This window comes from Vigna unguiculata, chromosome 10 (genome assembly GCF_037176805.1).
Source record: "Vigna unguiculata cultivar grain cowpea cultivar isolate G323 ecotype 2 chromosome 10, ASM3717680v1, whole genome shotgun sequence".
In the NCBI taxonomy this organism is placed as follows: domain Eukaryota; kingdom Viridiplantae; phylum Streptophyta; class Magnoliopsida; order Fabales; family Fabaceae; genus Vigna; species Vigna unguiculata.
In genome coordinates this window covers 43,064,734-43,136,822 of record NC_140801.1, presented here as the reverse complement: position 1 = coordinate 43,136,822, position 72,089 = coordinate 43,064,734, and the positions used below count along the sequence as shown (strand labels likewise).

Below are 72,089 nucleotides of genomic sequence, written 5' to 3'. Positions count from 1 at the left end.
TCTAAATTCAGAGTTTTAAATATTGGTAATCCAAAAAATCCAATTGAAATTATTAATTTAAATTTTTAATTGAGTTAGATTAAAAATTGAGATGGACTCGTCCAAATTTGGCCTATTTAGTTGAGTCTGCACAACCCAAATTTGGTCGTATTCGGTAGAGTCGACCTTGTACGAAATTTGGTCGTATTTGACCGAATTCAATCAAGTCGGTCAAAATTTGGTCCAATTTTGGCCCAATCGGTCTTGGACCAAATTTGGCCATATTCAGCCTAGTTGATCCTGATCCAAATTTGATCGCATTGGCTAAGTTGGCCCCGAACAAAATTTGGTCGTTTCAGCCAAGCATGTCGCTAAAGAAATTGTGTAGTATTAACCGAGTCGGCCCTGACTGAAATTCAGCCAAATTTAGTCGATTCGACCCCGATCAAATTTTGGCCAAGTCGGTTGTAGCCCAAATTTGGTTGTATTCAACCAAGTTGGACGCACTCGAAATTTGGCCGTATTCAGGCGCATTAGCCCAAACCAAAATTTGGTAGAATTTAGTCGAGTCAGTCCTGACCAAAATTTGGCCAAGTCGACCTTGGCCCAAATTTGACCATATTCAATCAAATCGACCCCGGACAAAATTTTACTGTTTCGGCAAAGCCGACAATGACCGAAATTTGGTAGTATTCAACAAAGTCGGCTTTGACCGAAATTCGACCAAATTCAGTCGAAATTCGGCTGAATTCAGTTGAAATTTGGCCATGTCGTCCCCGACCAAAATTCGATCGTATGCAACCAAATTTTTCCGACTCGATCCTGACCAAAATTTGGACATATTCAGTCGAGCCGGCCCCAATCGAAATTCGTTCGAATTTGGCCAAGTCAACCCCAACCAAAATTCAGTCGAATTCGACCAAGTCGACTTTGACCAAAATTTGGCCGGTCCCATACAAAATTCAGCTAAGTCGGCCACGACCAAAAGTTAGTCGAGTTCGTCCCATGCTAAAATTTCGTTGAGTTCAAAATTCTACTAAATACGATCGTGTCAACCCTAAGGACACAAGTTTTAGAAAATTCAATATAAATTTCTTTTATAAAAAAATGGATTCTAGATTTTAAACTTATTCAAATATTTGGATCTGGATTTAAATCGTGATCCAAATATTTGGATCTGAATTTTAAAAATATTTAAACTTATTTTGTTGAAAAATAGATTTGGATTGAAAATTTGATCCAATTATTTGGATCTAAAATGGATGTTGATTGGATCATTAAAAATCTAATCCATGACCACCCCTACATGACTGTATCAATTACATATTTTTAGAAAGAATTAAATAATCAGATATTATCACCATTTATTTTACGAGTAATGATATTTTGACAAATAAAATTTTAAAAAATTTGATAAACTACTTTTTTAAGTAAAAAAATGTACTACTTCATTACTTTCTTTTAATTAAAAAATAAAATATTAATCTATTTAATTCTATTTATAAAAAAATTGTCAATTTTTTTTTGTCAACAACTAATTTTTCTTATTTTATGGCATTGACCAATCTTTAAGTAACATATACATTAAAATTATTTAAATTTAAAATTAAATAATTAATGATGTTTTATTATTTATTACATAAAGATGACAAATTTTCCATACTAGACAAATCAAACTGCATATGAGAATAGACAAATTTTTAAAAAATTACCAATTTAGGCAAATCGTCTTGGCCCCATTTGATTTCTCATGAAGAAATCGTGAGGCCCCTATACGTTTTTGAGTCTAAGGCAAAAATTGTTATGGGGGTGGGCGACATGTAAAAAGAAATCGGGAGGGGGGGGGTTGCACGTTTTCAACTAAAATCGTTTAAGGGGGCACGTTTTCTAAGTTGTAATCGATTACTTTCTGATGTAATTGATTATTGAATGAGTTGTAGTATTTTTGGGTTAAATGTAATCAATTACAAAGATATTGTAATCGATTACAGTCGTAAATTGGATACAAAGGCAATCATAATAATAATGTCGAATATGAAACTAAAAACAGGGGAGAAAGTAGAAAAAAACATTATAATTAATTAAAGTACTAATATAAGAAATAATAATGTCAATGTGAAGTACACGGTGCATTAAAAAAATACAAAGGTTTTTTAATAAAATAAACATGAAATGCATCTAAGAAGGAGGAAATTGGCGTCGCACGTAATGTCTTCCTCAAGTTGACCAACCTGAGTATCCATACTGTCAAATCTTGAACCAACAAAAGCCCATAGGTCGCGGATCTCATAGATAATATCATTGAGCATAACAGTAGATAAATCCTAGATAGGTTGAGGGGGTGGAGATGGTGTGCGCTCTTCATGAATAGGTTGACCCTGCAGATCACATTTATGAACACATTGATCATTTTGGTTTCTTACAAAACCAAAGGAATGAATTACTTCAGCACCAATTGGGGTTGTTCTCCAATTAACATCCTCAAATGGTTCATCTTCAAGAGGAACATTAAACTTAATTAAAATGCCAATAATGTGGTTTGGATATGGTAAAGGGGCATTGTATCTTAATGTCTTTTTCATCTGATATCTAACCAGATGACCCTAGTTAAGCTCCCTTCCGATCAACATTGCCCACATTAATGTAATGTCTTCTTCCATAGCTTGGGCAAGGTTAGTTGTTCAGGGCAATAGGCATTGACATATGATGTAGTGTAGGATACATGTTTCTAGTTTCATTTGCCCTGCCAGTATTCTTCCTCCAATATTGAAATTTTCACAACAAATCATTAATTTTGCATTGTGACTAGAATAATCATCTTTCCATTCCTCCACCATGTTTCCCTCGTAACAGACACCTTGAGTCCCCAACTTAGTTATACAATAAAACATCTTTATATCCATTCTAATCGGTATATTCTTAACTTTAGTAATAATAACCCCTTCAACAGTAATTTGCAAGTTGGAATAAAAGACTAACTAATTTCGGATAATAACATTGACGATTAGACAAAAAAGGTAATAATCTCAAATTATCCAGTATATCATAGAACTCAAAGTTTTGCTCGACAATAAATTCATTAGGGTATCTTGGTTCAATAATATCTCTGTAGCAAAATTTAGAAGAATATCTTTCATATTGAGCTACAGAAGAGAAGAGTCTTTGGGGCTGTGACGGGGCGATAATTTCATCAAGTTCGTTGGCGGTGACACCACGGCGGCAGCGAACACCAGTTTGAGTCTTGCGTTATCTTGAAGATTCAATCATTTGGGGGGGGGGGGTTTCACGATTTTAATCGGTGGGTTTTGTGGAGAATTGAAAATAAGAAAGATTGCAACGAATGGGACGTGATTTGGTTAAGAAACGAAGCAACAATGGTGAAAAAACAGTGTAGAGAGTGGAGGGCACGAGGGTTTTTCGTGGGTGGCAGTGGTAGAGAGAGAAAGTGTTGTTTTTATAGTGGAAGAGAACCTGTAATAGATTACAGGGTTTGTGTAATCTATTACTGATGTCAATTTTTTTGGAAAACCTATTGTTAATTGATTACAATCACGATTTAATCGATTACAGTAAATTATTTAAAAGAATGAAGTTGTAATCGATTACCATATGTATGTAACCGATTATAGAAAGTTTTTTTCCGTCACAAACCTATTATTAATCAATTACGAGGTCCTTGTAATCGATTACATCATTACATTTTTCTTTCCAATGATTTTTACTCCATTAAAAGGGTCCCTTAATGAAGTGAGTTTGAATTCATTGGTCAGATTGGCAAGTGTCGGAGTCATAAAAAAATTTAAGATATTACACTAATTAAATAAAATAAGAACTTCCACATTAGTTTAAAATTACAAGCAAAGAAAATAAATAAAATCAATTAGGGCAACCATCTATATTTTGTTCTCCCATGCTCATCAACATACCATCCATAATTGATATTTTCATATTCTTCGACAGGTGTTGGTGGTCTAATATCTCTAGTTTGGATGAAAAACTCGATATGCGAAGAAATACAGGGTTTCAAGATTGGTCTAGACTTTGTACGTGATTCCAACAACTGATCATCTGTGATACGTCAAAGTCATATTTGATTTTTGCGGTGTCATGCCACTAGTCGCCTGTTGCATATTGTTGCAGGGCGACGATAGTGAATTTCTTTGACAATTATATGGTCACCACACTCCACTAATTCAGTTATGGTTTGTAATAATTCATTGTAGGTGCAATCATGTTTGATGGAGAAGGTTTTCGTGACATCCAAACCGAACTCAAGACCGAAACCATATGGACTCTCTGTGATACTAGTGACCCTTAAAGGTCCACCATAATAAATAATTTTTGGTGAAGTTGAGACGGAGTTTGAGGATGACGATAGTCAATTTCTTTGATAATTCCACGGTCACCACACTTCACTAATTCAGTTATAGTTTGTAATAATTCATTGTATGTGCAATCATGTTTGATGGAGAAGGTTTTTGTGGCATCCAAACCGAACTGAAGACCGAAACCATATGGACTCTCTGTGATATTAGTGACCCTTAAAGGTCCACCATAATAAATAATTGTTGGTGAGGTTGAGACGGAGTTTGAGGATGACGATGGGGTGTTTGTAGTTAAAAGAGAAAGAATTTCTTCAGCTGGTCTTGTAAACGTGACATACAACTCAATCATTGTATTTAAAGGGAAAGAAGACTTACATTGCAACATTTGAAAAACATCTTCATTCGTTTCCAATTAAAATGCCTCATACATAATATGTCCTTCAAAAGTGATGGTGGGTCGTCTGAAGTAGAGGTTGTTTATGGATGTGTTTAAGGGGCACGAAATTGTTGCACAAACTTTTTGTTTCACCACGTTGTATCTGCAGTTGTATGGAATGTGAAATATTTTAGGACTCTCACATATGAACTTGACCCCATCCTCACAGAGTTTCATTTCTCCGTTTGTAAATAAGGCCGCTATGTAAAAATTGGTGAAATCCTGAGACTCGGTGATGCCAAACATTTCAGTGGAGAAATTATCCATGTTTGGGTTATGAATTAAGAAAGAAAAGGTAGAAGGAGATGACAAGGAATGGTAATGTTGGAGACTTGAATATCTGCAATGGAGAGAGTGTAGGGGAGTTGTATTTATAACCATAATGATACCATTATTGAGTGAAAAGAAAAAAAAATTATTGATTGCTTTGCAAACGTACATATGAAGTGGTCAAATTTAAATACTATAAAATCAAAGTACAGGAATGTCACACAATGAGAGAATTTTATTATACAATAACATTCTTCAACAATGGCCGCCTGTTCCACATGGTGGCCTTCATGTGGATCGTCGCGATCGTCTCTCGGGTTGTGTGGGAGGAGGGGGTAACTCACTTTCGTCGCCAGTTTCTTCCACTTCTGCAGATTGAGAACCTTCATCCGAAGCATGAAATGGAATTTTCGATCTGTAATATTGTTGTGAAGATGAAGGCCTTTAGTATGCCGATGGTGGAATCATTGATGATGTCCCAAACATTTGTGATAGACCACCCCCATAGCTGGAAAATTATGGACCAGATGAACCACCATAAAAATGGGATGGACCCGCTCCAAAGGTAGATGACGGTTGGAAAAAATCATACAAAGTGGGGACCTGATGAGATGATGATGGATGTTGAATTCTTTGATCCCAATTTCCATAATCCGGAGTCAGATTTTGTGAGTGAAAGAGGTCCAAAAAAGGTCTATCCGTACAAAGGTGGTGATGTGAAGGCAAATCATGATATTGTTCAAGCATGTCATACTGATACAAGAACAATAATTAATTGACATGTTTGAAATTCAATAATACAAATTATAATTTATGAAATACAAAAAATAAATAATTCTCTCTTCATCATCAGATGATTAGGCAACAGGCGAAATGTAATGGATGGTATGATTGATGTACCATTGCATGTACAGAGAGTTGTCACACAGATGGCCACTCTTGCTGAAAGGTTCGTCTTGAACAATGAAATTTTGATGATTATTCCATAGTATTATATACCGACGATGATATTGTGTCCAATTAATGTCCTCCCTTCCTCGAAGATCAATTATATGAACCTCATTCAAGTTAATCGGGTCGGCTAGCATGCTCTGTCGCCAATCAAATTGGTTGACGACCCGATCAACTTGCTGAAATTCCACCGTCGCAAAACAGATCAGAGAAACCAATGCCCGACTTATGAGAGAAACATTTATTATGATCAAGCGACTAACCAGGGGTGGTCAATATGGTGTCCATAAGAACTGCAAAAATTAAGGTTAATATTAAACATAAGGAAAAAGAAAGCAAATTTGTATAAAAAATCAGTGGAGCAATCGTGATAATGAACATGTTTTGGTTGAATTTTATCAAATTTTTTTTGAAACTCGACCACAATTGTTTGGTCTTGGAAGATGGAACGTGTTTGTCGACACCACCTTGCGCTTATGGGGAACGCAACGCCAGCCACAATCTCGTCATTCGTGACTGGTTGTATTTCTGGAGAGATACGTGTGAATCTCTCTTACGCCCAACATTGCACTAGTAACATGCATCCACCGATGTTGTCCTATTGGAACTTAGTACTGTGATCCAGTGCATGATACAAACAAGCCAACACTGTTGATCCCCAACTAAAGTTTGAAACATTAGCCAAGTCTCTTAACAATGACAAATACATAAAATGCACGAGACTAGCTGATGTATTTGGCATCAACATACTGCCAATTAGTATGAGAATGTGAATGCGTGCATACTGTCTAATTTTTCCTAGGTTGGCGTCAACTGGTAATTCCCAGAATCTGGTATTTAGCCATGACAACTTTATCCGATTACCTGTGAACATATTTTCAGGTGGAATGTCCCCCAACAATTCTTGGCAGAGTTCCATTAGGTTCCTAGAACTAGAACCGTGACAGGTTCGCCATCTATTGGCACCCCCAATTGGAGTGAAACATCCTCCAAGGTGACAGTTGTTTCGCCTAGTGGCAAGTGGAAGGTGTGAGTTTCAATCCTCCACCTTTTGCAAAGTGTTATTACCATGAGATGGTTAGTCTCCATATTATTCACCTTCAAAACGTGGTCAAAACCAGCTTTATCAATTAACATTCTGACCCTAGGGTCAATCAGATCAGTATGTTTCAAAATCCAAATTGAATGACGTCTTGGATAGAGTACTCTCTCGTTTCCTTGTCAGATCTGGTTCGTGATGTGATCGTCTTGATGACGCAATACCGAAATGTTTGGTGGAAGGTTGTTGATTTCAGCCATAATGAACTACATAAAAAAAAGATGAAACCATTAACAACATATCATTTCAACTTAATCAATAAGAAATCGTACACAAAAATAAATTCTTAAAATTGACTGAACCTGTGAGATTGACAGTGAATAACATTGTGATAGTGAAGAAGCGTGAATTTGGAATAGTAATATTGCAAGAAGACAACATTAAAGCAGTAATAGGTGGCAGCAATGCACACTAAAAGGTGTAGGGAATCACGTTGAACTATGAATCAATATAAATATTTAAGAAAATGTAAGTGGGGCAATGATTTTCACCTAGAAAATGTCTAGGGGGTAAACGTTTTCTAATTTAGAAAATGTGTGTGTGTGTGTGTGAGGGGGGGGGGGGGGGGGGGGAGGGTTAACGTTTTTTAGTAGAAAACGTATGGGGGGTGTTTTCTAATTGAGAACGTGTTTGGGGGCGGGGGACGCTTTCTAATTGAAAACGTGTGGGGGTAGCATTTTTTTAGGTGGGTTTTGATTATTTTTTCTTTTTGCACCCTCAATCCTTTATTTCGATTCCGGATACTTATATGGTAAACCTCCTTCAAGCCCTTATATATACAATAACACCACCATATGTTCTATTATCAAATTTTCTCTTTGCAAACACGCAAAACGTCATATTGTTTAACCTCTGTTATAGCCCATTTAGAAATCAACATTTACAGCATGAGTTCATGGAATTATAGAGGTTCTTCTTCGTCTAACCCGATCGAAGAGGAACCTATAATTCTAGATATTGTAGATGACTTTAGTTTTGATGATATTTTTGAAGACATGGAACAATATAATGAAATTGTTCCAATCCCAACCATAGAGTACAATTCAACTATAGAAGTCGAACTATAGGAACACATGCACTTCGATTCAAAAGAGGCAACATTATCTGCAATAAAACACTATCGCATGACCAATGGATACAGCTTCAATGTTGTCAAATCAAAACCTCATCTTTACGTGGCACGATGCATCCATTACAATAATGGATGTCAATGGCGTCTAAGGGCTGCTTACAGCAAAATTAGACATCATTGAGAGATAAAGTCCATTCACGGTTGAAATACATGTTTCTCAACATTAATTTCACAGGATCACTACAATCTTGACTCGACTCAAATTGCTTCCATTGTTTTTCATTTAGTCCAGACGAACTCAAGCATTCGCATCAAGAGCTTGGTCGCAGACATTAAAAGTCATTATAGATATACCGTGACATATAGAAGAGCATGGATAGCGAAGGAAAAAGCAATTACAATGGAGTATGGCGACTGGAAGCAATCTTATAATGAAGTTCCCAGATGGTTACAAGCTGCCCAACACACTAATCCTGGGACAATTTTCCAACTTTTCGATCCTTTAATTAATGTTGATGGTGAGGATGCAACATCCACATACATTATAGAACGTTGCTTCTGACAATTTGGACCATGCATTGAAGGTTTTAAGTTTTGTAAATCTGCTGTTCAAGTGGATGGAACATTTTTAACAGGCAAATATCATGCAACCTTGCTAGCTGCAATTGCTCAGGATGGAAATAGAAACATATTTCTTTTGGCATTTGCAATAGTAGAAGGTGAGACAAAAGATGCATTGATTTGGTTTTTCCAACTACTAAGAGAGCGCATGTAACTCCTCAACCAAATCTATGTCGAATTACTGATAGGGGCAAGGGCATTTTGTCAGCCCTACGCTCAGAAGAAGTTGACGGGAAATTAGACAATCTTCATTTTGTCTATTGCATACGTCATCTAGCTTCTAACTTCAACAACAGGTTAAAAAATGTGGATCTGAAGAAAGATTTCCTTAACTTGGGTACTACATTTTCCTAACCTTACATTCCATATCCAGAAATTTTTTCCTTCACACTAAATATTATTTCATTTAATTTGTGATTTCTTTTTCACAACTTACGAAGTCAAACAACCTACAATGCAAGCAAAACTTGCAGCTATGAGGTTCCAATTCCCACAAGTAGTACCTTGGATTGATAAAATCCCCTGCATAAGTGGTCTCAAGCTTATGATGGGGGGGCGGAGGTACACCCACATGACAACAAACTTGGCCGAGTGCATGAACTCAGTGCTTAAGGGGGCTCGCTCCTTACCTATATGTGCACTTTTGAAAACAATATTTTAAAACATAAATGCGTGGTTTGTTGAACGTGGCTTGAAGGCAGACTCTATTTTAAGAGCAGGTCATCAATATCTAGAAGATGTGACTGCCTTACTCTAACAAACTCACTAGAAATCCGCATATTCTCATGTTGAACGCTACGATATGATAATTCCGAATTCGAGGTGCAAGAGATATCGACCCCCATCAATATCGGCCAAAACCGATCTCATTCACTGTTAGATTAAATGATTGGTGGTGTGATTGTGGTCACTTCCAAGCCAGTCGCCTTCCATGTCATCATGTTATAATTGTTTGTTCTTTTGCTCATATGTCAATTATAAATTTTATCGATCCTGTTTACAGCCTTGAATACATAAATAAGGCTTATCAAGTCCAATTTCAACCCCTGCGAAATGAGGAATATTGGTCAACATATACAGGTCCAAATTTCAATCCAGACCCTCAAACTAGGTGCAAGGCTTTCGGACGACCAACAACGACAAGGATCCATAACGAAATGGATCAACCATAGGGGCCAATGCCCATTTCGCCAATGAATTACATTCATTTTTAATTCCAATATCTTTTCAATTTTATATTCTTCAACCTTGTATGTTAGTATTTATAAAAAATTTATGCCATTATCATATATTCTACCTTCGTACCTTAAAAATTCATAAACTTTATCATCTGATGGATCACAAAACTCTACAAAATCAATTCATACATTTGTAATCGATTACAATACTCAAGTAATCAATTACATATTTCCAGAAACTATATTTTCAGATTTGTAATCGATTACAGTTCACATGTAATCAATTACACAATATTGGAAATCCAAATTGTTTGAATGTAATCGATTACAGAGGTGATGTAATCGATTACATATTGATATCGTGTTGAGGTAACACGTTTTCTCTTCAAAAAAACATTTGGGTTGTTCACGTTTTCTCTTTTAAAATTGTTTGGGTCCCACAATTGTCCGTTTTAAGAGAAAATCATTTGAGGCCTATACGTTTTTTGCTTGGAGAAATCGTGTGGGGGCAACACGTTTCGCCTCAATTCGTAATTTTTTAAAAAAATTTCCTATTTCCATAATATCCCTGATTGAAATGCCTAGTAAAAAAAAAGCAATAAAGATGGATGATGATATATAATGAATAAAAAGATAATCCATAACGACCTACGCCAATAACAATTTCTCAAACACATATATGTTTGTCAGTTTATTCTCTCATGAGGAAAATCAAAGAAAGATACATGGAAAAGGTGATTGATTAAGCTAACACAATGCACCACAAGATCAAGGACAACACAACTTAACATAACGTCAACATGGGAAGGAACAGACAGTGTTGTAATATTAATACATTAATTTCATTCTGAACTAAAGATCTAGATTCCAGGCTTGGCCAAAACATAGAGTGGATTCTTCTTATGCTGAGTAAGCCCTGGCAACATTTCTGTATCAATGTCTTCTTTTCTCACTCCTTCTGGCAATTCCCAATCGAACGAGTTCAGAAGATTAGCAAGAATAAGATTCACTGAGGCAACAGCCATAGGAATACCAGGACAAATTCTTCGACCAGCACCAAATGGAATGAGCTCAAAATCTTGCCCATAAAAATCTACATTACTATCTAGGAACCTTTCTGGCAAAAACTCTTCTGGGTCTTTCCAAGACTCAGGGTCTCTGTGGATTGCCCAAGCATTCACATACACTATTGTTCTTGCTGGAATTTCATAACCACCTATCATGCATGCTTCATTTGTTTCTCTTGCCACAAGTAGTGGCGCTGGTAGATACAGTCTCAACACCTCTTTTGTCACTGCTTTGAAATAGGGAAATTTTTCTATGTCCTCTTCTTCTAGAAATTCTTTCTTACCTCCCAAAGTCCTAATTTCTTCTTGAACTTTCTTCAATACTCTTGGATTTTTTAGCAGTGCAGTCATGGCCCACACTGTTGTGGCTGCAGTTGTATCTGTTGATGCTACAAGCATGTCCTGCATACAGAAAACACCCGTTTGTTTTTGTTTGAGAGGAAAATAATTAATTATTTTCAATGATGGTTACTGAATCAGAAGAATATCCTACTCCACTTTGAAGTTGTGTATTCAAATTCAGAGTTGGTGGCATATTTGTAAGTATATATATGGAAGGATATGATTGCCCAAATAATTATTGTGGTATCCAGGTAAAACAAAAGTCATTTTCTAAACGTCATTCAAAATTTAAAATATTTGTGAAAAGAACCACTATATTTTTTTATGAAGATCTGAACAATGTAGCCAGAAAAAAAATATCATTGATTACAGATTTGCACCAGTTCAAGGACAAATATACTTCTACGAATTTGTCTTTAATTTTATCCACCTCTAATAACGAATGAATTTGAAGAAATATCACGAAGGAATTTCTCAACTTCTACTAACCAATACTTGAATAAAATGAAATGAATAATTATTTTGAAAAAACGAGTTCTTTTTGCTGCCTTTTCTGTTTAAAAACAACCTTGCTCATAATGTAACATTTGAATTTTTCAGTTCTAATTTTACTTGAGATAAATTAGACAAAACCCAGCAAATATATATCACAGTTATTACAGGAACAGATAAATCAAAGGAGAGAGAGAGAATTTCAAACCAGGAGCACTGCTTTGATGTGATCATTGGTGAGATCTATGGAAAAGGAACGTTCTTTCTGCAGCTGAAGTAACACATCGATTATACCCTCATGCTCTTGAGTCTTTCTGTTAGGATCCATGTGTTCATCAATGACTTCTTGGTAGAACTTATCTAAGTCCTTGAAATTCTGATCAAGACGAGCACGTAGCCCCGAGAGTTTATCAACCCAACCCAAGAACGGAATATAATCTGAGACGAAGAACGTTGCCCACATGGCCTGACACTCATTGAACATGCTATGGAACCTGCTCCGTTCTGTTCCTTCTTCTTCGTAGCTTTTCCCAAACACAATCCTACATATGATAGTGCTGGTAAGGGACATCAACACCTCGTTCAAATTCGTAGCCTTCGAAGATGAGGCATGCCCAGATAACTTCTTCAACATCTTTCTGACCTCAAGCTCTCTTATCGAGGAAAATCTTGAGACACGTCTGGAACTAAGGACATGGACAACAGAGATTTTTCTGATTTCTCTCCAGAACTCACCGTATGGGGAAAATATCATCTCTAACCCATTGTAGGACAGTTTCTGCTGGCCGAGTAATTTAGGTCGGTCACTGGACAGAAGGTCATGGTCTTTATATAACTCTTTGGCTAACTTGGGTGAGGAGATTACAATGGTGGGTCTTAATCCTAACTGAATTGAAAATATTGGACCATATTTCTTTGAGAGTTTATAGAGTTGAAGGTAAAGAAGAGAGTTATCAAGCTGATGAAGGTTTCCTATTATGGGAAGACCTCTGGGACCAGGTGGAAAGGCATTGTTCTTCAAGGTTCTGCGGTTTCGGAAGAAGAAAAGCAAAAGAACGGGAAGAACAAGGCAGAGAATCAGAGGCGGTGACACCATTGTGAAACTATGCAAGTGGTGGAACCAAACAATCTGTCATGAAACTCCTATCACCATTGTCGTTATATATATATACATTGGAAAATAATTTTTTAAAAATTTTCTCTTACATTTTCTAAATGATTTTCTATTTTTTTATTTTTTTATTTTCTATATTTTAAAATTACTTATAAGATAACACTAAGTTGGAATAGGAAAAATTATTAAAATTTAGTTCGTAATATATAACCTTTTAAAAATCGCAAGGTAAGCCAATACGTATTATCTATATTAAAATAGAGTAATAATAATAAATGATCGGTCCCAAAAGCAAAAAGAATACTTTTCCTCACATAAGTTGGGAAGTCTAGCTGGAACGTCAACATCCACTATATATATTATTCAAATAATTATTTTGGAATGCTAATATGTTTTAACCGTCAATTATCTCAACTAATTACAATTTGTTATAATTAACTCTTATTAAAATATCTCAGTCACATTGTTACTACAAAAATTCATATTTTCTGTCAATTTTATTTTGAATTCTTTTAAAAAATACTTATAAATTTTGTTATGAAAAAAAATTTGCAGGAAATTGCTGCTAATTTTTTTTCAAAATATTTTGTATAAAACATTTTTCGCAACAAATTTTGTAAGAAATACTTGCGAATTTTATAATTTTGTAGGAAATAATTACCTACGAAGGAATTACCTACCAATTAAAATTCTTAGAAAAAATGGCAGGAAAATTTTTTTAGTAAATTTTTTTAACAAATTTACAAGAAAATTTTCATGTAATATGAGAATTTTTAGTAGTGCATGATGTAGAGTAGCGGATTATATATGTGATCAGAGGGGTCAAAGGCCCAAACTTTTTTAAATTTTCTTAAATTATATGTAATATATTATTAAGAATTAATGAAATTTAAATTAAATAATTTTTTTTATAAAACACAATATATAATATTAATAAAGAATAAAATATAAAATTAAATATATTAAAGAATAAAAACATATAAGATATTATTTATTTTTTCTTTTATTATTTTTTTAGTTTTTCATCGAATTGTATTTGTTTTCTATTTTTACATGTTTTCTTTTATTTATCAAGAAGGAATAGGAAGTTGAACACAAATGTCATTGATGATGTAGTGTTGTTCAAGGAGATTGGTCATATAAACACAATCCAAGATGATATCATGAGTTAGCAATATGAGGTGATATTGGAAATATAGGTCGAGATCAGTGGCGAAACTTGGACACAAAATTTAGGGATGTCAAATTAAATTTGTTATATATAATTTTTTAGTTAGAAAAAAAAGTTTTTCATTTTTTCTCTTCATTTCCTCTGTTTAAAACAAGCACACATAATAGTAGAATTCAAAAAAATATGACTATTATTTGCTATTATATCATGATATCAAACCATGAATATCATTTTAGATAAGTTCTTCGTACCTCATCAATTTGATTTGGTGGTTATTGTAAAATATGAGGACGTTTTTTCTGGATCGCGTTCTAATGAATTTTTAAATTCATTATATATAATTTTAGGAATTTTAGAGATTTGTTTTTCATTGTCTTGAATTCTTGGTTCTCATGAAATTTCTCAGGAAAGTTTAGTTAACGTATATGCATTTTTTTTCATCTTTATCACAAACCTTCTCTTTAAAAGAAGAATCAATTTTTTTTTTACTCTTTATCATAATCTTTCTAATATAAATTTATCACATCTCACCTATTTAGAAAAGGATAAAATTTATATTCACAAATCACAATTATCACAATGCAAAACATAACAAAACTTATACCACTTTAATTAAATAAGCAACACGGTATAAATTCAAAACTTGAAAAAAAAATTACCATAGGCTACGGAAAACACAAAATCCCTAAATTTCATAATTAAGGGTTATAATAATTTGGGAAAAAGTATAATTAGGATTCATACCAATTTCATAAAAGAATCCCTAAAATCATAATTATGTTTACACTAATTTGGGATAAACTTAATTTGGAGAAACATCCTAAAAAGAATCATAAATCTAACATACATAAATCATAATAAGATATTAACCTTGATATGTGAGAGATCATGCGAGAATGTATACTTCAATCTCAATCTATATGTTCCCCAACTTCTTTCTCCCAATCTATCTCTTTGTAATTATTTCTGCTCACACTCTTTCATGATAATTTACACGGTGAAAAAATCATATAGTTAAAAAAAATCCTAATTTCTTATATAAATCAATGTCTCCATTAAATTTTTTATTTTATCTTTTATTATAATTTCCATAATATAAAATTAATATAAATAATATATAAATATAATTTTTAAAAAAAAAAAATATATATATATATATATATAGAATAAATTCCAAAAAAAAAAATTGGGAGAGTCGTGGCTCCCTTTGTCATTGCACAGTTCCACCACTGGTCGAGATAATCTTAGACATATATAATATACTAATTGTCCATAACTGTTTTAGAACTGTTTAGAAATAGGTTTATGTTTCAACTTTATAAAATTATTTTTATGTTGAAGTTTATCTTAAAGAGGCGAGTTTTAATCTAAGTCAATTTTAGAAAAAATAATTTATAAGGCATGTTACAATCACTTATATATTTTAAGCTCACCTTATTTTTAATCGATATTGAGATCTTTAATATATTCTCTCATGTTGAGTGATATGATAGATCTAATAAATAATAATAGACTTCAAATGATTTTGATATCATTTTAAGAAGTAAATTTTAAGTCTAACTCAATTTTATATATTATAAATTTTATCTCATATGTGTATATTTTATTTATATGATATAAATTGATGTATTATAAGAGAGTTTACGCTTGCATAATGTAAACTAGTTTCATTCAAATAAAAAATGTGAGATATTCACCAAATCATTTTAAATGATAAATAATTGATTAATTATTATATCAACTTGTTTTGTATACTTTTTAAATGGTTATATTAGGTTAAAAAAATGACCAAAGTACTAACTTTATTTTGGTTCTCTTATACAAAATTATTGATTTGTAGGAAAAGTTGATGCGAATCTTATGTCATCATTCACTTCTCAATTATGAAATAAAATCAAATATTCTTATTCATTTTTCTAATATAAAATAATGGGATTAATTGAACTAAGAGTGTGACAATCAATTCTTCAAATATCTCTCTCACCAAAAGCCTATAAAATTTTGTTTTTGTCTATCTAAATCTCGTGCATATCAATTAAAATTTTTTAAGTTTAATTACTTTTTTAGTTACTTAATTGATTACGATCATACATAGTTCATTGCTGCGCTCCCAAATCAAGGTAAGAATAGATGAAGAATCAACTTAATTAATTATCTATAGAGCATGATCAATATAACATATTGTTGACATGAAACAGCTACTTTTCTATATATATTATCTGCATATGTCTATGTATAATGGAGTGACGTATGTAATGACATATGTGATGACACATGTCTATCACGAGTTAATTTTAATTTTTTTAAAATAAAAATTAATTTTTTTAATAAAAGGATCTTCATCATGCTTGTTTTTTTTTTTTTCTTTTCAATGACAAAAACAAAGCATTTCAACAATGCTAAAATTAAAATGCATTGTATTTAAATTACTTGTAATTAAATTATCTTCATTTTCTAATTAATTTGTTTGGATAAAGAAATTAAAATACTTACATTTTAACTTTTTGTTTGGATAAAATAATTGAATTAATTATGAAATAAAATTTCATTTTAACAATATTTATTTCAGGTTTAATTATGTTTTGAGTTCATGATAAATTTGGAAATGGGCTCCACGACCAAATGGGTCAGGCCGACCCAATGACCCAGTCGTGTAGGGCCGGCTGGAAACTCCGACATGCTAGGCTGGGTCGGCCAGACAATCCAGTCAAGCCTGATCAGCTTGACGTCCCATACAGGCCGGTCAGGCCCGTCAAGTTTGTCGACCTAGCCCTACCCCAACCTGACTCGTCTAGGTCGTTGCCCCGACTTGGCACCACTAGTTCGTCGAGCTCATTCGACCCATCTAGGTTGTTAGGCCCGTTTATGTCATCGGGCACACTCGACAAGTCTATGTCATTGGGCATTCAATGAAGCAATTCATTTTTTTTTTTGAAGAATTTGGATTTCTTTGTAATGAAATGCTTTGTTTGGATAGAGTAATTAAAAAACATTTAAAATGCATGCATTTTTTGAAGTATTTCAATTAGCTAAATTAATAGAAATTTAAATACCCTCAAAATAGGTGAAATTTGAAATTCTTCTCACTCAACCTCACACTCGACTCTATGATAGAGTTTTCAATTTGGCTCAATCCACAGGACTTGGCCATAACCCACGCGGGCTAGGATCAAAAAAGCCGACAGAGCCAAATAGCCCCAAATTAAAGAAGCCCACAGGGCTAAACCCCCCCCCTCCCCCCCCCCAAATAGCCCTGTGGGCCAAGACCAATCTATGGGCTTTATTTTTAAACATGAAAAATATATTATTTTTTAAAATATATTATTAAACATTCTGATGACAACTCGACGACCTGAGTCGTCTTGGCCATTGGACTGGCTTGACTCGACCATCATTCGAGGTTAGGTCGTCTCGATTGCAGACCTAGGACTAGGTCTTCGAGCTGAGCCGATGACTAAGATAGGCCCAATCCATGGGATAATCCTGGGCAAATGACCGAAACAGACTCAACAAGCCCGACAGTGCTAGCGGGTTGGGACAACCAAACAATACAAATAGATCGGGCTAACCTGACAACAAAAAAAGGTTCAGGCGAGCCTGACAATCCAAATGGGTTGCATGACACAGGCGAGCCTGACGACCTAGATGGACCGAGTAGATCTAACGACTCAAACAGGTAAGACCGACCCAACGACTAAGACTAGTCGGGCGGGCCCGATGACCCAAATAGGGGGCGAGCCTGACGACACATATGGGGCGGGCAGGCTCGAAGATTCAGATGTGTCAAGCGAGCCCGACGTCCCAAACAGACCCAAAGATCTAGACAGGCCGGGCGTGCTCGACGACCAAAACAGGCTAGACGGGCCCAACGACCCACACAGACAAGACAGGCCTGACAACACATACGGGCTCGACCGACCCTACAACCCATACGTGCCAAATCGACCTGACGACCTAGCCGGGTTGGGCCAGCCTGATGTCATAGACTTGCCGGGTGGGCTTGATGACACAAATGGGACCAACAAAGAGTCGTTAAACCTTTCTAGTTTTAACGACACAATAGAGCACAAAAATTTATTAGAGACTCAATTAAAAGTTTCGAAATTTATCATGAACTCAAAACATAATTAAGCCTAAAATAAATATTAGTAAAATGAAAGTTTATCTTAGAAGAAATTCAATTGTTTTATCCAAAATAGAAATTGAAATGTAAGGTATTTTAATTTCTTTACCCAAACAAGTTATTTAGAAAATTAAGGGAATTTAATTGCAAACAATTCAAATACAATGTATTTCAATTTTTCATTATTATTGAAATGTTTCATCCAAACACAAGGTAAGGGTTTCTTTATCTCTTCACCACGCAAAGTTCCAAGAAAGACAATTAGGTGTTGTCGCACACCTTTAGTTGGTCAGAGCTCTTTTTAGTGTCGTCTGGAACCATCAGTCAGAACTCTTATTTTCAAAGTCGAGCATGAAGATTGAGCTATAGTAACAAATAACATGTATAATCAATATAAGAAAATCCTTGAATAATGATTAATTTTAATGATAAAAAATAATTTATCATTATAGTAACGAATTTATATACTAATTTATAAATTAAAAATTATTGATAATTAAAATACTTTTTAAAGTTTATAATTAGTCTCTAATAATTAAATTAATTCTTAACATATTTAATTATTGTTCATCAAATTCAAATATTCTAATAAATTTATTTTGTGATCTTTTCCATTAGATAATAGATACCGGCCAAACGCTAAATATTCTGGTCCAATTTGGGTATGATGCCAACACGTTAGGGGTGCCGTCTGGCTTTGGAAAACGCAAATTTAAGGTCGGACATTTGGGTGATGGCTACAGTTGGTGTAATGTGGTACAAAAATGGACAAAGAAAACAGGCATGTGAGTAAAATGGAATATTATTTAAAATTTAAATTAATTGCATAAAATTGTGTGGAGTAAATTATTTGTCGATCGGAACTCAAACCTTATATATCGGATTTTGAACTACACCGGGTTCAGAATTTTCCAGTGAGATTTGTTTTTTCTTTGGCGGTACACTTACGTTACAGTTCTGATACTTTGTATTCAGTCTAGGCAAACAAGGAAAATAGGATTAACTATTTTTCAATCTCTAACACCTATTTTGAGATACGAACCTGTGTTGATAAATTGAGATATGAACACATTTTAATGAATTTAATTCTATTTAATGCCATTATTTGAAAAATATGATTAAATTTAAATTTAAATATTATTTTCATAAAATATTTTTTATGATAATTTCAAAAATATATCTTTATAAAAGAACAAAATTAAATGAGTTAATTAACGTTTTTAAAATATAAGTTTAAACGAATAGATATAGATTCCATTTTATCTTGAGTTTTTAATGTTAATTTAAACTACTTTAATTAATCGATATTTGAATTTATGAAATTATAAGTTGATTTAATCGACAAAGGGATGAATTTTATTTTTAAAAACGTTTCTAAATTTATTGTAACCATCATTAGTTCGTGAAGTTTACTTTGCATAGATTTGACTTGATGGCATGCAATTAAAATAACACGGATAAAAGATAAAATAAAAATTAAAAACACTAATGTATTTTTTTGAATTGAATTGTCTTATGAATATAAACATCTAAAACATTTTACTCACCTAGCCCGACTTTAATGAATTTATAACATATTGAATTCAAATACTTTCAAAACAAAATTTATAAAAATATAAATTATTTAACATATATTTGATTACATCAAATAATAATAATAAGGATTAAATATGGTTTTGTCCCTTACCTCTTAGTGAATTTTGGAATCAATCCATTTTGAAACTTTGGACCAATTTAGTTTTTTATCTTTCGAAATACGTGAATTTAGTTCTTTTAATCAATTTTTGTTAAGTTTATTTGACATTTCAAATGAGTTTCATAATAGTATTTAACTTAACATTAAAGCAAAAATGTGTCCAATAATATAAACAACTCAAATATAATCCTAAAATGCATACGAAACATCAAATAAATCTAACAAAATTTGATTAAAATAACTAAATTCATGTATTTTAAATAAATGAAAGACTAAATTAATCCAAAGTTTCAAAATAGACTAATTCCAACATTCACTTAGAGTTAAAAAAAACATATTTAATAATAATAATAATAAATAATAACAACAATAATAAATAATAGCAACAATAATTATTATTATTGAGATTTTCTATATGAACGTTACGTATAGGCAATGCACACAACTAACGATGACACTGACAGATTAAACGGAACTTAAAATATATTGATCAACTATAACCATTTACGTATCATATGCAAGATATTAAAGAAAAAAAGAAAAAAAAAATACAACAATTATGAAAAGAACAGGACAAAACTCAAAGAAAAAACAAAGATCACGTGCTATCAAAAACCAATTCAAAATAGAATTGTACATTAGAACGAAAAGAAAGTAACAGTTTCAGAGAACAATAACATAGACTAGGCTTTCTTTTGTTCATCTTGAAAACCATTAGTAACATCATCTTAAACTTGAAAATCACCAATATATTAACATTTTTTCAAAGATTCCTTAGGTCACACTTATGGTCCTCATGACCATTGCAAGAAAAGCTTAGTTATAAAATTGAAAAGTATTGTGAAGAATAGATCGGATAAAGATAACCTCAACTTAGTATCTCAAGAACAAGTGTAATAATAATTCAAAACTTGAAAAGAAAATTAAGATAGCAATAAAAGATGAAAGTATCATTTAATATAAGCATAACTTATATAATGAATTCTTCTATGGTAAATAGTTCAGTATTAAGTGTTTATGTAATGATGAAATGGTAGATTTTCTGGTATTGGTAATTATTTTTTCTACAATATATATATATATATATATATATATATATATATATATATATATATAAATTAATTAAATAGGGGCTTCTAAGTTATTTTGATGTTTTGACCTCTATATCATTTGTGTCTTTTTTATTCAATCTATTTTCTACTTAATAATATGCTACTTGTGGTAAACGATGAATCAACACATTGATATTAATCTAAGATATTGGATTTTAGATTACCCGAAGGTTCAGAGGTTTTAAATTATAGTTTTTTTTAAAAGATTAGTTTTGGATTCATTTAGATTTTTTTTAATAGACACAAATTTACATTTTGAAATTGATTCTAACCGGTTCCAACGAATTTTATTATTTCAATATGACTATATTATTTATTTCACTTACATAAAAAAAAAAAAAAACTTAACGTGTCTAATTTAATTTATACTTATTATTTGTAATTGACGTAGTCCTGTTCGTATATAACGTTAACGTTGCGTACATGCAATGCAATAACAATTCACAATAACATTGACATCCAAAACATTACACGGAAATTAAAACATCCTAATCAACTATATCCTAAAAGTTTACATATTATGTTTGAAATAAAAGAACAAAAAATGGAAAACTTATGAAAAGACCAAGACAAAACTCATGAAGAGAAATCCGAAATCATATGTGTTACCAAACACCAATTCAATGTAGGTTAATTTAGAAAATAAAAAGTTAAAAATTATAAAAATATTTTTATTTAATAAATAAATATTTATATTAGAGTTAGTTTAAGAAATGATAATAAAGTCTCTTTAATGTTGGTTGCTAATTAAGTCCATTTACCTAATTTTATGGTGACAGGCACAGCTTGGTTATGAAATTCGGGAGCTTTTGACCCTTCTACTTTTTTTTATTTAAACAAAATTATTATATAAATAAAATAATTTATTTTGAAATTTTATGTATTTGATTTTTCAAATTTATATAAATCTATAAAAAAATTGATTTCTTCCGCCACTTGGTGACACTAACTATTTTTATTTCATGTATGCATATATTAATCTTAGATAAACATCTAACTAAAATAAATATATTAAAAATAAATAAGGTAAGTTTCAACCAAGTTTAAAGATGATACTTGGTGTAGTTTGAGAGATGTTTTTACTCATGTATGTAGAGAAGTTAAAACTCGTGTAACTTTGAAAGGATAATACATGTTGTTAGTCCAAAATGATTAGTGAATTTTTTTGAAGCAAGTTACATTAGATACTAGATACTAAACGTAGTATCAAGTGGAGGTGAACTATAACTTTTTTTTTGTGTGTTTTTCTCTATCCATACTATTTGCTTTTAATAGCCTTTTTTTTTTTTGTTTGCTTGTTCACGAAGAATTTGAATTGTTTACAGGCTCTATTCGTCCTACGAATTAAATGTTACAAAATATCCATAAATAAAAATCCCATTGGTATACTTATTCAATATGATTTGTCGGTAATATATTTATAAAACCTTTTTTTTAAAGCTAAAAACAAAACCCCTTTCCGTTTGAGTCAGTCCACTTCCATATGCAATTGTTCTACTTTCTCTTGTGGCTTTTGGGTCCTTTTTGGTTCTCTTCTTCTTGTAATCTTATAATTTCCTAATTTTCATAATTTCATAACATTATAATTTTGTACTTTTCAATTTTATGATTATGTAAATTTATGATTTTACAATTTCATAATTTTACAATAATAATTTTTATTATAATAATGATTTTGTATGAAGTTTTATAATAAAATGTTAGGCGACATATTTTCTGTCTTATGACCTGTTTCTTTCTTTATTATCTAGGATTGTTTACTGATCAACTTTGCCAAATATTTTGCAACGTAAAAAGTATAAAATTTAGGGTTAAATATATTTTTAGTCCTTCAAGTTTCAGTGAATTTTGGAATTAGTCCCTTTTCGAAACTTTATACCAATTTAGTCTTTCATCTTTAGAAATGCGTGGATTTAGTCCTTCTTACCAAATTTTATAAGTTTATTTGACATTTTAAACACAGTTTGTGATAATATTTGAGTTAACATTGAAGCAAAAATGTTTCAAAAGGTGTAAATAATTCAAATACTATCATGAAATGTGTTTGAAACGTCATATAAACTTAACAAAATTTGGCTAAAAGGACTAAATTCACGCATTTTTAAAGATGAAGGACTAAATTAGTCAAAATTTGTGATGAGGGACTAATTCCAAATTTTGCTGAAACTTAAGGGACTAAAAACATATTTAACCCTAAAATTTAAAACAAAATACTCATGCTTAATTATTTTTATGATTTCTGTAGGTGTTTGTCAACTTAATATTTACTTTTAATTAAATATTTTAATTATTAATTTATATTTTGTAAATTCATGTGTTTTTATAAGATTAAAACTTATTAAATATAAATATTTTTATAATATTAAATTTTGGTATTTATATTAAAATTTTGTGGTAAAAATTATGATCAACAATTTTAATTAATATTTTTAAAATTTTGGTCAACAATTAAGAAAAATATAATATGTTAAAAAATTATTTTTAATAAAAAAAATATTTGTATAACATTTATAGAAATAATAAATTTGGTCTTAGAGAGAAACAATATTAATCTATTTCAAAAAAAAAAATTGAGATTAAATTGAATCAAAGAGACATATGTAAGAACTAAATTGAATCAACGAGATCTACAAAGACTAAATTAAAATTAAGATAATTACACTTGACTAGGGATGTCAACGGGGCGAGTATTTGCATAATTTTTTAATATCCACAGATATCCATGGGTATCCGCAGATATTTACAAAAAAATAAAAAAAAAATTTAACAACATATTTTAATCGTAAATTCAAATAAAATAATATACATAACATTCATAAATCTCAAACAAAGTCCAAATAACCCATTTAAATAGTGTTGTGTAACAATTTACAAAGAAATGAATTTTTTTTTTAAAAAAACTAATTGATAAAAAAATAACTCATTCAAAATCAATATGTTAATATTTTAATCATGTTTTTTTTTTTGTTAATTTAAATTAGAGTATAGAGGACACATGCATCATGGGTACATATACTATGATTAGAGATGGCAAACAAACCCATCCCCGTGGGTATTGTCCGAACCCGTCCCCGTTTTGACGGGGAATCCCCGCATTGACTGGGTATGGGTATGGGTATGGGGAATCCCCGATTTTTTCAATTGGGTATGGGGATGGGGATGGGGATGAATATATCCCCGCCATAATACACGTCCCCGCCATATCCTCATCCTCATTTAAATTATTAAAATATTTACAATTAATTAAGTAACCCTATATATATATATATATATATATATATATATAGGGTTACTTAATTAATTGTAAATATTTTAATAATTTAAATGAGGATGATTTTTATTTTTTATTTCTTCTAAATATTTGGTTTGTCATGAAACTCATTTCGCATCTCCAATATATTTTTTATTTTATCACAACGTTTATGTAATTATGTTAAAATGATGTATGTCAATTAAAAAAAATTTATGTCTAACATTTGAATATTTCTATTATTTTTTAATATTTTTTTTTATTGTATATTTTCCTTTCACATGAGAATATTTAATACTCTCAATTTAAGTGTTTAATAGCATAAACATTTCATTTACTAGGTAATATAAAAAAAATTATTTACTTATTATTATTAATTTTTGTTTCATTAGAAGAACTCTTTTGTTTCGCTAAAACAATTTTTGTTATTTCTCAACCATTGAGTATATATGTTGATATTTGAAAAGTTTTCTTAGATCTCTAAGATGTTTTTCGTCTTATCATACCCTTAATTATACATTTGATTTTCTTTGTGCAATTCCTTCCAATAATCTCCAAATTATTTATAAGACACACATTTGTTAATTTTTTAATATTTTTATTTTTGTTTATTTTCATCATATAGAATACTATTTCGATAAATTTTATCTAATTATTTTTTATTTTCTAACTCATTACAATCATACTTTAATATTTTCAATATAATTGTATAAATAATTTTTATTTACTACAATATAAAAATTTAATGTAATTGTCATGAATATTTTTTTATCACCATCCAACATATATTGGAGTTTAAAAAATACCATATCTATGATAAAATTTTATTATGTTTATTATTTGTTCTTTGCGTCATTTTTTTTTATCAAACATTGAGTATATATGTTGATATTTGAAAAGTTTTCTTAGATCTCTAAGATATTTTTCATCTTATCATACCTTTAATTATATATTTGTTTTCATTTGTGTGATTCCTTCCAATAGTCTCCAAATTGTTTATAAGACACACATTTGTTAATTTTTTTATATTTTTATTTTTTGTTTATTTTCATCATGTAGAATACTATTTCGATAAATTTTATCTAATTATTTTTTATTTTTTAACTCATTACAATCATACTTTAATTTTTTCACTATAATTGTATAAATAATTTTTATTTACTACAATATAAAAATTTAATGTAATTGCTATGAATATTTTTTTATCACCATCCAACATATATTGTGGTTTAAAAGATACAAGATTTATGTTAAAATTTTATTATTATATTTATTATTTGTTCTTTGCGTTATTTTAATCAAGTGATGTATTATAACTTTTATTAGTGTATAAAAAATAAATTCATTATAATTTAAAAAACTGAAGTAAACAAACATTTAAAATATATTTTAATTTAAATATTTTTTTAAGAATTTTTTTTCTTTTATATTTTTTTAAAAATATTTTTAAAATTTATCAACTAGGTTTCATTAATGTTTGCAAATTTAATAAATGTTTTGGTTTTCATTAAATTTTATTTGGTATTCTAATATAAAATGTAAACAATTATAATTTATTTCAAAGTATTTGATATCGAAAAAATAACCATACTCCTAATATTGAATATTTGATAATATTATGTTTCTTTTACCGTAATTTTTTATTATTTTATAAAAATTAATTAAAATTAATATTAAAGTAGTAAGAAAACGGGTACGGGTATGGGTACAAGATTATACCCGTTACCCGGTGGGGATGGGGATGGGATAAAAGTTTGATACCCGTTGAGTTTGGGTATGGGGATGGGGATGAACTTTTTTTACGAGGATGGGTATGGGATAGTGAAACCCGTCCCCGCCCTGCCCCGTTGCCATCCCTAACTATGATACCCGTACCCGCCCCGTTAACATGCGGGTATAAAAAATACACGTACCCATTACCCGTGGGTATTCATTTACAATATCCATTTCATACCGTTGCGGGTTTTATCCGTAGATACCCACAGATACAATTTTTTTTTGACATTCTACACTTGACACTGCCACTAACACATGACATAAATAGTGACTTGTGTCACAACATAGACCTGACATGTGACAACAAATATTTTTGCAAAAAATAAAAATAAAAAGAAAACATAGATTGCCATTAATATTTTTGTTTCTTTTTTAAATGACCTAATTGAGATACTTTATCAAAAGTTATGACGCAATTGAAATTTTCTTTATACTAATATGCATGAACTTTGAACAATATAAATTCATAGATATTATTCTTTAGAAAACAATATACTAAAAAAACTAAGCACATACTTCCTCCATCCACAGTTTCTTCTTGCACTCCCTTAAAATTTCAAAATGGCTATTTTATCTTTTATATAAGTGAGTATTGGATTAAATGTTTACTTCTAGATCAAAAACTATAGTCATTAGTCAAGATACAATTCTTTTTATTTAAGAGTGTATTAACCCAAACACCATGATTTTATTGTGATTTGACCTACTTAACTTCCGCTACAGAACAATTGATACTAAAAGCGAACCTTGCATATGACAGAGGGGAGCCAGGGCTCCCCCACAGTTTTTTAATTTTATTTTTATATATATTTTAAAATTATATTTATATATTATTATATTAAGTTATATATATATATATATATATATTATTTTTATTATTTAAAAAATAAAATAAAGATAAAATAAAAGTTAATTTGATGGACATTGGTTAATAAAGAGATTATGATTTTGTCTTTGAATTCTTTCCTAACTAGCAATCAAGAGAGTATGAGAATAAAAAGAAAAACAAAGAGACATATTGGGAAAGAGAGATTGGAAATCAGAATGATTAGAAATCATAGATCGGAGAATGCATTCTCATAATATTCTAGTATGATTCATTATGTACGTTAAATTTATGATTCTCCCATTACGATATTTCTCCCAAATTAGTATGAACCTTAATTATAATTTTAGGGATTCATTTATGAAATTGGCATCAACTCTAATTATATTTTCTCCAAATTCCAAATTATAAAATCCAGGGATTGTGTTTTTTCGTCGCTGCATATGATAAAATTTGTAAAATTTAATGAATGTATTTTAGGCTGCATTACGAATACCGTTGCACGTAATGAATTAGTTGAATAATCTTGAATTGGAATAGATATTAAAATATCCATGTTACATAAATTCAATGAATTAGTAATTGAAAAGTGTGAATCACGATGTAAAAATGGTTTAAATAAATAAAATGGAGATTTTTTTTTAAATTAAAAAAATAATTTATATATACAAATTTAATTTGGCACCTTCTAGATTTTTTTCCAAGTTCTGCCACTGATTGATACCATTGATACCACCTGTAACAAGTAACTTACCCGATAATTAGATTGAAGAAAGAACACAGGGCACTACAAGAATTTTTTTTAAAGAGTTACCAATAATTATTAATAATTACAATGACCAATTTAGATATCAATTTACAAAACTAAAAATTATTGTTACTATAATAGTCACTATTATAAATAAAAAAATTGTAATTAATAATTAAATTGGTCTTTAAAATTAGCTACAATGGTTTTAGCGATCAAAAAAGATTGCTCGCTAAAAATTAGCTACTTAAGTTTTGACTACCAAAATGAATTAGTTTGTAAATTAGTCTTTAATTAGTTAGTAACCAATTATAATATTTTATTTATAATAATAACTATATTAGTAATCAATAATTTTTAATTTTTTAGATTGGTGTCTGAGTTATTATAGTGAATATTTATTTTTAATTTATTTGATTTCTAATCTAAGATTTTCTTAATCGGAAGTCTTGATAATGTTTAATTACCTAATTCAAAAGTAAAATTCAACTTAGACAATTAAAGTACGAGACCCAAAGTGTGGGACCTCATAACATATATAACACTCTTCGTAGTACCAATTTCCTGTTTCTCTCAACGTAAGTTATAAAATGTATTCAACGTTCCCCATCTCTTCCAGCAACAACACTTGGTAAACTCTTTAAAAGACGAAAAGAATATAGTTTTGAAAATTAATAGTGCTAAACAAATCATATAATGCTGCCGACAGAAATTTTCAAAAACATTTCAATTTACCCAAATCATTAATAAATAAATGCAAATAAATTTAATCTCTCATTCTAAAAGTGATATATTTTCAGAAAGCCAACTCTGATGAGAGATTGATAGCATCGAAGTCATCAAAGTAGAAGCAATTATATGTTATGAATGTTGGATTTGAGGTAGGCATGACAATGCGGACGCCCGCCATCACATCGCAAGTGTACAATTTATGTGGATTACAATCATTCATCCGTTCCATACATTACTTGGCTTGCAGACTTGTGGACTGACCCATTTTTTTTTAATTCTTATGATAAAACTTTCAATGTTTAAAAATGGGAAAACTTTAAGAAGTTCACAAAATTAAGTAAAGACTTTGGGGAGTTAAATGATAAATTGCTAATTCAACATTTTCATCATATTCATATTCATACTATGACATACACAATGTATTCTTTAAATTTTAGCACATTAAAAAATACATAATACTTGTTTCTTCCAGTTATACAAGAATTTGGAACGTTAATGCAAAAGTTCATAAAAAAAAGTAATTAATATACACAACTGCAAGTTTTTTTTTATGAGGGCTTACGGGCCGATCCACATAGGCTGCAGACCAGCCCGCGTGGGCTGTGGGCTTATGCGGGCTGGGCTATTGCGGGTTCACTACCCTGACCCGCTCCACTTTTTTTCATGGGTCGGCCTAATGGGCCAGGCCCATATTGCCATCCCTAATTTGAGGTATGCACATATCGTCATGTTTGTAATAATAAAATTGTATTTATTATTATTTATTTCATTATCATATTTATTGAATTCATAGGATAAAATTCTTGATTAAAATTAAAGACTTGCTATTATAATAGGGATTATAATAATGAGAAGTAAGTCTTATATAGTTTTAATTTAAATTGTTCTAGATCATATGATTATTGAAGATAAGACATCATTAATCTGGATAGATCAATATGTATTTAATGAATGGTCTTTATCGGATAAAGATTAAAATATCTCCTTTTTTAAATTACACATATAAATGGTACATATAGGGATATGACCATTGAACTAACTCAAAGGAGAATTTCTTAACGGTTAATATTACCTTTGAATTGTCAATGGAAAATTCTTTTGAAGAAATATATAATTTCCTTAGACTTGAGATTATCATAGAAATTAACAAGTTATTTATTATACATTGATATCGGTCTAACGCTTTGTGATGTTAGTTGAATGGTTATTGGTAGTGGCGGGTCTTGACCAATATTTTAGGAAGCTAAAATAATATGTACTAAAAGATTTTGAACTCATTAATAATTTAATCAGAACTAAAATTTCCAGTTATTCCTTTATCAATCTAAATAACCATACTGTCGACAAAAAATTCATCTTTCATTTTATTTCGCTATCTTGTTCTGATAATTTTCATTTTAGAAAATGATACATGAATAGTTAAAATAAGATGAATTAGACGATTAATCAAGTAAAATATCTTTAATTTATTTGTTCTTGTAAAAGATTCACATAATTCAATAATGGTTGATAAATTCTTCAAATTTCAATGGTTAGGAGCATCAACAATGAAATGTTGGAGTGAAATTTTAAACTAACCATCTCTTTATTAATATACCTATTTTTCTTAAGTTTAAGACAAAAAAATAATTTATCATTTATATAATAAAAATTTGAGACGTAATTATTAATATATATATATATATATATATATATATATATATATATATATTAGTGAAAAGAGAGTTATTTTTTTGTCAAGAATGAAAGAGAACAAATAGGAAATGAGAGAAAAAAAATTGGTTTGTGTCTAACTTCCATCTTTTTTTTAGAAACAAAAAGAAAACATGTGAGAATAGGAGATGAATACAATTCGTGAGAAATTCAAAAGATAATGAAAAGAAAATAAAAAATATCTTAATAAATATTAACATTAAATATTGTGCTAATAAAAGACATAAAGAGATACTTAATTTAATTTTGATCAATTCTCAATATACACTACATATAATTTAAAAAATTTCAAAATAAAATTGAAAATATTTAATATATATAAATATAATTAAAAATTTAAAAAAAAATTAGGGGGCCATGGCCCCCTCTTGCCCCTTCTAAGATGCGTCCTTGGTTATTGAGTATGATTAAGTTCTTGTGAGATTAATGATTAATCAAGAAATAATCCATCAACTTTTGGTAATGACTTTGGGCTCTATATAAATAAAGACCTTGGCTAGGGGATTGTGAATGAAATAAGAAAGAAGTTTCTTAAAATTCATCATGTGTTAGCTTATTAGAATTTTGTAGTTATACCATATTCTAGAGTTAACATAGAGTTGTAAAGATGGAAGGAAATATTATCTTAATCTTCTAATAGTTCTAAAGAAAAAAATACTTCATACTATCTGGCCATTAAGGAATGCTGCTAGACGCCAACTTTGATTAATAAATTAATGAGTTAATTTATTATTGGTTTCGTAATGAACCTACGGGTTGGTCACATACTAAAGAGTGTTTTGATCCTTGTTGGACAAGAAAATATTATTGATTAAATTAAATAATTTAATTTTATTGATATATTTTCTTTAAGTGAAATATTATTATATTTTTTGCTAGCACAAAAAATATAATTAATATAATTTTGAGAATTTGTAGTTGATTGTGTGAGACTTAATCAATTAAGGTAGTAACTAAATAATTTTTTTAAAGTATTATTTACAAGAAAATCTAGTTTGTTATTAAAAAATAATAAATAAAAGTAACAGACTTGACTTAAGAGAGAGATTTTTTAGAATATAACAACATGAGGTGTACAATTCCTATAAGATAGAAAAAAAGAAGTTTTTAGAGCATGTACTTAATATCTTTAGAAAAAAGTATAGAGGCATCAATATTGTTTTTAACTCGTCTTATATGTACGGTTATCAAAAACCCGAAGCATATAATGGCGCGGTGACATTTTTGCAATTCTATCCAACTTTTATGTCTCGGTTCGCAAAACACCCGAAGCAAAAAACAGTTTAATGCTTCGGTTGATAAAAAACCGGTGCCAAAAGCTAACATATGTCTTGGTTGCGGAGACCCGAAGCCAAAAACTTACACATTTGGCCTCGGGTAACAGAGGACCGGTGCCAAAACCAATGATATGCTTCGGTTATTAATTAAACCGAGGCCCTATTTTATTTAGGGTTAAAACGCGAACCTTTTTCTTTTTCTTCTTCCCCGCCACTCTCAATTTCTCTCTGAAACTCCATTTCTCTCTTCTCTCTCTCTACAACTCCAACTCTTCCACGCTGCACCTCCACGCTATTGGAGAAGGGGCTGAAACTAGGGGAGCAGTTGCGAATTTTGGTGATGGAAACGGCGAAGCAGGTGGCGCAAATCTGTTCCAGTGGTTGCTTGCGCCGTGGCAAAGTGGTTGGTTTGGTTGGTGAGCTGTGCTTGCAAATCTGCGAAAGTTCTGAGATGTAGTTTCTGCACTGAAACATAGCATATACAGGATCTGTTCCGGTGGTTGCTTGTGCCGTGGCAAAGTGGTTGGTTTGGTTGGTGAGCTGTGTTCGCAGATCTACGAAAGTTGTGTTAAGGGTTTTGTTGAACTTGGATAAGTTGGGTGCCATGAATCTGCTGCAATCTCATTTCAGTAGAAAGGTTTGAGGGTCTCCTTCTACGCCCTCTTCGCATCCACCATGCTCACCTATACGCACGAGCGCGGCGGCTGCTTGACCTCGTTTCTCGGACTCCAGCTTCTCCAACAAGAACGCGCTCCAGCGCTGCGTAGAATAGGCCTCAGTTTAGGTGTGACCTGAGGCAGGAAAACGCTTTACGGCTTCGGTCCACACCCGAGGCCAAAAGCCACTCCTTTTGGCCTCACCCCAATATGCCTCGGTTCTGGAACCGGAGCAGAATATAAAAAACAACTGGGGCCAAAAGCCCTTACTGCACTGGTGCATGTAGGCTCTCTTTAAGAAAGGTCAATTTCCAAAATCTCTCTCTTAAAAAGGTTGCTTTTATTAGGTCATCTTTTGAACACATATTATTAGAATTTTCCACGGGTCAAGTGTTGACATGACAAAACTTGGTCTCGGTGTGAATACACATGTAAGGCCTTGATACATTTGAAGGGAAAACTTTCTTGGAATCTTACTTGCCAATAAGGTATTTTTCCTTATCTATTTTGTCTCATTGATATCTAGTATGCATGTTTTAACCAAAATAGGTCCAACTTTTCTATTGTGTATGTTGTGAATACGATTTATAACCGATATCATAGACTCCAGATAACATCTATAAAGGGTGATGGGTTTTGGGTTGGATTTCTATCACTACAATGAAATGTCTCATTAATAATAAATTTTAGTGACCAAAAGTTGTTAGTCATATAGTAACCAATTTATATACCAATTTACAAAATAAAAATTATTTAATACTAAAGTAGTAACTATTATGAATAAAATATTATAATTGGTCACTAATTAATTAAAGACTAATTTAGAAACCAATGCTTTTTGTAAAAAAAAAAAAAATCTTTGTAACTAATGTTTAGTAACCAATTTCCTTTGGTAGCTAAATTTTAAACACCAATTTAGAGACAAATTACAATTTTTTATGATCAAAAGATGGAGTAAGGATGAATATTTTGTCACGTGCTAACACTCCAATATAGCTTCTAAAAATGCCTACATATGGACATGAAGCTACACAAGTGATGACGTCAATAACAACATGTGTCTTTCACAACTAGCTCGTCTCATTAAGAGTTGTCTTAATCTAGTGGCTCCTCTGGTGGGTCTCCTAATGGGTCCTTCATCCCTTGATGAATTCTGATGGTCAACCTTATATATGTTAAAAGAAAAAAGTTCAAAAGATCAATAACAAACATAGAAAATAACGTATAACATATTATTTAAGAAAATACATAATAAAACATATACAAAAGTTATGTACTGGTCATGTGTATATTCTCACATTGTGATCTTTTCTAATTGCTTGTACATCTTCAACTAGAAGGTCTTCATCAAACTTTATCATTGTTTTAAATGGATGGGTGTCAGTAATATGAAGATTACCAAATTCTCTTTATTAACGTCAATTTTCTTTTTTCCTTGAAGAACAACATACAATTGATTAGACACATGATCTTTTACATAAAAATTCTGAGATGCTTGTTCTGCCATTATAAAGGGCTCGTCTCGATAAAACACCTTCCGAAAATAAATTAGAGTCATACCTGATTCATCCATTTTGACACCACTCTTATTGTCAATTCACTTACATTTGAATACTGAAGCAATAAACATAATATAATGAACCTCTGACGTCTCTTTTATTATGCCACAATACGTCATTGATCCAAATATAGGATTTTGATCTTTGGATGTGGAAAATTGTAGCAACACAGCTACAAGATTGACTCCACTATTTTTGTGTTGTGCTTTTATCATCCAAAGACTTCGTATATAATGTGCAATTATTAATTATGTAACCTGCACAACATACAACATTAAATCTCATCTATTTTATAGCCAAATATCAAGTATAAAATATTTAGAATATCTCACTCCTAATCTAAAATAATAACAAATTTCTAAAACTGACACCTATCTCTAAAACTAACTGAAATATCTTCTAAAAACTAATTTAAATAAAAAAAAGATATTAAGTAATATTCTCAACAATGTTTAAGAAAAATTTGAATCTTTCAAAACCTCAATTTTAAATCAAGGCATAAATGTTCTATTATGCTCCATCAATTGTCATTTCTCTAATTGCATCAGATTGTTTTATTTCACATTGGCTTTATGCGCAGACAAGTAAGGGATCACCTTATCTGTATTGTTTAGTACATATAGGTTTTCTTGCAACAGTTCTTCATGATCTTTGGTTACCACATTTACACCTCATATGCACTTACTTATAAAACACCTCTTCAACCATGATTTGGGAGGAACTCCTATCAGATTTGCTTTTGTCATGCAATCTGAACAAAACTTAATACTTTCTTTAGCAATATACCATTTAATCATTGAAGCTTCTAGACGATATTGATTTTTCATGCATGCTTTCATAATCTCCAGATAACGTTCAATAGGATACATTCATGTTACGTATACTAGTCCATAGAACTTGATTCCTCTTACCAAATGGACTAGTAAATATATCATGACGTCAAAAAAGGATGGAGGGAAAAACATCTTCAACTGACACAAGATGTTAACAATCTTGGGTAAAATTCCACGAATAGCCACTAGTAACATTTGTTGCATTAAGGTGTGGCAATCGTGAAACTTCACCAAACTCTTAATATTTGAAGGGTATCCTTGTGGTACCTTGACACTCTTTAGAGAAAGGAAAAAAACTTATCTTCTCTTGTTTGGACATAGTGTAACATGTGGGAGGAAAATAAGTACGCTTACCAACCTCCTTTGGTGCCAAGTCTTTTCATATGTTCATACATGAAAATTCAAACGAGCATTTACTCTATCTTTTGTCTTTCCCTAAATGTTATGTAGTGCAATAATCATGTTATCATACACATTCTTCTCTACATGCATACATCTATGCAATGTCTAACCTCTAACTTGGACCAATATTAAAGATAAAGAATATTGATTTCTTTATTTCAAAGGCTCGTTACATATGACTTCTTGGACATTTCCCAAACTACATGATGTCCATTGAATGCTTTTTTTAACCATCAATACGGATGATTAAATTGTAAAAGGTGCATATACATTATCTTCCTTCTAGGTTTCAATTGATGAGCTGCAATGTTTACTTCAAATATAGGACAAGCTTTATGACCCTTGACATTATACCCCGACCAGTTACCGTAAGTGAGGAAGTACTTAATGGTGCAAAAGAACATTGCATGCATCATGAGAGTTTCAAAAGAAAAACCACAAAAAATTTCAATCCCATCAACCCACATCAACTTGAGGTTCAACTAGTGGACTGAGATAAGCATCTATCTCATTTCTAGGTTGCCTTGGACTAGATATCATCATAGACAACATCATATACTTTCTCGAAATACATAGTTTATGTTACAAGGTGAACGGATAATATAACAAGGCAACAACTATGATTGGTTCTTAAATTACTAAATGAATTCATTCCATCTGTAGTCAAAACAAACCGAAGATTTTTACATTTTCGATCGAACTAGGGAAATTCATGATTACTTTTTTTCCATTACATTGAATCAATTGGATGATGAAGCAGTCTGTCACATCTTCTCTCATCTGCGTGCCACTTAAGGCTTTTAACATATTTTGGGTTCGCAAACAAATGCTTAAGTCTTTGTATGATAAGAAGGTAGCAAACTACTTTCAAAGCAGGACCATCCCTTTCTATCTTACCACTATTTTCACTGTTGTTTTTCTATTTGTACTGTGATAACCCACACTTCAGACATTTTTTCAAACTTTCAAATTATTTTTTGTATAATATGCAATTATTAGGACATACATGTATCCTTTTATACTCCATATCCAGTGGACAAATAATTTTCTTGGTCTCATAATTACAGGTAGATAATGTATTTCAATCTGGAAACATTTCATTCAATAACACCATTAACTTTATGAAATTCTTATCGGTCCTCCCATTGGTTGCCTTCAAATTCATGAGCCTTCACAATGTTGACAATCATGTGAACTTAGTTGAATTGACATACAACAGAATCTCTGCATCAGTAGATGTTGTCTTATAGACATGCGCTTGGGAAAAAGCTTCTACGCCTCACGAATCATTTGCTATAGTCAGTCTTCTTCCAATCGATCTTCCATGGTGGAATCAACAATATATTCATATTGGGACACTGTTGGGAAGTCTATTATTTCGCCGTGTTTTGTCCATGTTGTATAACTTCAAAGAAAACCATCACAGATAAGGTGTTTCCTAATTTCTGATGCATTCAAATTTCTCCCATTCAAACAGTTGACATAAGGACATTTAAACATCACTTCATCATCACTCTACCCTTATTACGTTGCACAAATTATATCAATTCTTCTACTTCTCTCTCATACTTAGCATTGATGCGTGGTTAATTAATTCAATCTCGATCTATACGTATATATATTGAAATTGTGTGAATAATTTCAGTAATCTTTAAATGAATGATCACCTCACTTTGGTATTCAAGGTGTGACCCTATCTCATTCAAGAACATTCCTTTTTTATTTGATTTTGTTGGTACATATCAATTTTAAAAACCATATTAAATTTCACGAAAGTTTGCCAGCATTTCGCATTGGTCTTCAGAAAATGAAAATGATTATCAACCACAATCAAATATGCATCTGAATACAGTTTTCAGATTCTCATCACTATATATATATATATATATATATATATATATGTATATATATATATATATATGTATATATATATATATATATATATTAATAAACTATGAAAAAATGAGTAATCTTCTTAAACTATCCACTTCGACAATTCAAGTACATATAAAAAAAATCCAATAGGGAAGAATGAAAACCAAATCACCTATTTTCAATGTTAAGTAGCAACAGTGACTCGTGTTCAATGACAGTGGGTGTAGGTGCTCAAGACCAAGGGAAAATCAGGGTGTAAGAGAGTGTAGGTGGTCGTAGCGATGTTGGTATATAGTGGTGTTGATGGAAAAAAGAAGAATTAAACAACTTCTGCATTGGTGTGGATGGTTTAATGGTGGTCGCATGGAAGAGGAAGGAGGAAAATAACTAATGCAAGGATGAAATGCTTAACGTGAGAGTAAAATTTTAGAAAATCATAGCCTAAACACCTTTATGCTTTGGTTATAAAAATAACTGAAGCCTAAACCTATGTCTAAAAACTAAATAAAAAAATACCAATGACATTTTTGAAATGAATGGGAACTTTTAAGCACCATTTCTTAGACAATCGAAGCCTAAACTTGTATATGCTTCAAATTTTAGTAGAATAGAAGCCTAAAGGTCCTCAATAATTTCAAAAGTGATACTGTATTTTGATATGCTTAATTTTTCTTAAATTTAAGGCATACCAAGTGAAGTTAAATGGGTTTTTTGCCCTAGTGACGGTTTGAAGCTGCGTTTTCTTGCTTCTGATGCTTTGCTAACATAGACACGCACATTGGAGGAATGCATGACACAATGTCAAACATTATTTTTTGGGTTAGACACGATCCTATTCTTAGACATGGTAGAGAAGATGATACATCTTGTTTACTAGAAGCACTGTAGAGCTAAACGTTTTGAAGCTTGCTATAACCAAAATTGGAGAAAAGTAGAGTCGCAAAGGAAGGAAGAAAGAAGAAGAAAGGAAAGCACTAACCTTATGTATGGATGATGGACTTCAAAAATTCCAAGTAATTGTAATACATAGAATTTGAATTACTAACAATTGAATTCTCTCTATTTTCTAAATAGTTTATTTGGATGAAATAATTAAAATATCTTAGATTTCAATTTTTTGTTGGAATAAAGCAATTTAATTTCTATTTTAAGGCAAAATAAATTACATCTTAGAGCTCGAGTTGAGTTAGATTGACCTTCGATTTGGGACTAGTATAAACTTTTGGTCTGAGTGGACTATAGAAGGTTCGACATAGAGCAATTAGGCCCGACCTTTAGTCTGAGTTGACTCGTCTTAACCTTCAACTAGGGCTGATTGACATGTCTTTCTGGGTAAAAGGTCGAGCTAAGTCCGCCGAGTCGATGGTCAAGTTGAGTTACCTCGATTCGAGGTCGAGCCATGTTGACACACACCGATGGTGAATTAAGTCGAGACTTGTGGGTCTAAGCCGATTTTCAAGACCTAACCACTTGAATTGATTGTTGAGACGTGTTAGTCTAGGTCATAGGTCAATTTGAGTTAGCATTGGTTGAAGGGCCAAGCCGAAGTGGCCTAGGTTGAAGGTTTATAGAAGTTAACCTGAGTCTATGGTTGAGCTGAGTTAGCCTGAGTTGAAGGTTAAGTTGTGTCTATCTTGGTTGAAGGTTTAACCGAGTTGACTTAGGTTGATGGTCGGGCTTAGTTGATTGAGTTGAGTTGACCCGAGCCCATGTCAAGTTGAGTTGGCTTGTCTCAAGTTGAGTCGAGTCTAGTCAGGCATGAGAGTCAAGTTGGTCAGGGCCCAAGTTGACTCTTGTTAGCTTTGGCCAAGGTAGAGATGAGGCAACCCAGATCCAAGTGGACATGGACATGAGTCAGCTTGGGTCCAAGTCGAATCGGTCTAATCCCAAATCGAGCTTAGTCGACCCAAGTCCATGTATAGTATACTTAATAGTCAACTTTATTATGATGTTCCAATTGAATTTAATCTAATTGATATAGTGGATTCAATCTAGATTTAATCCAATTTAAATTGAATTAAAAAAATATAAATTATCTAGTTAAAAAAGATCTAGATTATATATTTGATCTATTTTATTCGATCTAATTGGATCTAGATTGTATCTTGCAAAATCTACCATAGCCAAAGAAGATTGTTATTGGATCAAGAAAGGAGACGCTACAAGAAAATAGATATTTAGCGTTGTTGTAACACCCCAAATTTTGGGATGTCACGAAACGTTAGAAAATTTTTGCGTTTAGCGGAAAAGGAATTAACATCGAAAATGTACTTAATGAAAACTTTTAATTTAATTTAAATTACATAGTTCAAACTGTCACTTTGTCAAAAACTTCTAATAATTTTTTTGATTAAAAGAAAATTACATAATTTTTAGTATCTGATTTCAAACAACTAAATATATAATAAAAACTCCCGAGTCCACCCCAACCTCTCGTCCATCTACTCCATGCTAAGATTATCTGCAATATCATTTGCTCCCGTATAACACACACGTTATACGATCATCGCACATACAACAAACACACAAACAAACAAATAGGGGTAATCTAACCATAAACAATGATATTCATAAAAGAATTTCGTAAATAAAACATGACAAACAATACTCAAAATCTCATTCAAATAACACTTTAGCATTATGATCATAATCAATTTTTGGTTTGAAACACACAACCCCCAACATCCAAACAATCATACCAAACCAAACATAGCATCACATTCATCTAAAATCTTCAAACATAGTGATCATAATCAAACTTTGGTTTTCCACGACCTCTCACCCCACAACAATATCTAGTTTCCTAGAACAGATGGTTCGATGTGTCCCACTTAACGCAGCCAGACTGTCTCCGTTATCCCTTAAGGAATTATGAGTAAAAACGTCGATGCATCGCACATCAGGTACTATACTCGCAACGAGCTGAAATAAGGTGAAACATCTATCCCCTCCCCACTGCTTCACACAAGCGAGAGGGTACAACACTCGAACCAATCCTCTACCACTGCTTCACACAGGCGAAGATGACCCCTTTCCACCAAGAGTTCTCAACAAGGCAAAACACTCCCAACATGGAACACATGAGAACTTATATATTGCCAACAAAGTACTCACCATCACATCACGCATGGGAAAATAAAGTTCCATCAACAACCCATCAACTTACTAACCAACACATTCAAGAACGAATTCAACGAGTGACATTCATTCAAATACATGCATAACATCACACACAAGTAACTATCCTCAAACAAACACTTTAACTCCATAACCATGCAACCCATGAAAACCAAGAAGGACCACCCATCTCATAATATCCCACCAACATATTAACACATGAAATAATTAGTAACACCAAATGAAAAACACCGACCAACAATATGAGAATTTAAAGAGAACCAAAAGTTCTAAAGAATGAAAGAAGAAATATGTAAACCCCATGCATTTACGTAAAAAAAAATAATGCAAGCAAGGAAAGAGAATTTGTTATTACATGTGATGCACCATCCAACATGCTAATTTTTAGAAAAGTATAAAGAAAGCTATGCACCTCTACGTGCTTGAACAAGCATTTGTATATGTGTGTGGCCTACCAAAGTTAAATCCCTTTTTTTTTCGTAAAAAAGAATGGAAAGAAAGAAGAAAGAGAAAATGAAAAGTTGAACCAAAATTCCATATGAAAAGAGATAGAACCCATACGGGTCCGCACACATGAATAAAAGAAAAAGGAAAATGTTATTTTAACTACTAAATTTTGACAACTTTCTCTTACAATATGAAGTGTCATCTCTTAAGTGGTTTTAAAATATTGAGAAAGAAAAAATGGAAACCAATTAGAAAATGACACCTAAGGTTGTAAGAGAAAGTTGTCAAAATTTAGTAGTCAAAAAATCATTTTCCAAAAAAAAAGAGTCCCATGGGTCCCACGAAAAAACTATGGTGTAAAGTAAAAGAAATATAAGCATTGCAACAAAACAAACCATGCACTTACGTAAAAGAAGAATGAGAAGGAAAGAGAAATTGCATTTGCATGTCACTACAAAAAACCTTAATTTTAGTAGAGGTTTTTTACTAGAGGTTTTAATAACCTCTGATAAAGGATACAGGTAGAGAGGGTTTTCGAAACCCCTTATAAATATCTACGGTTTTTTTATTAAACCGCAGTAAAGTTTAAAATTTTAATTTTTCCCTCATTTTCCATCTTTTTTTTCTTCTATTTTTTTAACCTCCCTTTTCTCGTACGACGTTTATTTTATCTTCATTTCTCCTTATATCTTCAATCTCTAAGGAAGAATTCTTTTTTTTTTTCAAATTCCTTTTCTCTGGTTCCTCTACTTAGGGTGGATCATCCAATTGGTACTTGTTTCTCCTCTTTCATTCTTGACTTTTTAACATTGTTCTTCACTCTCCCAATTTCTAAAACCCTAGGTCAATGGTTACAATCCCCTCTCTTGTTCAAAAAATTTGTTCTTATGTTTCAGAATTGTGTTTGCTCTAGTATCTGCTTCAGAAGATTACAACTACTTTGCGTGGGTTCGCTGTTGCTTCAGGGGTTCACGGCACAGCGACAGCTGCTTCACTAGTTTTGTTTTTCACTCAGTTTGTAGTGGTTTCACGAGTTCACGGGGCAGTGCTTCTCTAGTTTGCTGGTGCTTCACGGGGGGACAACTGCTTCACCGATTTTGTTGCTTCGTAAGTTGGTAGATTTTTCATATGTTTGTCCCTTTCTTCTTTCTCTCTTATATAATTGGATAGAGTCAACAATTCATTGAAAACAAATTAATAGCAGTAGTGATAGTGAATAAAATCTTACTAGCATATTATAAGCAGGCTAATTTATTAATTATATATGGTTTGTCACCATTATGAATAAAGCAATTACTCATGACATGATGTGCATGGATGCCTCACGATTTCATGAGTGTTTACAAATTTAGGGGATGACTGGTATGTATGTAAATAGCAGAAGGCTTATGCTATCTTCATTATGATTGCAAACCTCAAATCATTCATCGTGACATAAAGTCTAACATATTACTTGATGAGGTGTTTCATGCTCATGTTTGAGACTTTGGCTTGGCAAAGTCGATTGATTTTTCTTTCTCAAAATCTATGTCTATTGTGGCTGGTTCCTATTGCTACATTGCCTCAGGTAAGAAAATGTTCATTACACATAGGTGCAGTAATTATTGCAATTTTACTTGTCAAAGTACTTGAGTCCCATTTTAATCTTTTGTTGTGATTTACTTTACAATATTGGTTTTATTCAGATATGACAATGCTTTGAAGGGAGAAAAATTATTAAAATGCAGGACACATAAAGTTTCTTTTGACCAACAACCGTAAAAGTTTCTTTGAATAGATAATACACCTTTTAAAAAAGTTCAAATGCAGTTAGTATGGTTATTACTTTGCATTACATGACTTGATTTAGACATTGAGCTCATCAATTTTCAGAAGCCCATAATTCCCATTGATTTATACCGAGGCATTGGTGATTCACAACTTATAGGTTTGTCAATTACTCAAGAGAGGTGCTCCTCAAACACAATCTTAACCTCAATACATATCATCTTAGTTGTTCTAGATTACACTTTTATTATCATTAATTAAGATTATCTAACTTGCTTGTTATATCACATCTTGCCAATTTTAATGCTTGTTATGCCTTCCATACTTTTCAGGGTCTTTCTTGTCTTTGCAATTGGTGTTGGGCTTAGTACATTTGACAAAGCATCCCTTAGCATTTTTAATTTCTATGTTTGAACTTTGGGGCACTATCTATTTCTTCAACTTAAAAGCCTCTGTTCTTATCTCTTCTAACACTATTTTGCATGCTTGCATAATTTCAGGTCCATTATTATGTGCAGTCTCATATTCAAATTAATGTATATTGTGATTGTGTAATATTGGTGGGCATTTCACTTTGAAATCCTCTTAGATTCTTAATTTTTTATTAACCTGTTAATTTAGCTTCTGCCTTCTTGTTTGTTTTGACTATGCTTGTAGCCTTCTGCATCAAAGAAGCATTAACATTTTATTACCACATGTATAAAAGTTTTGGATATGATTTGTCTAAAGTTGTCAGCCCTGAATCAGATCAAGGTACTTTCTAATTCATACAGATACCTTGTCATCAAAATGAATACAGATGAAGGTACATCAAAATGCATAAAAACTTTCCAGGTCTTATTATATCGTTGAGTTGTCTTTCATGTTGATGTAGTTGTTAACTATGATATCATCCATTGATTATCTGAACTACTCTGAGAAAACAAATACTTATTACATTGTAAATGCCCTATACTATTTTCACCCTGTTGAAAGGTATTCCTTCTGACTTTCTTTTCTGTATGATAGTTTTGTTCATTATATTAGTTTAAGTTATGCACCTAGCGATAATGCTTAACATTTTGCATTGGCAGGTTGAGAAGCTACTTCTGCGAGAGAACAAGAAGAAAAGGCTTGCCGGGATGTGGGTGAGATGAATTGTTGAAGGTAAAATGGTTGTTTTTATTTTGTTATAGATTTGCTAAATTGGAAATTTTATCCCCAGATAAGAGAGAGTAGCACATGCCTATGAATGAGAATCTTTGTTGTATTTCTAATCAATTCTTTGTATGTTCTTTTAATATCTCCAGGCAAGCTCCTATATTTTATATTTTATATTATATTTTATCTAATATAGTTTGAATTTTTGTTCTACTATAATTTTAATTTCTCTAATTGTACATTTTCATTTGTTGGATACATGGATGTGATATCTGTATTCTTTAGAAATCTGTGATAAACTTGTGATGAAAATAATTTCATTTTTATTTTCCTCTTGAACAAGCATTTTAGTTTAGTCAAAATATTTGAATTGTGGCATGTTTTTAATCAAAGTAAGAGTGCTAAGACATCACTATCAAAATGTTGCATGTGATAATTACTATGTTTTCTTCTACATGGTAAATGTTGTTATGTTTTATGATTGCCATTAGTATTTTAGGATCACTAAACCAGCTAGTTTCCTATGTGTACGAATATTTTTAAATTCAGGTGAAATAAAAACATATAACTCAGAATCTGAAGTGTGCAGATTTAAATATAAAAGGAATTGGTTTGAAGTTACAAAAAAATTGTATATTTTTTTAAATCTAAAATCAATACATATTTATGAAACTTTCACCTGGCTAAGCTCGTTATAGAAGTATTTCTCAACTCTAAGAAAATTACTTTTGAAGGTCTTTCTATTTTATTTCTATTTTTTAATTGATTGTATTTATTTAACTATCAACAGCTTTAGAGAAGCCTTGGATCTTGTTAAGGAGGCCATTAGCAGAATTGGTTATTATGACAAGATAAAAATAGTTCTTGATGTTGTTGCTATAAATTTTTGCATAGGTAAGTATAAGTTTCTATCCTTTTTTACTTTTAGATTCTTGAGAAGATAGAATTTGGTGATCCTTGCTTACATGAATATTGCATATTATTATAATTTGACTGTTGCAGCAATGCTTTGCTAACTTTTTTACTGTGTAGTTTACTTTCTAAGAGATGTAAAACCAACAATGTTATCTCCAAATAATACTTCAATCATGGCTATAATTCCAATTAGGGATATGCCATTTTCAACTTGGATTCTGAATCTTGTTATACACGTATTACATGACCTGGTATGTGATAATTGTTTTTTATTTGGATATATATATATATATATATATATATATATATATATATATATATATATATATATATATATTCTCTATCTTCAATGTGATGTGTGATGTTGTGTAGCTTGGCTGAAAAAAGCAGTGCCTTCTAATCCCTAATATTTTGAAAGGAAAATTAGCCATATCATCTGCATCACTACCTATATCATCTCTCTTTCCCCCAACGTTATTAATATTAACACAACACTTCTTTATTTCCTTAGCTTTTTTATATTTTTGTGATGAAATAAATTAGTTACTAAAAGAATTATATTTTAAAAATGATATCCACACTGTTTTCTTACACCAAGTTAATGCATTATTGATAAGGATAATAATAGACTAGTCTGGTTCCAACCACACTAATAGCAAAAAGTTACATTGTTGCTAGTTTACAAGATTCTTTAATCAACTATGTTGTAAAATTCTTTCTTTCAATCTTTTTTTAGTCAACTCTCATGTTTCCGGAAAAGTGACTGGAGTGAGTGAAAGCTTAGTAGCTCTCCAGCTTTGGTGAGTTTTAACAAAATATCTGTGTTGAGTTTATGTGCATTAACTATTTTACCTTGGTTAGACTTTAGCAGAGGATTTTGTTTCACTTAGATATTCTTTCTCAATTATTTATCTTTTCTTTTGTATTATTCATCTTGTTGTAGGTAGCATTCATTGGAAATTACAATGAGTACTTTGGTATGGCAACTGATTTTGATGTTGTGGTTTACTAGATGCTCGCTAATGATCTCATTCATGGACTCTTCCTAGCTCTTTCATGGCCTTCCCAAATATGATTGCAGATATGATCATCATGATTGAAAATGAAAAAGCATGATCATCATGATTGATATCGCATTAGAATAATGTTATTAATTTTTTGTTATGTCTATTTTTCTGATTTAAAACAAATAACATTGTAAGGAGTGGCTAATTTTAACTTTTACTTTTTGTCATTTATATTGTTTGATATTAAAATTGTAGACTTTATTCTTTGATCCATTTATAAAGGTTATATGTACAAATTATAAATACCACAAATCTAAAATCTGTGCCTTTTATAATTATTCTTTTATTTTAAGATTTATGTGTATTATTAAAAAATAGGAAACAAACAAATAGGCAATACTGGAGCTTCTACATTGCAAGCAATAGCGGGGTTTTGAGAACCCCAGGCAATAGCGGAGGTTTTGAGAATCCCAGACAATAGTGGGGGTTTTGAGAGCCCCAGACAATAACGGAGGTTTTGAAAACTCCAAGCAGAAACGGGGTTAAAAAATCCCATGTATTAGCGGAGGTTTTGAAAACCCCATGTATTAGTGGGGGTTTTGAAAACTCCATGTAGTAGCGGAAGTTTCGAAAACTCCAGGCAAGTTGCGTTTTTCCAGGGATTGTTAAAAACTCCGGTAATCTGTTAGCCACACTTGTTCTTTCAGGGGAATTGTAAACCTCAGGTAAACCCATTAGTGGGGGTTAAAACCTTTGGTAACATCAAATATAACTCCCACTAAAATTAATTATTTTTGTAGTGTGTGGGCCATAGTCTTCCTACCAACTTACTAACATGTGAAAAGAAACCTTACACGTTATATCTTAGATGGTTGAAATAAGGTTAAATTACCTTTTTGGTCCCTCTATTTGTCATGAAATTTCAGTTTGGTCCTCAAGTTTTTCGTTGTCTCAATTTGGTCCTCATTTTCTTAAAAATGACTCAATTTGGTCCTCATCGTCAACTTTGACCAGACGGTGTTAAAGTCAATGCCACGTGTCAATTTCTGGTTTTTTTGAATTTTTTTAATATTTTTTGATTTTTTTTTTGAATTTATAAAAAAGTAAATTTAGTGTCAATTTTAGGAAGGGAAATATTGCTTCATTTTTACAAAAATTGGGACTAAATTGAAATTAAAAACAAATATAGGGACCAAATTGAGTCACTTTGACACGTGACACAACTGTGAATACGTGTCAAAAAGAAAAAAATTTAAAAAAATTTAAAAAAAATTTAAAAAAATTTAAAAAAACCAGAAATTGAGTCATTTCTAAGAAAATGATGACCAAATTGAGACAACGAAAAACTTGAGGACCAAACTGAAATTTCATGACAAATAAAGGGACAAAAGGGTAATTTAACCTTTGAAATAATGAACATTGCACCACTTAAATAATTACTATAAATACTATAATAACTTAAATCACTCAAATACATATTTCATAATTTAATAACCTAATTAAATAAAATAAATCAACAATATTAATCAAGCCATTAATTTTGTACATGTGTTTTCCTTTTATTCTAATTTTCCCGGGTCTTACAGTTGTCAACATTAATAAGCAAATGTTGACACTAAATAGCTATTAGTGTTGGATTTGCATTACACCATTTGTAACTCTGCAATTATAAATGTTAATTCATTAGTGTTAACTGTAACATCGCTGCCGGATATTACGAGTTTAAATAATAAAATAAAATAAGAAAATAAAATCTCATTAATTATAAATCCATTTCCCAAAAATGCAGGAAATTTCAAACTTTTATTACTTCAAAAATAATTCAAAATCCAAGAACATAATTACTCTTATAATTATCAAATAGTCCAGTATTACCAATAATTACAACTTATTTGAAATCTTAAAGACAACGTAAAAACTCTGAGAGAAACTCCCCAAGACTAGCCCCGCTCCAGCTCTACGTCTCACCAGATCTACCTGCAACACCATCTGCTCACATATACCGCGTATACGATCACCGCCAAACACAAGCATATAGGGTGAGCTAACAAAATAAACATATATATAGTACAGTTATATATATATATATATATATAATACAATCACTCCTTTGATTTCACATCACATGGCCATAACCATGTGAACCGTGTTCTACGTCTTCTAGTGATTACCTCAAGATGACCTGCTGTCATACCTATTGGCCATAACCGATAGAGCACGTGCGGGAAACCATTGCAACGGATCATACATCGTAACGCCAGGTGGAGCTCCCATATACGAACATAATTCGTAACGTCCCAAGACTACCAAACTCGTCAGTCAACTACTGAGGAGGACAATCTATCTGGACCCATCTGTACTGCCACAACCAACACACTCACACCAGCAACACTCGCCAACCCGAGCTCAACTCAAGGGTTCCTCGTGTTCATCCGCCATCCCGAGCTCAACTCGAGGGATGCCATTCCGAGCTCAACTCGAGGAATGCTACGTGATTAACCCCTATCCCGAGCTCAACTAAAGGGATACGTTTCGAGCTCAACTCAAGGAACACCAGCAAACCGACCTTTAAGATATCCTAGAAGCCTTGTAGATCACGCACATTATAGCAAGCATAACACCAATCTGCTGCAACAAAATCGCCTGACGGGGGACACGTACCGCCAGACGCTACCGCTTCCAGATCGCCTGGCGGGGGACACGTACCGCCAAACGCTAAGCGCCTTAGTCTTCACTACCACTGCAACTATCGCCTGGCGGGACTTCCCCTGCCGCCAGGCGCCACATGCCTTAGGATTCACTAAATTGCAGAATTCGCCTGGCGCACCCCTCCTTACCGCCAGACGCTACACCAGTACTTGCGCAGTATTGGTTTTAGTTCAGGTTCAAGCACACTTCACACAGGTTGCTCTCAGTTGCTCTCATTTGCTCTCATTCTAGAGTACCCCTAATAAAAAGCATTACCATCTATAATGTTTTAGGCCTTATAGCACCTCACATGTGCATTCATCCCCTAGTCATATAGACCATCCTAAGCATGCTCAAACAAAATATAAGCAGCAACACTCTAACAATTTTAAGCACATGATCTTATGCACCAATGCAAGTTAATATTGACACCCATGCCTTCACCAAACCAATTCTCCACATGTAACTAATCCAAAGGAACATTCAAATTGATAGAGACTTACCACATAACCCAATCATGCTTCATTAGAAGTTACTAGTAATTATTAAGAGGTTATTTATGCATTTTAAAGACTCCAAAATCAGAGATATTGCGTAACGTATATCTCTAGCTACTGACCACCAAATCAAATCTCCACGTTCAAAGTGAAGAACCACATGTTATGGACCTCCTGTCAAATTTTCACCTAAATCGAACGGTTAACGAACCGGGAAATGCTGTTTTACGAAAACTGCACAAACCAGAAAAAAGTGGTGGTGCCTAGCGCCCGTAAGTGGAAGGTGGCGCCTAACGGGACTGTACTACCGCCGGGCGGTCCCTGTTGCGCAAAAAATACGAAAAACAGCGTTTTTCGTGAACTAGAGCACCTCTCATATCTTTGATATGGCGCCTGGCGGCCAGCCCCATGCCTCTAGGCGGTGCATACTGTTCTGAGCAGTTTTTCCCCGATTTTCAACACCAGCACAACTCTTCTCTCCAACAATTCCTCCAATACAATTTCGCCCACACTTCCCATTATTTAACAATCCAATTATACTACTCTTTCCATTTGATAATAGCAAATTACCTAAATTCAATTTCTGCTAATTGATTCCCTAAGCAACAATTCGCAATTCATCAATCCTAGAGCCTCCTTACTCTGTTTTATCCAATTTCATGGTCAATTACACTACAAATCAGTGAAGTCCAACACTAGATCGTCTCCTAAGACCCAACCCTTGCTTTTCCACCAACAAACTCATGTAAAAACTCATAGAAAAACACAAATCGAGCCACAAACCCGCGTCGCCTGACGGTTCAACCAATACCGCCAGGCCCTTCACCCAAAAACAAACCAAATCTGGGTACAGTACCATGTGTTGCCTAGCGGCCAGGGAGGTGCCGCCAGGCGGTTTTGTTGCAGGAACCAAAATATGAGTCACAAGTGTATGTGCCGCCTAGCGGCTATGAACAGCCCGCCAGACGGTTTCTGGAAAATTTCCAGAAATGCAGATTTCAATGCAAACAGAAAATGGCCTATCATATACATGCTATAAATCATACAATTACGCATAAAACATAAATAGAATGTGGTTCAGCTCCCCTAACCTGGTTCCCTTGGCTTAAATTTTGGAATTGTTGTGAATTCTCTCTTGATCCTCAATGATCTCCCTTTGCCTTTCTCTCCCAATTCAGCTTCAAAGCTTCACTCCAACCTTACTACTCTCAAAATTCGTGTTCTGTTTTCTGAGTACACTCACAGCTTGCCAAAACCCTTCTTCTGTTTTCTAAGTACACTCATAGCTTGCCAAAACCCTTTTTCTTACCTCACATTGGCCTTTTAAAGGTGCCTTAAAGCTAGATAAGAATTTAAGGTTTAATGGCAATGTTTATTATCATTCATTGATTCTTGATGGTTCTGTTTTTAGGCATGGCAACGGGGCGGGGCGGGCACGGGTTTCACTATCCCATACCCATCCCCGTAAAAAAAATTCATCCCCATCCCCATACCCAAACCCAACGGGTATTAAATTTTTGACCTATCCCCATCCCCACCGGGTAACGGGTATAATCTCGTACCCATACCCATACCCATTTTCTTACTACTTCAATATTAATTTTAATTAATTTTTATAAAATAATAAAAAAATTATGATAAAGGAAACATAATATTATCAAATATTAGAATGATGGTTGTTTCTTCAATATCAAATATTTTAAAATAAATTATAATTGTTTACATTTTAGATTATAATACCAAATAAAATTTCATGAGAACTAAAACAATTATTAAATTTGCAAATATTATGAACATAATTGATAAAATTTAAAAATATTTTTTAAAAAATACAAAAGAAAAATAAATATTCAAATTAAAATATATTTTAAATGTTTGTTTACTTCAATCTTTTAAATTTTAATAAATCTCTTTTTTGTACACTAATAAAAGTTATAATACATCATTTGATCAAAATGATACGAAGAACAAATAATAATCATAATAAAAGTTTAAAATAAATTATAATTGTTTACATTTTAGATTATAATACCAAATAAAATTTCATGAGAACCAACACATTTATTAAATTTAAAAACATTAATGAAACCTAGTTGATAATATTTAAAAATATTTTTAAAAAAATATAAACGAAAAACAAATATTCAAATTAAAATATATTTTAAATGTTTGTTTACTTCAATCTTTTAAATTCTAATGAATCTTTTTTTTTATACACTAATAAAAGTTATAGTACATCATTGGATCAAAATGATACAAAGAACAAATAATAATCATAATAAAAGTTTAAAATAAATTATAATGTTTTACATTTTAGATTGTAATACCAAATAAAATTCCATGAGAACCAATACATTTATTAAATTTGAAAAGATTAATGAAACCTAGTTGATAAAATTTAAAAATATTTTTAAGAAAATATAAAAGGAAAACAAATATTCAAATTAAAATATATTTTAAATGTTTGTTTACTTCAATCTTTTAAATTCTAATGAATCTCTTTTTTGTACACAATAAAAGTTATAATACATTACTTAATCAAATAATATACAAAGAACAAATAATAATCATAATAATAAAATTTTAACATAGATCTTGTATCTTTTGAACTTCAATTATATTGGATGGTGATAAAAAAATATTAATGACAATTACATTAAATTTTTATATTGTAGTAAATAAAAGTTATTTATACAATTATAGTGAAAAAGTTACATAATGATTGATAATGAGTTAAAAAATAAAAAATAATTAGATAAAATATATCGAAATAGTATTCTACGTAATGAAAATAAACAAGAAATAAAAATATTCAAAAATTAACAAATGTTTACAAACAATTTGAGAGACTTTTGAAAGAAATCACACAAAGAAAAACAAATGTATAATTAAGGGTATGATAAGTTGAAAAATATCTTAGAAATCTAAGAAAACTTTTCAAATATCAACATATATACTTAGTGGTTGAGAAATAACAAAACTTTTTTTAGTGTAATAAAAAAGTTATTCAAATGAAACAAAAACTAATAATAAGAATAATAAGTAAATGTTTTTTTTATATTACATAGTAATCGAAATGTTTGTGCTATTAAATACTTAAATTGAGAGTATTAAACATTTTAATGTGAAAGAAAAATATACATTAAATAAAAATATTTAAAAATAATAGAAATATTCAAATGTGAGACATAAAAAATTTTAATTAACATACATATTTTTAACATAATTACATAAAGGTTATGATAAGATGAAAAATATAATTGAAATGTGAATGAGTTTCATGACAAACCAAATAATTAAAATAAATAAAAAATAATATATATATATATATATATGGTTATTTAATTAATTAGAAATATTTTAATAATTTAAACGGGACGGGTAATATGGCGGGGATATGTACATCCCCATACCCAATACTCACGGGACGGGTTTATTTGTCATCTCTATCTGTTTTCAACCATACATAGGACTTGAACCCAAGTTTTCTCACGTAATAAAGTACTCTCAACCACTTAAGCTGATACCTTTCCACTTCATAGCAATCCGCATTAAATGTCTTAAAGGCTCATACTTATTAAATAATTATTTAATTAATTATTCAAATTTCTCGGGTCTTACATTAACTTTTGAAGACCGACTCTAAGTAGTACTGCTTAACTAATGTTAATTCATCATTACTTTTTAAATTGATTATTTTAATTAAAACAATTTAGCGTTATCCAAACCCACACTAATAATGTCTTTTATATAAATTTATCATTGTTGACGGTAAATAAAATCTATTTTAATATTAGTTTAGTTTGCATTGATTTGGTCAACACTAATGACAATATTTAAAAAGAAAAAGAAAATTTCTCATACAATGAATCCATATAAACGAAACTAAATAGAAAAAGAAAATAGTGGATGAGGGAGATAGGTGTGGATGAAAAGACGAGGATAAGAATGTTAAATGGAGAAGATGTGTATAGATGAAATAGGTGAATGCCGTTGAAAAAGATGAGTGTGAGAAGATTTAATAATATAATAAAGAAAGTGACTGTGAGAAGATTTATCAACGTAAATAAATAAAATGAGTGTGATGAGATTTATATAGAAAGTGGAAAAGAAAAATTATGAGTAAGAAAACTTGTCATTACAATTCATTTTTATTTCTATGAACATAGGCATATTCATAATATGTAACTTTCCACCTTAACCAATACTAAAATAAGTATAAATACTAAAAACATATTAAGATAATACTGATCTTATTCTACTTTTAATATTTATTATTGTTAGCCAACTCTATTAAAAGTATGAAATTGACTTCATTAACATCATTAAGTCGACATTAATGTATAACTAATAATACAAAACAATTTAATCGAATACTAATATTTAAAAGTTAAATTTATATTTTGTTCTAATTAAAGTAAACATTCGTTTAAGTTCATATTTTGATCTTGAGCGTTTAATGCGGACTTAACTGGAATGCAGACTTATGAAATTTTAAGAATTATATTACAATATGAAATATTATGAGTCATATGAGAGGTATAACTGATATGTTACTGGAGAAACTTCTTATTTTATTTATATTTTGTCTCTCTTTCTCTCTCTCTATATATATATAAAACAAAATGTAACAAAATATAAAATGAAATGATTTTATGTGATTTTTTTCAGATGCCAACTCATAAGGTTATATGTATATAAAAGAGTTAGATATATTTATATGATGTCTAAAAATTTCATAATTTCTAATGTATAATATAATTGCATAGTGTACAATATATGTACATATACGTACAATATAGAAAATAAAGTTATACACTATATATTATATATTTAATTTTATATCTTAATGTACAGTAGAATATTTAAAAATATATTGTACTGTACATATATTTAATGTTCCGTAGTGCTAACTCAACACAATGTAATTGACATATTAAAATGTAAGGAATGATGCCTTTAAACTTTTAGTCTTAAATTTACTTTAATTCCTAATTTTCAATTGTGAAAGTGGAGAACATAGAATAAAAAAAGTAAGTTTAGGCAAGAATATATATATATATATATATATATATATATATATATATATATATATATATATATATATGTGTGTATGGTTTAACTATTCCAAAAGGAAAATTAGTTATATAAGTAGGAGAAGTGGACTTAGATAATCTCTCAAAGATAATCCCTCCATTTTTACACTAAAAAATTAAGCATTAAATATGTTTTTGATTTATTAACTTTAAATGGAAATTGAAATTAGTTTTCCTTCGAGATTTTAATCCAATTTAGTCTCTCAATTTTAGAAATATGTGAATTTAGTCTTTTTAATCATATTTTATTAAGTTTATTTGACATTTCAAACACATCTCAGGATAGCATATGGGTTGTTTATATCATTTGACACATCTTTGTTTTAATCTGTCATTGGAAAATGCGTTTGAAACATAAAATAAACTTAATAAAATTTGGTTAAAATAACTAAATCCACACATCTTCAAAGATAAGGGACTAATTCCAATTTTGACTTAAAAGTCAAGGGACAAAAATATATTTAACCCAAAAATTAATTTATTATTATAAAATTTGAGGTACAATACAATTCTATTGCCTCATAATTAATGGGTAACAATGTCATAGGATAATATCATTATAATAATAATAATAATAAATTCACTTTTTATTTTTATCTTCTTAACAAGTAATCATGAGATGATTATACCATAAACATCATAATTGTCTTAAATAATTTTTTAAATGTGATTGAATATCCTTTCATAAAAAGTTAATTTAAACGGAGTATTTATGATAATTGGAAGATTAAGTTCTATATATATATAGAATGATTTAATTATTAATTTCTCTTTAAAACAAGTGATATATGATGAATATTTAAATTGTAGAGTTTTCCAACTTTTAATGAGAATTTATTTTAATTTTCAATTATTTTTCACATCACAACATATATATTTAGGTATAAGATGGATTAAAACACGATAAAGAAAGTTCACTAAAATATTATTATTATTGTTATTTATAATATATTTTAGAAATATATCGTGTTTTTGACTTTCCTTTTACATTTTATTTATTGTTATGAAAACTTAATAAACTCATGTTAACGTTATTATGAATTTATATATACTAATTAGGGATGTCAAAAAAATCAGTACTTGTGGGTATCCGTGGATAAAACCCGCAACGGATAGGAAACGAATATTAAAAATGGATATCTGTTACCCGCGGGTACGGGTATTTTTGATACCCACATGTTAATGAGGCGGGTACGGGTATCATAGTATCCGTACCCGTGGATACCCGTACCTGCTAAACTTACACTCCTTGACATTCTTCTCTTTCATTTCTTTGAAATTGGACGTATACATCAAACCTTATATAGACAATGACGTTTATGGTATGCTTGTTGTCAAATGATGAAATCAAAATAAGAATACTTGACACTTGACAATTGAGGTTTATTATTTGTTTATTTTGTTTATTTTTTAGAATCAATCGGAGAGAATGAATTTGTCCATCAAAGCATTAATTAAAGAATTTATATTGTATTGAACGTCATTTTATGTTTACTTTCACAATTATTTGGACTTGTATCAACTTGAATTTATTTGAAATTTATTTAAAATTTATGACAGTAATGTATTTTGTTTTATTTTATTTAAATTTATGATTACATATTTGTTTTTTAAATAATTTTGCAAACACCCACGGGTACCCGTGAATACTCTCGAATATGAAAAAAATAGGCAGGTACCCGCATAACGGATACCCGAAAGATATGGGTACGGGTACGAGACAGATATTTATCCAGCGGATAGGGTACGGGGTAGCTACTACCCGTACCCTATTTGCCCCGTTGAGATCCCTAATACTAATAGATTAAAGTTTAATCATTATTTATTATCATATTAAAATTTGTTAAAATAAAATAAAATACCATTACTAATATAATTGAAACTTTATGAAGTTTCTCTTATGATATATAATTATATATATATATATATATATATATATATATATATATATATATATATATATTCAATATTGATAGTATTCCTTTTTTAAATAAATAATATAAATAATCAATATCAATATAAAAATACCAAAGTATAATAATCTCATAAACAAAATATTTATTATCTTGGAAAAATTTACATAAAAAATATAATAATATTAAGTTATAAAACACTTTCTTAATCATAATATATAAATATTTATTACATTTTATTTTTCAATATTCATATTGCTAATAGAACTGAAGCAACAAATAGACATAGTAACAAAAACATAGAATACACAGTTTTTTATTCATATAATCTCCTAGCATTGGATATTTACAATATTTCATAATTGTAGGATATAAAAGATCTTAACAACTTCCTCATGTATTAACATATGCCATGCCAAAAAAGTATGACCAGTTTAAGATCTAACAAATAAAACCTTTTCTTGAAGAACTTTTTTCCAAAGGACAGTATGAATATTTTTTTATCATTTTTTATAATTTTTGTTAAGTATTTCATTCTTAAATATTTGTTCATATTACTGTTTTTTCTATTTTTTTAAATACTACTACTGAACAAAAATATAAAGTGTCTTCCACAGTACATTTATGATAAAAATATTCAGAACAAAAAATCAAAATACATTATAAAAGACAAAAAAAAAAAAATCGACAACTTATCAAAAATAAAAAATTGTACTCAAACCTTTAAAAAATAAAATAACAACTATACAGTAATCGTGTTTTCAAAATTCATAAGCTTAACATTCCTCTCCTATAAATAGCACAAGAGGAAGGTGAAAATCTAGCGGAGTTCTATATCAGCCAAAAGTAAGTCCCAAGAATTCTCTCTCTGTTCATATGCATGTGACAATGTTCTCATCACTTCTTCTTTGCCTAACTTTTCCAGTGTTTTTGCTCTTCTTCTTCTTCTTCAAAACTTTGAAAAATCCACCACTTCCACCTGGTCCTAAAGGTCTTCCCATTGTGGGAAATATTCTTCAACTAGATAGTTCTTCTCTTCATATGCAGCTAAGGGAACTTTCAAAGAAATATGGTCCTTTATTTTCCCTTAAATTAGGTTTAAAGCAAGCAATAGTTGTTTCCTCACCAAAACTAGCCACAGTGGTAATGAAAGACCATGACCGAGAATGTTGTGGACGACCAAGATTACTTGGCCAACAGAAACTCTCTTATAATGGGTTAGACTTAGCATTTTGCCCATATACTGAGTATTGGAGAGAAATCAGAAAACTTTGTGTTGTCCATGTCCTTAGCTCCAAACGAGTCTCATGTTTTTCCTCGTTAAGACATTTTGAGGTGAAGCAGATGATAAAGAAAATATCCATGCATGCCTCAAATTCAGAAGTTACCAATCTGAGTGAAGTGATAGTGTCTCTTACCAGCACTATTATCTGCAGAATTGCTTTGGGGAGAAGGTGATAGTAATTCAAGGTTGTGAAAGGGATAGTTGAAGGGATAGAGAAAATGTGTAGATAGTAGAGTGTGAAAGTATTAGTTGGGGAAGTGTATTTGTGGTTGAGAGTAGTTGTATTGGATGTTGTGTTAGTTGTTCTTGATGTTCCAAAATGGTAGGATACATGGGTATTTATAGTCCCATAGATTATTCTAGAAACTCCTAGCTAGAACTAATGCAAATACTTCTAGATTTTTCTACATAGTTGAATGTTCTTGATTTTTCTTTCTATCCTAGGCTTTTCTCCAATACTCTAGAAGTTTCTTTACATTTCAATAACTCTATCTTATATTTTTTTAGATTCTTCTAGAATTTGCATTATACTTTAATACTCCTCCTTGATGCAAATTCGGTAACTCCAAGCATAGCGCGTAGTAGTTCAAATCTTGGTCTTGGTAAGGCCTTTGTGAAGATATCTGCAATTTGATCTTCTGTCGGGCAGTACTCAAGTCGTATCTTCATATTTGTTTTCGCTTCTCTGATGAAGTGGTATTTAATTGCTATGTGTTTTGTTCTACTGTGATGTATTGGGTTCTTCGTCATTGCGATAGCTGATTTATTATCACAGTTGATTGTAGTAGGTCCACTTTGTTTCTCTCCCATATCTTTGAATATCTTTCGAAGCCATATAGCTTGACTTGTTGCTTCAGCAGCAGCCACATATTCTGCTTCAGCTGTTGATTGTGCAACAATTGCTTGCTTCTTTGATGCCCAAGAGAATATTCCCGATCCAAGCGAGAAAGCATAGCCTGAGGTGCTCTTCATGTCATCTTTTGATCCTGCCCAATCACTATCGGTGTAGCCAATGATCCTTGAGTTAGTCATGGTTTTGTACCATATTCCAAACTCCTTTGTGCCTTGTAGATATCTTAAAATTCTTTTCCCTACTCCATAATGAATCTGACTTGGCTTTTGCATGAATCTTGATAGAAGACTTGTGGCATACATAATGTCTGGTCTTGTGGCTGTGAGATATAAGAGACTTCCAATCAAACTTCTATAGCGTGATGCATCTGTTTCTTGTGCTCCATCATCTTTTTGTAGTTTCTCATTTACCACCAATGGAGTAGCGACAGGTTTACAATCATACATCTTGAACTTCTTCAATAGGGCTTCAATATATTTCTTTTGAGAGATAAATATGCCGTCTTCTTGTTGTTTCACCTCTATACCGAGGAAATAGTTCATCAACCCAAGGTCGGTCATCTCAAATGTCTTCATCATGTCTTCTTTAAATTCTTTCATCATCTCCAAATTGTTTCCTGGCTCTGATACCACTGATAGTAATTCAAGGTTGTGAAAGGGATAGTTGAAGGGATAGAGAAAATGTGTAGATAGTAGAGTGTGAAAGTATTAGTTGGGGAAGTGTATTTGTGGTTGAGAGTAGTTGTATTGGATGTTGTGTTAGTTGTTCTTGATGTTCCAAAATGGTAGGATACATGGGTATTTATAGTCCCATAGATTATTCTAGAAACTCCTAGCTAGAACTAATGCAAATACTTCTAGATTTTTCTACATAGTTGAATGTTCTTGATTTTTCTTTCTATCCTAGGCTTTTCTCCAATACTCTAGAAGTTTCTTTACATTTCAATAACTCTATCTTATATTTTTTTAGATTCTTCTAGAATTTGCATTATACTTTAATAGAAGGTATGAAGAGGAAGGAACGGAAAGGAACAAGTTCTATAGGTTGCGGAGTGAGTGTGAAACCATGATGAGTTCCTTCTTTGTTTCAGATTATATTCCTTTCATGGGTTGGGTTGATACACTCAGGGGAATTCATGCACGTCTTGAACGGACTTTCAAAGAAATGGATAACTTCTACCAAGAAGTCATTGATGAACACATTGCAGATTCTCATAAAAAGACTTCAGAGGAAGAGGACATCGTTGATGTCTTGCTTCAACAGAAGCAGCACCATTCGTTTTCCATAGATCTCACTAATGATAACATCAAAGCTGTGATCATGGTTTGAATTTCCATTCCTTTAGTTCCTTCTATTTGCTTAGTCTATTTAAGTTCCTGCAGAAAATATCCATCACTCTTGTTTGATTTTTCATTCATAAGATCGCTGAAATTCACTCAAATTGATCAATGCTTGAATTTGAATGAAAATGACTATAGTGCAAATCTGTGAGAATTTTATTTTCGTTCAATTATTAACTTCTGATTTGCTTTCACAGAACATGATTATAGGCTCAACAAGTACCACTACAGCCACAGCAGTTGGGGCAATGACTGAGCTAGTAAAAAATTCCAGAATCATGAAGAAAGTTCAAGAAGAAATAAGAAGTTTAAGTGGTGAGAAAGAAGTTTTAGATGAGGATGATGTTCAAAAGTTTCCCTATTTTAAAGCAGTGGTAAAAGAAACATTGAGATTGTATCCACCAGCACCATTGCTTGTACCAAGAGAAACAAAGGAAAAATTAGTGATAGATGGTTATGAAATTCCAGCGAAGACAATAATATATGTGAATGGTTGGGCTATTCAGAGAGACCCTGAGGCTTGGGAAGATGCAGAAGAGTTTATACCAGAGAGGTTTTTAAACAGCAGTGTAGATCTTCGAGGACAAGATTTTTGTTTCATACCATTCGGTGCTGGTCGTAGAATGTGCCCAGGTTTGCATATGGGTTTGGCTTCATTGGATGTTATTCTTAGTAACCTTCTTTATTCTTTTGACTGGGAATTGGTAGAAGGAACCGAAACAAACGACACAGGTTCTACAGTGTTGCCAGGACTTACACATGACAAGAAGAATCCTTTTCGTGTTTTAGCGAAGTGTCGTAATTAATGCCTTAGTGATAGTAAAAAAAAAAGTAATGATTAGTAAATAAAAAGGTAATTCAGTGTACTTTATCAAAATTTATGCTTTGCAATTTTTAATTTATGACTTAATTAGTAATTACTGTCTTTTTAATCGTTTTAGTTTCTATATCAGTCCAAATTTAATATATGATTTGGCCACGTAAATAGATTATAGTTACACGAAAAATGTAATCTAAGATGACGCGATGATACTTTTAAAAAGTCTATTAAAAAATATGTTATGGTTGAAATAAAACTGTATATACTATAATTTTATAGACTATGACCTAAAGTTATACATTTTCACTTTACATTCCGGTTATTCCAAGGAATCATAACATATAATATGATACGATTTTATTTCAACTATGGTTTCTTTGATGCTATTTCTTTGATACTATTTTTCATCACTTCAGTATATGCTACATTTTTTGTATACCAATATTTGTTATGGTTTCTTGGAGTAACCATAGTTTAAAGTTAGATAGTCTCATTTTAGGCTATAGTTACTCCAAGTCTATATGCTACGGTTTTATTTCAACCATAACATATACTTTTCTAAATAGGATTTTTTTTACTTGTTCGTGAAAGTAATTGTTGTCTCTTACCGTTGTAGGACTTATTCTTTTCCTCTACCTTCATGAAAAAGAGAAACTTTTTTTCCCTTGTTCTTCTTCGTTTCTGTTTGGAAGCACCCACATTTAGGTTTGTGCTATTTCATCTTGTTTTCTTCCTGTTTGTTTTTTGTCTCTTATATATTGACTTGTCTTTGTGCTCAACATTGTTGTAACCAATTATGAAAGAGGTAATTTTTTTCTTCCTTTGTATATTCTTTGTTTTGGTTTTGGATCATCCATGTTCTAGTTCGTGCAAGATCCCTCTCATGTTCTTCCTTCTCTATTTACTTTTAGCTTCTAACTGACTGACCTTTATGCTCAACATTGCAATGACCAACCACTGAAAGAGAGATCCTATTTTCGCTTCTCAGTCTTAAATGAATCATAGCCTATTAAAAGTTATAGAATACAATTATCAACCATAATGTTTGTTTTAGACTACGATTTGATATATTATGGTTCTTTAACCATAGCCTAACATCCAAAATAACCGTAGTACAAGGCCTTCACTCTAATAATGCTATATTGATTTTACTCAATTGAATTTTTATTTTCTCGAAAACACTCAATTTAGTTTCCTCTTCTTTTTTTTTAAAGACTTAATGTTGTCCCTTCTATTTGGCATTGACATCATTTGAAATGTGTCATGTGTCAAAATCTGGGTCACCTTCTACCTTAGAACTCTTCTCCTTTCCTTTTTCTCCTTTCACCTTCCTCCGCCTTTCTTCACCTCCCTCCACTTCCCACCACCCTCTCCTCCTCCTCCTCCACATTTATTTCCTTTTTTTTAATTATAAATTTTTTTATTATACTAAATACTTTTGGTAAATAGATATTTAATCTTTTAAAAAATTTACAAATTATAATTTATATTAATATTATTATTATTATTTTTAATGGTTAAATAAATATAATAACAATTATATTATTATTTTAAAAAAATTTGAAATAAAAAAAAAATTGTACCCCATTCCCGCATATACCATGTAAAAAGCTAATCGCTTATTCTTTGCCCACCAAGGTTTGAACCCGTGACCTTCCACTCATAAGGCCAAAGCACAACCATTATGCCAATTCACATTTGGTGATATACACAAATTAACATAAGTTTACAATACCAATCACATCATCATACATGTCTTTAAAATCAATAATAAAACAACAACACATAATTGGCATACATAGGACTTGAACCCAAGTCCTTTCACATAAACCAAGTACTTTCAACCACTTGAGCTAATACTTTTCCACATCACATTAAACAACTAATGCCATAAAGGCGCTTTCTACCCGCATTTATTAATTAATTAAATATTTAATTAATTAATTTTCACGGGTTTTACACCATACCCATCCCATCCCGTAGAAACAATTCATCCTCATCCCCATACCCAAATCCAACGGGTGTCAAACTTTTGTCTCATCCCCATCCCCACCGGGTAACAGGTATAATCTTGTACCCATACCCGTACCCGTTTTCTTACTATTTCAATATTAATTTTAATTATTTTTTATAAAATAATAAAAAAATATTGTAAAGGAAACATAATATTATCAAATATTCAATATTAGGAGGATGATTGTTTCTTCGATATCAAATACTTTGAAATAAATTATAATTGTTTACATTTTAGATTAGAATACCGAATAAAATTTCATGAGAACCAAAACATTTATTAAATTTGCAAACATTAATGAAATCTAGTTGATAAAATTTAAAAATATTTTTAAAAAATATAAAAGAAAAACAAATATTCAAACTAAATATATTTTAAATGTTTGTTTACTTCAATATTTTAAATTCTAATGAATCTCCTTTTAATATACTAATAAAAGTTATAATACAATCACCAGTACAATAAGGGCCTTTGGCCCCGGTTGTTTTTTATATTCTGCCCCGGTTTCAGAACCGAAGCATATTGGGGCGAGGCCAAAAGGGATGGCTTTTGGCCTCGGGTGTGGACCGAAGCCGTAAAACGTTTTTCTGCCTCGGGTCACGCTTGAACCGAGGCCTGTTCTGCGCAGTGCTGTAGCGCGTTCTTGGAGACCCTTTCCAGCAACTTTCGTCACTTTCTCTGCAGCAACCATCAGGAATAATACTATAGTTGACCTGAAACGCATGATTGAGAGCTTGTTCCAGAACTGCAGCTCCGTCATCACTATCATCATAACCATCCAGAGGAGCGGCAGCAGCTACATAGAAACTTCCCTTGCAATCCTTAAGCTGTGGGTATCTGTGGACCATCTCCTTTTTCGTGTATTCCTCCTCAAAATAATACACATCATCCACGCACGTAAAGTTGCGTTTTGAAGGGAAATTTGGGATTCTAGGACAATGTTCGAATATGATCTTCTAAGCCCACACCCACCTCGGCCTGACGCTCTCCTCCTGCCGCTACACTCGCGGAACCTTCATCTTCCCTCTGTCACAACCCTTCCCTCACACAAGAACAGATCCTGTGTATGCTATGTTTCAGTGGAGGTGCAGCGTGGAAGAGTTAGAGTTACAGGGAGAGAGAAGAGAGAAATGAAGTTTCAGAGAGAAATTGAGAGCGGCGGGGAAGAAGAATGGTTCGCGAAATTTGAACCCTAAATAAACCCTATGGCTTCGGTTGTTAGGGGAACCGAAGCCATAGACCCCCTTTTGGCACCGGGTCTCCTTGGACCGAGGCCAAACAGCTAACGTCCAGTCACTTTTTGGCTTCGGGTCTTACTGGACCGAGGCCTATACCACTATTTGGCACCGGTTTTGGGCGAACCGGGGCCTATACCCCTTTTTGGCTTCGGGTATTTGGAGAACCGAGGCCTAAAACTTGGCTCTAATTACAAAAATGCCACCGCGCCATTATATGCTTCGGTTCCTGGTCAACCGAGGCATATAAGGCGAGGTAAAATGAGAATTCTACACTAGTGAATACTTATCAAAATGACGCAAAGAACAAATAATAATAAAATTTTGACATAGATATTGTATCTTTCGAACTCCAATATATTAGATGGTGATAAAAAAATATTCTTGGCAATTACATTAAATTTTTATATTATAGTAAATAAAAGTTATTTACATAATTATAGTGAAAAAATTACAGTATGATTGATAATGAGTTAGAAAATAAAAAATAATTAGATAAAATATATCGAAATAGTATTATACATGATGAAAATAAACAACAAATAAAAATATTAAAAAATTAACAAATGTGTGTCTCATAAACATTTTGAGAAACTATTGAAAGAAATCGCACAAAGAAAAATAAATATTATTAAGAGTATGATAAGATGAAAAATACCTTAGAGATCTAAGGAAATTTTTCAAATATCAACATATATACTCAATGGTTGAGAAATAACGAAAATTGTTTTACCGAAATAAAAGAGTTCTTCAAATGAAACAAAAATGAATAATAATAAGTAAATAATATTTTTTTATATTACTTAGTAAATGAAAGATTTATGCTATTAAACACTTTAATTGAAAGTATTAAATATGATCATGTGAAAGAAAAATATATAATAAATAAAAGTATTAAAAAATAATAAAAATATTCAAATGTGCGACATAATTTTTTTTAATTGACATACATCATTTTAACATAATTACATAAAAGTTATGATAAGATGAAAAATATGTTGGAGATGTGAATGAGTTTCATGACAAACCAAATAATTAGAAGAAATAAAAGTAAAAATACACACACACACACACACACACACACACACACACATATATATATATATATATATATATATATATATATATATATATATATATATATATATATATATATAAAGGTTACTTAATTAATTACGAATATTTTAATAATTTAAATGGGGACGAAGATATGGCAGGGACAAGTATTATGGCGGGGATATGTACATCCCCATACCTATCCCCATACCCAATTGAAAAAGTCGGGGATTCTCCATACCCATACGCAGTCAATGTGGGGATTCCCCGTCAAAATGGGGACGAGTTTGGGCAATACTCACGGGGGCGGGTTTGTAACATCCCTGGCGCACCCCTCCTCGGGCCCCAGAGGCTGTCAGGTTACTACAGCCCGATGCACCCCAACCCCTCACCCTTCTCCGTCCATTCATACTGGGTGGGTTGTTGCCAGTGGGAATCGAACCCCCAACCTGACCTTTAACACCCCTGGCAAACCAGCAGATGCTACCAGTTGCGCTGCAACACAACTGGTAGCATCTGCTGGTGTGCCAGAGGTGTTAAAGGTCAGGTTGGGGGTTCGATTCCCACTGGCAACAACCCACCCAGTATGAATGGACGGAGAAGGGTGAGGGGTTGGGGTGCATTGGGCTGTAGTAACCTGACAGCCTCTGGGGCCCGAGGAGGGGTGCGCCAGGGATGTTACAGGGTTTATTTGCCATCTCTAGGTGCAAAGCTCACCTTAAAATCCGATTTTGTGGGGTTGAGTTAGGCTTAAAGTTCACTTCTTACCATGCACGAGTCATAGGATATTATAATTATTTTGTAAAATCAATTAACTACACTATACTACTATACTGCAATATCAATATTATTTATTATATTTAAAACTGAATTTACTACTCCATTACTTTAGGAATAACATTTACAACAATATAACTTAATTTTCATGAAAGCTATTATTCTATTTTTATGTTATTATTATTATTTTTATGTTATCAATTATAACTATAATTATTATTATTATTATCAACTATAACTATAACTATAATAATAATAATTATTAGTATTATTATTATTGCCTATAATTATTATTATCAACTATAATTATTATGATTATTATTACTATCAACTATAATATAAGTATTATTCTCATTATTATTAATTATAATTATTCTATTATTATATTACTATTATTATTAAGAACTATAATTATTGTAATATTATTATTATTATTGTTGTTGTTTTTATAATTATAGTTACTAAAATTAGTAAAATAATAAAACTGAAAAATATTGTTTTTATTATAAATAATTATTTAAATTTAAAATATAATAATTAAGAGGATAAAATTGAAAAACAAAAAAGGACATCAAATATATTTAAATTGAAATCAAAATAATGACATTAGCAGTGACACGTATCTGTCATGTGGCACTGACACGTATCTGTCATGTGGCACTGACAATGTCATGTGTTACACCAAGGACCTGACACATAATAAAAAAAATTTACAAAAAAAAAATTAAAATAAAATAAAAATTTAGAAAACACATTGACATGTGGCATGCCAAGCCCGTTAATAGTTTTTCCTGAACAGAATCTAATCGAAACATTTTTTAAAAAGTTGACACAAAATCGAATCTTTTCTAAATATGGAACCAGATTGACACACCCTCCTTAAAGTAGAAACTATTCCAGTAATTAAGCCAAAAGAGAATAGCATGTTTATACGTCCTTCTTCGTTACATATGGCATATCAATATTTAAGACATTTATTTGGGAACAATATTATTGCTTTGGTAAATTCTTGTGCTAAATTAAAGGTGATATAATTCTGGTGGTAATCTAGGCTTAGCAACTGCCATAAGTGGCTCTGCAAGATTTAAATCATCATTGGATTCAGCTAGGTTTATTTTTGAAACATTGGATGGCGCAGACCAAGTGAAGCCATGAAGCAACCTTGCAAATAACATCACGGTCATTGAGGTCCCAAGCGTAACTCCAGGACAACCACGCCTTCCTGTGCTAAACGATATGAATCTCAAATTTGGCTCTGTCAAAGCTACAGTAGAGCCATTATCACTCTTAAGGTGACGTTCTGGTTTAAACTTGAGGGGTTCATTCCATACTTTAGGGTTTCTTCCAAGTTCTCTTCTACTTAGTATTACATGGCTACCCTTTGGAATGAAGTAGTTTCCCACAGTTGTATCACTCATTGAAACATGGGGAGGATTAAAAGGTGCAAAGGGATGAAGGCGAAAAGCTTCTATTGCACAGGCCTTTACAAAGTTAAGCTTTGGTATATCTGACTCTTGAACCAACCTCTGTTTTCCCACCACACTGTCCAATTCTTCAATGGCTCGTTGGAGCAAATTTGGTTGGTTTATCATTTCAGCTAGTGCCCATTCGAAAGCATTTGATGGATTGTCCACTGTTGCAATCATTATTTCCTGCACGAAGATTGAATATAGATTTCCAATTATTAATCTATAATACGATTAATAAGAAGTATAGAGAAGTGAAATATGATAATGCAAAGGATTAGGGGTTTTCCAAAAATCATTGTGCATGAAAACACAGATAGAAGAAAATTTTACCACAATTTGTGCATTAATTTCTTCCAATGTCAATAATGGTTTATTGTCGGCATCTTTCAAGGAGATCAAAATGTCAAGCCAGTCTTGTTCATCAATATTTGGTGTATCATTCCATTGTTTAACTCTTTCTTGAACAATGGGATCATGATATTTCTTTATCACTTTCAAAGCTTCTTTCACCTTCTTCTGGTGTCCATCCAAGTCAAGTTTCCTCAAGCATGGGATATAATCAGAAATAGAAAAGGCATAGACATATCTAAGTAAAACAAAGATGGAATCAACATGTTCTTTCTCCTCAAAACTAGGCCCTCCATCCTTCCTACCTTTCCCAAAATACCTTGTATTGAAAACAATTTTCCTCGTAATATTGCCACAATAATGCCTTGCAACACTTCTGATGTCCACAAGGCCAGGAACACCATTGCTCACAATTTTGCTTTTGTTGTAGACATAAACCATAAGGTTGTCGGCTTCTTCAGTCCTTCTGTCATGAAGCCATAGGTGCTTTTGTGAGGAAAGCAAAGCAGTGGTTAAGATTTTCTTCATTTTCTTCCATTGGTCCCCAAATGGCACTAAAGCTGTGGTTACATACCCGCTACTAACGAGATCAGTGCAAGTGGTTAGTGATCTTGATGCAAAAGTTGCATCCTGTTCTCTCAAAAACTGTCTGGCAATGGTGGGACATGTGACAGGGATAACATAGGTATTTCCGAGGCGGATGCATGCAATCTCAGTGTTCATTTGTTTCATGAGATTGTGTATCCATCTATGAACAGGTTTGTTTGCAAGCATCTCAGGAAGGTTGCCCACCACAGGCCATGGTTTGGGACCTGGAGGAAGTTTTGGTTTTTGTTTCTTGGACCATTTCTGAACAAAGCTAGGTATTAGGGCTTTTAGGATAATGGTTAAGCATACAAAGAACCAAAGGCTTCGAAGTTTCGAAAACAAAAGCGAAGGGGCATGTTCCATGGCTTGGAAAAGGGTTTTTGTGGTGGTAAAGATAGTTGGGTACTTTTTCGATTAACACAATGTCTTGCTTTAGCCACGATTAGAGGAAGTGGGTATGATAGATATATCTTTGATGCCTCTTAGTATTTATTTACACAGTGTAAAAGCATTTATTTCTCCTTTTTCTAATCTTTTCTTTAAAACACGTTTTCTTTTCTAAACATGCTTGTTAGCATGTTTTTTTTTTCAGTAGACCTTAATGATTGTTACTTCTTTAGTTCTGGAATAAAAGTTAACAACATATCTTTTTGTAAATTTTAATATTTTAAATACTTTTAATTCATTCAATGATGTTTTTCTTAAAATATCTTAACATCATTTAATATCCTTTTTTTATTGCGTCATATGTTTTTATGTTTTAAGAAAAGTATTTTAGAAATAATATTAAGACGTTGGTAAATTTTAGTACAATTAAATAATTTTGATCCATAAAAAGTCAGTTTATTATTATTTAGGTATAATTCCTGATTTGGTACCCCAACTTTTTCATTAAGTTCAATTTGGTATCCGAACTTTTGGTTTGTTTAATTTAGTACCCAAATTTTCTAAAGAGATTCAATTTGGTCATCTCCGTTAAGTTGGAGTTAACACCGTGTCCGTACAGGACACGTGTCAAGCCATGAAATTTTTAATTTTTTTTAAAATTTTTTTAAAAAAAATTAATGTTTTTTAAAAAAAAATATTTTTTTTTCAAAAAAATTTAAAACTGTCACGTGTTAGTTTATCATCGTGCCACGTGGCAGCTTATAATCATGACATGTGCCAGTGGTAATAGTGGTAATAGTTTACAACATGTATATATATATATATATATATATATATATATATATATATATATATATATATATATATATATATATATATATATATGTTGTAATTAAGGTTATTTACTAATTTGGTCTCAAATAGAAGATGACGAAATTGAATCATTTTAAAAAAATTAGGTACTAAACTTGAACAAAAAATTTAAATTGGGTACTAAATTGAAAACAACTATTACATTGACACATGTCATCACTAGTGCAAATTATTGTTTTTAACTCGCCTTATATGCCTCGGTTATCAAAAAACCGAAGCATATAATGGCGCGGTGGCATTTTTGAAATTCCACCCAACTTTTATGCCTCGGTTCACAAAACACCCGAAGCCAAAAATGGTTTTATGCTTCGGTTGATAAAAAATCGGTGCCAAAAGCTAGCATATGCCTCGGTTGCGAAGAAACGAAGCCAAAAACTCACATATTTGGCCTCGGGTGACAGATGACCGGTGCCAAAATGTGAACCCCTTTTTCTTTTTCTTCTTCCCCGCGCTCTCTATTTCTCTCTACAACTCCATTTCTCTCTTCTCTCTCCCTGCAACCTACACCTCCACTATCGCTGCCACCACACTACTCTGGCCATCGTCACGTTATCGATGCTGGTTCGCTGCACCTCAATTTCCTCCACCTCCATTTCCTGTTTTCTTGATTAAATTTTATGTGTAGCTTTTAGGGTTTGTTGAAAAGGGGCTGAAATGTAGAGTTTTCGGAGGGGCTGAAACCAGGGGGCTCAAACCAGATCTGGGACGAAGACGGTGTTGGACAACCACAAATTTCTTCCTCGTTTCCTCACCTGCGCGAGACGGGACTGTCAGATGGAGGTTCAGGTGGAGGTGGAGGATACGGAGGCGCTGGAGCACATGGCGTAGGTGGTTATGGAGGAGGAGCTGGTGGAGGTGAAGGTGCAGGTGGGGGATATGGAGCAGCTGGCGGTGGCCATGGTGGTGGGGGAGGGAGTGGAGGCGGTGGAGGCTCTGGCGGTGTTGCAGGTGGCGGATATGGAGGAGGAGCCGGAAAAGGAGGTGGTGAAGGGTACGGCGGGGGTGGAGGTCCTGGGGGTGGTTATGGTGGAGGAGGCGGCGGCGGAGGTGGTGCAGGAGGTGCTGGTGGGGGGTATGGGGGTGGCGAAGGAGCTGGATCGGGAGGTGGATATGGTGGAGAGCATGGTGGTGGATATGGAGGTGGTGGTGGAAGTGGTGGCGGTGGAGGGGGTGGTGCCGGCCCTGGCGGAGCTTCTGGAGGTGGATATGGTAGTGGTGGAGGATCAGGTGGAGGATATGGAGGTGGAGCAGCTGGCGGCGGAGGCGGTGGCTCTGGTGGGGGTGGTGGTTATGGTGGATATGTGGATGTGCCTCCTGATGCACCGTTGATGGATTACCTTAAGCCTCTTCGCAGCTATGTGTTGGAGCTTAACAAGTACCTTGCACCAGATTCAAGGATCGAGATTTGCAAGCTCTCTGTGTGATCGATTACCTTTTGTCGCTGCATCATCTGATCATTTAATTTTTCTTTGCACATTCATTACTTAAATAAGTAGCTTGAAGATTGCAGAATTCGAATTAGGTTGTTTGGGTGTGTCCATGCCGCTGGTGTTTGGGGATTATGTATCTGCACATTCATTACTTAAATAATTTTTCTCTCTGTTTCTGATTTGAATGTGTGATTGGGAAATATGTTTCTGATTTGAATGTGTGATTGGGAAATATGTTGCTGTGTGCGGACAGTGATGATAAAAAATGCAAAAAATTGTGCCCTATGGCCTCGGTTCTTACCATAACCGAGGCCAAATGCGCTGCCAATTTAAAAATTTTGTGAATCTATGGCTTCGGTTAACACCCGAGGCCAAAAGTCATCTCCTTTTTACCTCACCCCAATATGCCTCGGTTCTAAAACCGAGGCAGAATAACAAAAATAACCGGGGCCAAAAGCCCTTACTGCACTGGTGCATGATTGTAAGCTACCACGTGACACGATGATAAATTGACACGTGACAGTTTTAAATTTATTTATTTTTTTTAAAAAATAAAAAAAATTAAAAACTCCATGGTTTGACACGTGTCCTGTACGGACACGGTGTTAATTCCAACTTAACGGAGATGACCAAATTGAATCTCTTTAAAAAATTGAGATACTAAATTGAACAAACAAAAAATTTGAGTACCAAATTGAACTTAATGAAAAAGTTGGGGTACCAAATCAGTAATTATACCTATTATTTATTATAAGGACCGAGGAGATACACTACGAGAACATGTTTTATTAATAATCAATTTTAATGATCAGAAGTTATTGGTAACTAATAATACCAATTTAGATATCAATTTAAAAAATTATTGGTTACTATATTATTCTCGATTAGTGTCCTGATATTTGTTGTTCTTCTCCAAGTCATCTTTCTTCTTCTTCAAGCTTTTAGTGTTATATTCCTTCAAGTATTTAATCTATGTCATAGTAGTTGTTCTAGTTCATTCTTTCTTTATCTCGATTCATTTCAGTTGTATTTTCCTTCTAATCATTATTGTTTGAGAGATTTTGACATTCATTAAAACAAAAATATGGAATTATTGATGAAAAAATTTGTTAGTAGTATATTAGGAGAAAATACTTCATTAATAATCAATTTTAGTGACCAAAAGTTGTTAGTCAAAAGTTGTTAGTCACTATAGTAATCAATTTAGATACCAATTTAAAAAATAAAAAAATATTGGTTCCTAAAACAATCATCATTATGAATAAAAAATTATAATTGGTCGTTAAATTTGTCACTAATTAATTAAAGACTAATTTAGAAACTAATTCCTTTAGTGGCAAAAACCTATGTAGCTAATGTTAATGACCAATTTCTTTTAGTAGTTAAAACCTTGAAAGATAAATTTTAGAAACCAATTTAGAAACCAATTATAATTTTTTATTCATAATAGTGATTATTTTAGTAACCAATAGTTTTTTATTTTGTAATTTGATATCTAAATTGGTCATTATGATGACCAACAACTTTTAGTCACTAAAATTAATTGTTAATAGAGGCATTTTCATGTAGTGGTAGAAAATTTTTGTCAATAAAATGAAATTTCTAACTAAAAAGGACAACAACAAAATTTGTGGATAAAATGCTTATTAGTAAATTTTACTGACAATTAGGAAAAGATCCATTAATAATTATCAATGATCTTATATCCATTGATAATTATCGATGATCATATACCAAAAATTAATTATTGACAACCATATTATAATTTGATTTTTCTTCTTCCTCCTTTTCCTTTTCTTCCGCTACCTCTTCTTCTACTTCTTCCACTCTTCCTCCTCTTCTTCCACATCTTCCTTCATCTTGAGTTGGTTTTCAACTTAGCCAACAATTATCAGGATTTGTTATTTTCTTCTTCTTCTTAAGTTCTTCTTTCTCTTCATTTTTGTTTTCCACTCCTCCTTCTTCTTCCTCATCCTTTTTCTTCTTCTCACTCCAATTCATTTACCAACACATTTGACAACCATTTAATCAATTAATTTAACTAGAAAAAATAATTATCAAAATATTTTACCACAAAATTATGGAAGTTCAAAATAAAAACATAGACCTCTGTTTTACTGATGAAATACTAAAAGATTCAATTATTAATATATTTTACCGATTAAATTATTTTTTGGTAATAAAAATTTTAAATTGTCGATGAAACAAAAATATATGATAGTAATTATAATTTTAATTCACACATGAATTTTATCCATGGATCAATTATTGTCGGTAATAAAAGTTTTAAAATCCATTGATAAAATTTGTT

The 72,089-nt window shown here is 31.7% G+C and overlaps 3 protein-coding genes and 1 long non-coding RNA gene across 10 annotated transcripts; 2 read left to right on the top strand and 2 right to left on the bottom strand.

Moving 5' to 3' along the window:
• Nucleotides 1–10,594: 10,594 nt before the first annotated feature.
• Nucleotides 10,595–12,977, bottom strand: LOC114167154 (6,7,8-trihydroxycoumarin synthase-like). The gene is made up of 2 exons (XM_028052137.2): nt 12,041–12,977; nt 10,595–11,400 (listed from the first exon to the last, which is right to left on the bottom strand). The coding sequence occupies exons 1-2, from the start codon at nt 12,926–12,928 to the stop codon at nt 10,792–10,794; spliced, it is 1,497 nt and encodes a 498-aa protein (XP_027907938.2). The 5' UTR covers nt 12,929–12,977; the 3' UTR covers nt 10,595–10,791.
• Nucleotides 12,978–40,929: 27,952 nt separating this feature from the next.
• On the top strand, nt 40,930–45,340 carry LOC114167393 (uncharacterized). Of its 7 annotated transcripts, none has more exons than XR_014985469.1 (5): nt 40,930–41,051; nt 41,177–43,193; nt 43,978–44,353; nt 44,839–44,902; nt 45,046–45,340. It is a non-coding gene; the product is annotated as an uncharacterized LOC114167393 (long non-coding RNA). The 7 variants fall into 7 exon arrangements; XR_014985470.1 differs by having other exon boundaries at nt 40,953–43,193; nt 43,978–44,081; nt 44,220–44,353; XR_014985473.1 differs by having other exon boundaries at nt 40,954–42,800; nt 43,121–43,193.
• A 10,786-nt stretch (nt 45,341–56,126) lies between these two features.
• LOC114167452 (5-OH-xanthotoxin synthase-like) lies at nt 56,127–59,692 on the top strand. The gene is made up of 3 exons (XM_085667915.1): nt 56,127–56,757; nt 58,446–58,764; nt 58,979–59,692. Exons 1-3 carry the CDS (start codon nt 56,180–56,182, stop codon nt 59,585–59,587), a joined length of 1,506 nt encoding a protein of 501 aa, XP_085524041.1. The 5' UTR covers nt 56,127–56,179; the 3' UTR covers nt 59,588–59,692.
• Nucleotides 59,693–65,557: 5,865 nt separating this feature from the next.
• On the bottom strand, nt 65,558–67,526 carry LOC114165910 (isoleucine N-monooxygenase 2-like). Its single transcript, XM_028050538.2, has 2 exons — nt 66,483–67,526; nt 65,558–66,335 (listed from the first exon to the last, which is right to left on the bottom strand). The coding sequence occupies exons 1-2, from the start codon at nt 67,449–67,451 to the stop codon at nt 65,703–65,705; spliced, it is 1,602 nt and encodes a 533-aa protein (XP_027906339.2). The 5' UTR covers nt 67,452–67,526; the 3' UTR covers nt 65,558–65,702.
• Nucleotides 67,527–72,089: the final 4,563 nt, after the last annotated feature.

Bases quoted from the DNA above. Each gene is read 5' to 3' on its own strand.
- LOC114167452 (XM_085667915.1), top strand. From the start codon at position 56,180: ATGCATGTGACAATGTTCTCATCACTTCTTCTTTGCCTAACTTTTCCA. The intron at 56,758-58,445 runs GTGATAGTAATT...CTTTAATAGAAG, and splicing joins AGAATTGCTTTGGGGAGAAG to GTATGAAGAGGAAGGAACGG. The intron at 58,765-58,978 runs GTTTGAATTTCC...TTGCTTTCACAG, and splicing joins ACATCAAAGCTGTGATCATG to AACATGATTATAGGCTCAAC.
- LOC114165910 (XM_028050538.2), bottom strand. From the start codon at position 67,451: ATGGAACATGCCCCTTCGCTTTTGTTTTCGAAACTTCGAAGCCTTTGG. The intron at 66,336-66,482 runs GTAAAATTTTCT...ATCTTCGTGCAG, and splicing joins AAATTAATGCACAAATTGTG to GAAATAATGATTGCAACAGT.
- LOC114167154 (XM_028052137.2), bottom strand. From the start codon at position 12,928: ATGGTGTCACCGCCTCTGATTCTCTGCCTTGTTCTTCCCGTTCTTTTG. The intron at 11,401-12,040 runs GTTTGAAATTCT...TTCTGTATGCAG, and splicing joins ACATCAAAGCAGTGCTCCTG to GACATGCTTGTAGCATCAAC.